General features: G+C 40.8%; 2 protein-coding genes across 4 annotated transcripts; one reads left to right on the top strand and one right to left on the bottom strand.

Annotated features, from left to right (window-relative positions):
* Positions 1–16663: 16663 nt before the first annotated feature.
* LOC122011126 lies at positions 16664–23743 on the bottom strand. Its single transcript, XM_042567555.1, has 4 exons — positions 23672–23743; positions 22075–23616; positions 19750–19800; positions 16664–17008 (listed from the first exon to the last, which is right to left on the bottom strand). The coding sequence occupies exons 1-4, from the start codon at positions 23741–23743 to the stop codon at positions 16664–16666; spliced, it is 2010 nt and encodes a 669-aa protein (XP_042423489.1).
* A 15383-nt stretch (positions 23744–39126) lies between these two features.
* LOC122009966 lies at positions 39127–41371 on the top strand. Of its 3 annotated transcripts, none has more exons than XM_042566289.1 (4): positions 39127–39361; positions 39453–40210; positions 40316–41032; positions 41128–41371. In XM_042566289.1, exons 2-4 carry the CDS (start codon positions 39608–39610, stop codon positions 41233–41235), a joined length of 1428 nt encoding a protein of 475 aa, XP_042422223.1. In that variant the 5' UTR covers positions 39127–39361; positions 39453–39607; the 3' UTR covers positions 41236–41371. The 3 variants fall into 3 exon arrangements, with proteins under 3 accessions (XP_042422223.1, XP_042422224.1, XP_042422222.1); XM_042566290.1 differs by having other exon boundaries at positions 39439–40210; XM_042566288.1 differs by having other exon boundaries at positions 39127–40210.
* Positions 41372–72089: the final 30718 nt, after the last annotated feature.

Below are 72089 nucleotides of genomic sequence, written 5' to 3'. Positions count from 1 at the left end.
AAGGTACTTTTAATATATGTTTTACGGTAGTCTAGTGTCCCGGTCCTGAGTTATTTCGATATCTACTAACTATGCTCTAGACAAAATAGATATCTGATCTCGTTAACAACATAGCATACATTAGGCTTCTGATAGCCGAAGCATAAGGAACTGCCTTCACGTCCTCTATCTCCTTTGATGTCTTCGGAGACATCTCTTTAGATAAAAGGTAAGAAACCTTTCTTGGAGTTTTGTATGCTTAAAACGAGCAAGGATTGTATGAAGCTTTGAGATAGGCACAACATTCTTTTCTTGTGTCCCTTATTACTTTGATCGCGAGAATATGTGCGCATTCTCCCAAGTCCTTTCATATCAAATTTCTTGGACAACCATACCCTTACTTCTGACAACACTTTGATATTATTTCCAATTACCAAAAATGTCATCTACGTATAGTACAAGAAATACCACCACGTTTCCATCACACTTCTTGTATACACAAGATTTATCCGGTCATTGAATAAATCCATAGGTCTGGATTACTTCATTAAACCAGATGTTCCAAGACCTTGAAACTTTGCTTCAGTCCATAGACCGATTGAGCTTACATGCTAGATGCTCTTTGCCCTTTTCAATGAACCCCTCTGTTTGTTTCATATGGATGCTTTCTTCAAGACTTCCATAAAGGAAAGTTGTCTTGACATCCACTTGCCAAATCTCATAGTCTATATGAGCAGCAATAGATAAAAGAATCCGGATAGACTTAAGCATGACTACCGGTGAAAAAGTTTCCATTTTCAACAAGCCTTGTTTTGAAAGTTTCCACCTTCCCGTCTATCCCTCTTTTCCTATTGTAGACCTATTTACACCCAATGATAGATCTACAAGCTTCCAGACTTTATTAGAATACATATATTCTAATTCTGTATTCATTGCTTTTTGCAAAGATGCTGCATCTTTATCTTGGAGTGCTTCGTCATATGTTCAAGAATCAGGTTCATGTTTACCAAGGATCTAGTCCAAAGACTTTTCCAAAACATAAATATTTTAGGTTACCTAACAACCCTCCCACTACGATGAGGCACTTTCTGTAATTGTGTATCATTTGTGATACGTGTTGTAGTTTCTTGTGATATTTCATCTTGTACAATTGGTACTAGATTAAATGTATCTTCTCTAATTTCCTTAAGAACAATTTTACTGATCAGCTTGTGGTTCATAGTCCTCTTCTAAAATTGGGCATTGGTGCTAACAATGACCTTCTGATTTTAAGGACTATAAATGTCCTTTCGTTTCTCTAGGATAGCCCACAAACAAGTGAACTAATATTCCAACTTATCAGTGTCTTCCTTCAGCACATGTGCTAGACTATCCCAAATCTGAATATGCTTTAGACTAGGCTTACGTCTATTCTACAATTCTATGGGAGTAGAGGGTTCTGACTTTAGAATGTACTATGTTCACTTCCGTTTCCAGTGTATATCCTCAAAATGAATTTGGTAATTCTGAATAACTCATCATCGATCTAATCATTTCCATAAGAGTCATATGCCTTCTTTCTGTCACACCATTCTGTTGGGGTGTACTAGGTGCAGTCAGTTGGGATTGAATCCCGACTTCTGATAAGTGATTCCTAAACTCTCCTAAGAGGTACTCACCACTATGATCTTACCGCAGTGTCTTGATACTTTTATCTTAACGTTTCTCCACATCAGCCTTGTACTCTTTGAACTTATCAAAGTACTTAGACTTACGGTGCATCAAGTAAATGTACCCTCATCTCAAATAGTCATCTATAAAATAGATGAAATATTCGAAACCAACTCTTGCCTGGATAGTCATAGGTCTACACAAATCAGAATGAATCAATTCTAACACATCTTTGGCTCTTTACCCCTTAGTTTTAAAAGTTCTCTTAGTCATTTTCCCTTCCAAGTAAGACTCGTAAGTTGGAAAGTTTTTCCACCACCAATGAACCCAAAAGTTCTTTGGCTATTATCCTTTGAATCCTACTCAAGTTAATATGACCTAGCCTTAGATGCTAAAGATATAATTGGTTCATTTCTGAAGGTTGCTTTCTCTTATTAGGGTTAGAAGATGTGTTATTAATTTCCATTTGTTGCATCGTGGGAGTTATTGGATTTTTAAATTGTCAACCAACGTATCAGAATAGATAACTTCCCTTTTTTTCTTGATAACAACTTTGTTATTAAAAGAGGCAGAATATCAAGTTCTTTGAATAGTTTAGAAATTGAAAATTGGTTCTTTCTAAACTTGGTACGTAAAGACAATTTCTCAAAAATCCATATTTTATTCCTATTAGAGGATAAACATCTCCCATTGCAATAGCTGCTACTTTCGCAACAGTGCCCATGGTGATTCTCTTCATATAGTTGTCGGATTTCCTGGAACCCCTGCAATAAATTACAGACATGATCATTGGCTCTTGTATCTACATGCCAGGTACCTGTAGATAACACCACTAGACATGTTTCAACAACTAATGAATAAAATACACCTATATTGTTCTTAGTTCTGAGAGGGCAGTCCACCTTAATATCCTAGTTTTGTTTCCAATTATAATTGGGACTACTAAGTCTATTCTATGGTATAATGGCTAGGGGATTGACAAACATATGAAATCCTAAGAATCACAAAAATATTTGGTCAAGACCAACACCTTAAAATCTCTGTGAATTTTGTATGCCATGATAGTGTGGACGTATACAAAATCAAAAAGAGATTTTATCCATTAATTTTATTATCTTGTCAACCTAACTTTATGACAAATAAAATTAGTAGTTGGTCTATCTTTGATCAAATATTTGGTCAAAACTTTGAATTTAAAATAACATTGATTTCTCAAACAATATTATTTAAATTCACCAACACCTCAAACACCGGGAATTATGCATGCCATGATAGTATGAACGTATACAAATTCAAACATTTGTAAGAGGAGGGTTTTACCCATTAATATCTTGTCAAGCTCTCTTTATGACAAATAAAATTACCTCAAACACCTTGAATTTTGTATGCCACGATAGTGTAGATGTATACAAAACCAAACATTTGTAAGAGGGGGTTTTCCCATTAATTTTATTTTCTTGACAAATAAAATTACCTCGTACACTGTGAATTTTGTATGCCACGATAGTGTAGACGTATACAAAATCTCAACATTTGTAAGAGGGGGTTTTAATTTTATTATCTTGTCACCCTATATTTATGACAAATTAATAGTTGGTTTTACTTTGGTCACACAAATAATAGCAGTGACTCCGATGAGGAGGATACTATTAAATGTGCCTAAGTGTATACCATTACTTGACACTTAGTCCATTAAATAAGATTGCACCCCTTCTGATGGGGAAGATCACACACTCTTAATTAATTTCTTATAGTCATTCAAAATGGAAGTTTGATCTAGTGATCCACAAACAAACTCATCCAATATAGAGAAAGGCACTCAAAGCCAATGCGCAAGTTTGTTTGCATCACTTACAAACTAGTAATGGAGACCGTGGAATTTATTAAAAATCCCTCTCCCACTTAGTTATTTAAGGTGAGGATTTTTGACTATGCTAGCATACATCACAGGCACACACACACACACATCACAGTAAATAAAAGCAATAAATATGGAAATTAATTTTCCAACTATTATGGCTTCTTCTATCACTGTCCTTCGCGTGCTGCCATCCCTGGGGATCATGTCATCGGGTCCATCGAGCTTCCTTTTCCGCTGCGCCTCTGGTCCTCCAATAGCACCATGCCTCACAAGGATACGATCCGCGACAAAAATAGAATTTTACATATATCGATCTTATATTCTATGAAGGAATGTACATGTTGTAGGACCGTGATCGTTCGATAGAGGGGGGTGAATATCGATTCGAAAACTCGAGTGTAAAAGTACGCAGCGAAAAAGTAAATAAACACAATTGATTTTACTTCGTTCGGAGCCTGTGATGACTCCTACTCGAAGGCCCGTGGTCCTTGACCACTTTCGTTGGGCAATCACTAGCAATTCAAATGTGATTACAAAAAGAGTACAAGAAATGCTAATGAAACAAAACACAAAGTTGTAGCGACAGAAAAGAAAACTTAAAGAGCAAGGGCGCATTGTCGGAGCTTTGTTGGCGTCGCTGGAGCACAGAGCAGCAAAGCAATCTGGGAATTCTGAGAGATGTATATTTGAAGCTCCACCCCTGGGGCTTCTTTTATATGCTGCTCCGGGCGCCTGGATCCCTTCCGGGCGCCCTGGTGCGACATGGCAAGTCCAGTCAGGATGCTCCACGTGGTGAGGCGACGCAGAGGATAAAACTTGCCTCCGGGCGCCCGGATCCCTTCCGGGCTCCCGGATCCCCTCCGGGCGCCCGGACCACCTTTTTCCAGAGATTCCTTCTCCTGCAAAACAAGGTTAGTCCGAGGCAAAATATACCCTGCAACACAGATTGTTAGCACAATGAATTAACAGAAAAAGTATGACTTAGATTCCGTCTTTCCGAGACCGGAATCTAGTCACGATCTCGACTTAGATATCCGAAATGGATCTAAGCCGGATCGACGCCTAATGTTCCCTTCCCGGAAACGCGTCCTCGCAATCACTCCCCTCCAGTGACTTACCTTACTTACCTGCCAGACGTCCGGTCAGCCCTTCAACCCGTCTGGACTTCTCACCAACTATCCGGTCAGCCCGTTGACCTAGCTGGACTTCTTACCAAGCATCCGGTCAGCCCGTCGACCCGCTTGGACTTCGTGCCAGCTATCTGGTCAGCCCGTCGACCTAGCTGGGCTTCGTGCCAGACATCCGGTCAGCCCGTCGACCTGTCTGGACTTATCCTGCACACTCGATTAGAGTGTTAGATCAACAATAAACTTAACTTAACCTATTTGTCATTCATCAAAACCTAGGTTAGACCGTTAGTGCTACCCGCACCAACAATCTCCCCCTTTTTGATGGAATGACAACCTGGTTAAGTTAGTGAAAAGATGCAAAAAAATAAATAAAACAGGTACATGGTTTTTAAAGTTAGTTTTGGTGTTTTCAATTTGGTTTAGCTAACTTAACTACCTAGCCACCCTCCCCCTTTGGCATTCATCAAAAATAGGCAATGGTAAACAAGCATAGTGTAGAGTTACTGTAAAAATTTGTAAATTTAAGAAATGCTAAGTTTGGAAAATATCTAATTTTGATTCAAAATTCAAAGATACTGATAAAAGTACCAAGTTTAAAAAGATAGTCAAGTTGACCTGGGGGAGTCTAGAAAAAAATTTGTTTTAAATTTTATTTTTTAGCCTTTGAAAAATAGCTAAGTTATGAAAAACTTAGATTGCAGAGTAATTTTCAAAAGATAATATTTGCAATAATGAACTTTAAAAGGTATAAGTTTAAAGTTAATAGACTTTTCAAACGTGTAAAATTTTTCAAATCATGTTTTTCAAATTTAGATTTTAAGTAACATTTACTTTTCAAAAGGTAAAATCTAATTTTCAAATTCCAATTTTCAAACACTAAGTTGAATCTAGTTTTTAAGCAAAATTTTTTTTCAAAAAAACAAGTAAAATTTTAGCCAAAATAAATTTGTTAAAGCTAATTTGATAAAAACTAAGTTTGGAAAGTTTAATTTTCAAGCATATGTTACAAAACTTAATAAGTTTAAATTTGTAATAATTTTCAACTTTAAAATCAAGGTTTAAAAATTAGGTGAGATTTTTAAACTTCTAATTTTTCAAACACTCAGTTAAATTTAACTTTTTGAAAACTAGTGTTCAAAAATAAGTTAGTTTTAAAAAAAAAAAGCATTTTTCAAACTTACAAAATTTTAATTAATTTCTCCCCCTGAACTTGACACTTAAAATTAAACAGCTGTCTAACCAATTAGGTACTAACTAACTATCAGAAGATAGTAGCTTTCACTTGGTTAGTCAGATTAAGTTGATTATAAGCAGCCAGTGTTTGACTTGACTGATGAACTTAATCTGATTAATGTCTGATTTGTATTTAACGTCCAGACTTATGTTGATGCACTGAATTAAGCATCTTAAGTCCAGACAGTTGGCCTATGCATCTCACCCCTTTCTATGTTTGTCAAACACAAGCAAGGTAAACCTAAGGTGTTGGTGAGATGCTCAAAGACTAGTCCTATGGGTACATGTTTTCTAAGGATTTTGAACTAGTCTAAGGCTAAAACTTTATTTGAAAATCTAAAAATAGGAAGGTTTTAAACACTGACACATGTTTGAACTTATGAGTTAAAAACAATCATCTTTGAAAATATTTCTGAAATTCAAAATTCCTAGGCTACCAAGATAGAACATAATCAATGCAGGTCTGAAATATCACTAGATAGATCCAAAATATTTTACAGGTAGTGTAGCTACAGAAGTGAGTCATAACTAGAGCTACTGAGATGATGAAGGGGGTGGTCCAGATCCCAAGGATCGGAGAAGCGCCATCAGCTCAGTGTGTCGGGTCTCCCCGGCAGCTCGTAACTCGACAACCTCTCGTCGTATGTCCCGATGAAAATCAGAGTTCTCCTGTTGGAGACTCGCCATAGCTCTCTCTAGTCCGGTCATACGGTGGGCTAGAGTGCGGGGAGCGTGACGTGGTGCTCGAGCTGGGGGCGGTGGTGGAGGCGGTGTGGCTTCCTCTGGAAACAGTGCAAGCATGAACTCGTCCCCCTGTGCGTCTGGATCGGGCTGGTGCTGTGCCCCCCTCCGCCAAGACATAGTGTAAGATACCGTAAAAGTAAATAATAAATATTATTAGATGAAAAATCTTATTGCATTTTTCAGAAATTTTTAGAGATTTTTCGGGATTTAAACGGAGTCTGTTTGACTCGTTTTGAGGGGATGAATTCGGGGTATAGTAAAAGCCTATTTGAAACACCATTTAAGTAGGAGTTGATTTAGGATTTAACTTAAGGTTTAATTAACTTAAACCTAGGTTTTTATTTCCTTTTTATTTCTTCCCAAATTCGCCAAGCCTTCTTCTCCTTCCCGATTCTGCCGAACCCACCTCCCTCTCTCGATCTCCTCCTCCTCAAATCACGCCCGAAACCCCCTTCCCTCTCCGGCGATCCTCCTTGCCCGATCGCCGGTCACCGCGAGCTCTCTGCCGGTAGGGGTCCTTACCTCCGCTGACTCTACAGACGCCCCTTCTCCCTTCCTCTCTCTCGTGTTCCTGCCCTAGATCGCCGACAGAGAGGTTCGTCCACTGCGACCGCGTTCTTGCCGAGTCACCGGAGAAAGGCCGCTGGAGATCGAAGGGTACCGACCATCTTTGGCTGAGCCGGCATCTTGGTTATTTCTTGCGGGTGATCGATGGTGATCCGACGGAGCTAGGGCACAGCAGGGGGGTTTGACCCACGTCCCCAGCCGATCGTTTCCTTCTGATACTCCTCCATAGTCTATTCGTAGTAGAAGGTCTAGACCGTCACCAACTGGAGCAGATCTTGATCTCCTCCATTTCTTGCGGCTGATTGGTTCTCGGCTGAGGGATTAGGGATTGATTGAGGTGAGCAATGTCTCTGTTCATTAGAGTTTTAACAAATCAATTTCTCTATAGCTAGGTTTGGAATTGATCTTGGAAGAAATTCGTGTAGGGTTCTTTGGTAGCGGTTAGCAGAGGTTTTTGTGGGCTGTGAGATTCAGAATTGGCTGCCAAAACCTCACGGTAAGTGATTTCCAGAGGGTTATCTCTGTTATTCGTATTAGTATGTACTGAATTAGGTTTTATAAGGGATTGTAGGGTTGTTCTTACTCAGTAGGTGTTGTTGAATCCATGTTGATATTGGACTAGGGATTTTGGATTGGAAACTATGGATATGAGTGAGAATATAAAGGTGAATCATATTGGAGTTTGTGATTGATGGTGGTTTGATGATTTGGTTGATAGGTTGAGTGGATGATTATTGAATTGGGAGGTATTGTTATGTATTGGATTGATTTCATTATGGAATTGGAAGTGAGTTGCCTTTTTGGTGATGAATTGGTGGAGTGTTGATGATGGTATTGGGTTAATATAGCATGTATCAGATTTCATTTAAGGTTGTAATCTGTGTAGTTTGGTTGATGAGGGTTTGATCATGCGAAGTCATGGATTAAATGATGGATTATGTAGGGGGATGATTATCATGATTTCATGTTTGACATTGGGATCATTAGATTGATTATTAGATGTGGGGTGTTTAGTTTATGATTAGAAGGATTTATGATGAGTTTGGGTTAGTGTTGGATTGATGATGAATTATGTGAGTTGGATTTAAGATGTGTGGATTAGTGAGTTTTGGATGAATAGATTATGGATTAAGAAATTAAGTAATCGATTTCGATTAGGGTTTTCCCTAATTAGATTGAAGAGCTTATTTAGCTATTTGCTACCTATGTAATTAGCTAAATATATATCATGTGATCGCAGGACTTGGTTTCGAGGCGAGCGTCTCAACGTGGGATTTATCTTATCACGATCAACAGATAAAGGCGGGTATTTCTTCCTTAGCCTCTATGTAGATTTTCTTGTACTTAGTGCATGGATATTATTGGATGAATTAGGTTGCTTTATCTTATATCATGGTCGGTTGCTGTTTTTCCTGCATGATACTTATGCTTGACCCTTGTGATGATCTATTTTAATTCATATACAGTCTCCACTCTTGATATCTACTCTGTTGTGATTACACGTGTAGAGTATGGCTTGTAGGGATTGTCGGGTTGTTGGTATTCCCATGCTGATTGGGTATATGATGTGGACTGTACATAGGTGGGTATGTGTATAGGAGTCATCTGGTTGACCGTGCATTTACATGTGGTGTGTATATCCGTATTTGTTATGTACTTTTGGAGGAGTGTGTTGATTGCACGTCTGTGGTTTATACACGTGTCCGATATGTTTTTATTGGAGGATACATGTTGATTGTATATGTGGGGTTGTCCATGTGTATCTGGTATGTTCATTGGGGATTATTGGTTGATTATACATGTGTAGTTGTATACATATGTTTGGTGGGATATGTGGAGGTATCATGACGGTTATACTCATGTTGGAGGTGTTTATGAGGTTTGGGGTTGTTGCATGGATGATGATTATATATATATATATCATGTTCATCATTCATTGCATCTGATGACCATTGTCTCCCTTGTGGTGAGAGAGTCATCAGTTGGTTTGGTTTAGCACCGCACACTCGGCCACTCATGGGTAGTGGTAGTTGGAGCAGTTGCTGCTAGTCCTGTCGTGCCACCCGGTCACGAGGTTTAGTGAGATCCGGCGTTGTGAGCAGTCAGGGACCCTGATGCTATGTAGTTAGATAGCTACTAGCGGACTGTCCGCCTCGACCACTATATAGTGGGCTGGAGGGTAGTACAGTCGTCACAGACCCAAGCCTCTCGGCCATACAGGGGTCGTGGTGTCTAGAGAGGTGGCGGGGGTGACCATGGAGCATGCATACGCAGTTATTATTCTTGCATTTGATGCGCGGTGCATCTGCATTTGCATACATGCCTAGTAGATACTAGTTGCATGTGATTGTCGTTGTTGCACTTGATTGAGATATGGTTGTTGCATTTGGTTGCCATGCTGCATACATGTCATTTATTTTACATGTATATGCAGTCGTACTTATATTGCACAGGTGTCACGGGTATATCTGTTGCAGATCCAGTGAGTTTACCGATCTTTGTACCTTGCGTCGATTTCAGATTGGGTATGTATTTACCATTATGTCAGCAGCGGTTTGTGCAGTTTGTAGGTTAGTTATGATTATGTCTGGTTATTACGTCAGGTAGGTTCAGATGCATTGATTATGATAGTATGATCATGTTCTTTATTCCCTACTGAGACTGTATACTTGTGATATCCATGTTTATGTATAGTCCATGCACTATCTTTTCTATTACCCGCTGAGTTACCTATACTCACCACCGCATATATACATGTATGTTTTCAGGTAGCCTGTAGATGGTTGGTGTCGCTCGGAGTATCCTGTCTGCCGGGTCCTACGTCACATCTGAAGATCGTGATTGTTTTCTTTTGTATATTCTTTTCTTATTTTTGGCATTGTATTTGTGTATAGCCGTGTGGCTATCTTATGGTTTTGGTGTTGTATTTGTTGTATAAGCCTAGCCGGCTAGCAGTGTGTGGATTGTGTTGTATTGGGCTTTCCGTTTTCGTTTTTCCGCTGTGTTGGTTTTAGTTTTTTATATAACTGCGTGGTTGTGATTGTTTCATTCCAGCCGTGTGGGCTGTTATTATAACTGCGTGGTTGTGTATATAAATATTCCAGCCGCATGTGGCTGATGTATTTTGCTTGTAGTGATGCTTCAGATTGTCAGCCGTACAGAGGAGGTGCTGTCGGATTTTTGTCTGGCAGAGACCCCTTTGGGGCGTGACAATTTATTGTAATACCCCGGTTCTGAAATTCTGGTTAAGTATGACTTAAAAGGTTAGATGGTACTATCCATATCACCAAGGTGCACCTTCCTTTTCGGAAGCCCAAACTTAAGAATTCCAAAGTTAAGCGTGCTTGGCTTGGAGAAATCTGAGGATGGGTGACCTCCTGGGAAGTTTTCCAGGGTGCGTGCGAGTGAGGACAAAGCACGCTGAAAGGACCTCTGGTGGTCTGTGGAGCTAGTCATCAAACCGATGGACAATTATGGGTAGCGTTCCCGGTTCGGTCTGGGTGGGACCCGCCCGGGCCGGGGCGTTACAGATGGTATCAGAGCGACCTTGCGACTGTGAGTGCGCCTGTGGTAGGAGCACCCAGGGCACCACCTAGCGAGGGAGATTCTGGGATTTGTTTGTGGTGTGATTTGTGGTTACACAACGAGGACGTTGTGTCTTTAAGTGGGGGTGATTGTAATACCCCGGTTCTGAAATTCTGGTTAAGTATGACTTAAAAGGTTAGATGGTACTATCCATATCACCAAGGTGCACCTTCCTTTTCGGAAGCCCAAACTTAAGAATTCCAAAGTTAAGCGTGCTTGGCTTGGAGAAATCTGAGGATGGGTGACCTCCTGGGAAGTTTTCCAGGGTGCGTGCGAGTGAGGACAAAGCACGCTGAAAGGACCTCTGGTGGTCTGTGGAGCTAGTCATCAAACCGATGGACAATTATGGGTAGCGTTCCCGGTTCGGTCTGGGTGGGACCCGCCCGGGCCGGGGCGTTACACATAGTCCCGTCATCCCTATCTACGTGGATACCCGCTAGGGAGAAGTTCCTAGCTACTATAACATCGAACTCGGTCATATAGGCAATGTCTCCTCTAGTGACATCAATGTGCAACGAGGACATATAGGCTGTCAGAATGTGACAGAATGGCATGTGGACTCGTCTATCAGTCACGTATCCAGCTGAGTAGATAATGGTGGAGAAGATATGTAGGCTGATGTCAATATCTAACCTATGACTCAGGGCATAGAGTAAAAATGAATGGAATGGGCGCATCACAGCGATATCCCGAGTAGTCAGTGGTAAAATGCAAAGGACTAAGACCCTATAAAGAGCGTAGTCATGGACTCGAAGTTCTACCGACCTAAACTGGGTCACAGTTGGATCTCGCTCTCCCCCAAAAAAATATGAATAAATCGTATCGAGAGTAATATGTGAGTAGGGATCTCCGAATGGTAGATCCCTGGGAGGTTAGCACAAGAAAGGACAAGTAGATGGACGTAACTCTAAAAACTCTCGGATAGTCGTAGGGGAAAACGTGATATCAGTACCCGCTGCCCTAGTGGTATAGGTGAGATCGTCTACTTTCACTAGGTTATTGCAAAATTCAGCACACAGACTTATGTTTACTGGACTGGTGCATTCGACAAGGTTATTTAAGTTATAGTGGTTTATAACCTCTATAACGGAGGCACATGAACCTAGAAAGAACGATCTATCTATACAGTTAGTCCAAATGGTCTTATAAACGGTTGACTCAAACTTAATCCTTAGTTCATCTGTGGGAAACCTAGGGTCAGTGCTAGCATTAGAGGGTCCAGCACCAGTATTTGTTCGTTTCCTACTGTATGTAAAAAAGATATTCTAAGAAGAAAAATGAGAAGACAAATTCTAATAAATTTTCAGATAGAGGAAGAAGTTTTACCGAGGAGCCATCGACAAATATAGATCTGACGACCTCGGTTGAATCGCAGCAGCGTCTTCACCGCAAGAAAAATTTGATTTAAAATACTCTCGCACTGAGGTTCGGAGTGAACCTTGGCAAAAGTGAAGATTTTGTGGGGCAAGGATTGGGGGCGCCCGCTGCCCCTTATTTATAGGGAGCTCTGGGCGCCTGGAGCCATTCCGGGTGCCCGGAGTTGATTTTAAGCGGGGCGCCCGGATTCCCTCCTGGGCGCCCCGGAAGTGAATACCAGGGGTTGATTTTTTTTTTTTTTTTTTTTACATTAAGATTTAGAGATTAGGTTTAAAATTAATTTTAAAGTTTTTTTTTTAAATTAAAATTTTGAAATTAATTTTTAATTTTAAAATTAAAATTTTGAAATTAATTTTTAAGTTTAAAAAAAATTTGAAATTAATTTTTAAGTTTAAAATTAAAATTTTAAAATTAATTTTTAAGTTTAATATTAAAATTTTGAAATTAATTTTTAAGTTTAAAATTAAAATTTTGAAATTAATTTATAAGTTTAATAATAAAAAAAATTTTGAAATTAATTTTTAAGTTTAAAATTAAAATTTTGAAATTAATTTTTAAGTTTAAAAATAAAAATTTTGAAATTAATTTTTAAGTTTAAAATTAAAATTTTGAAATTAATTTTTAAGTTTAATAATAAAAAAATTTTGAAATTATTTTTTAAGTTTAAAATTAAAATTTTGAAATTAATTTTTAAGTTTAAAATTTTGAAATTAATTTTTAAGTTTAAAATTAAAATTTTGAAATTAATTTTTAAGTTTAAAATTAAAATTTTGAAATTAATTTTTAAATTTAAAAATAAAAATTTTGAAATTAATTTTTAAGTTTAAAATTAAAATTTTGAAATTAATTTTTAAGTTTGAAATTGAAATTAATTTTAATTAAACAAATTTAAGCCTTATTAATCTCACCCGATCTATATTGTCAATCAGGGAATCCTATGATTTTGTGAGATAAAATTGGATTTTTAATTATAGAGTTTTGGTTTAACTTGTGTTAGGTTCAGATTTAGCTTTGGTCTCCACAAATAGACAATCTTCGAATAAACTTCTAAGCTTGGTGAGTCACATGGATGTCATTAGTAGTAACCAACCTTTCGAGGTTTTTCGAATAGTCCTATCCACGGAGCTTAGTACTAAATCTTGGTCTAACTGGTTGGATTCATTTAAGGGTAGCTTCGGTCAGTTCCTCTTGGCCAAATGCACCAGATCGAAACCATATCTTTCTAGACATGCGATGCCCAAGTTTCCCTAACGTACTATCATCCAAAAACTTCACCAGTACCATGATTCAAGTTAAACTTGGTCTCTAATCCTAATTACCCTACCGGGTTAGTTTGTTTTAGGTTACCCTGTCGGGTAAGTTAGTTTTGGAGGTGCCAGCTATTCTGGAACCTCCCCCTGAATTATTGGCCATTAATTTAAATTTTGGTTTTAGGTTTGTGTCGATTCCTTTTATAGTTATAATTAACTTGGTGATAGTTTTGTTGAGTTTTAATATTTTTAAATTTTGATTTCTTTGATTTGTGTTTTGGGTTTTGATTTAGTTTATTTGAGTTAATATAGTATATTTTTTCTTTAGATATGTAGTATTGATTAATTTCTACGGTCAAACACGCTTTTGGAACCCAAGCTTGATTAGTTGATTTGTATTGGGTTATTAACGATTTGAAAGTTTTATTTGAATTCGACTTGTATCCAAGTCCAGTTTTATTATAGCATGCTTTTTGATTATTTAGGATTAAGTCTAGATTTTTTGATATTGTTGTGAATTTTTTTAACATCTCTTTTAAATTATTTATTTCATTTTTTAATGATAAATTCTCCTCCTCAAGTGTTAGATCTTGAGTTGGATTTGAATTTTTTATTTGTTCCTTGAGGTCTTGATTTTCCTCAAGAAGTGATTTGTTTTCATTTTCTAGTTTAATCAATTTAGTATTCAAACAAGAAATAATTTTAAAAAATTTACGATTTAGGTTCAAGTATACCTCTTCGAAACCTTCGGAAACGAGTATGGACTTGTGGCTCGATTCGGGTTCGGACCCGTCTTCCGATTCGTCTTCCGTTTCAGCTTCGCGGGCCATCAGCGCGAGGTAACTTTGGCGCTTTTGATCTTCTGCTTCCGATTCGCTCGAGGAGGAGTCATCCCACGTTGCTTTGAGAGCCTTCTTTTTGGTCTGTTTCGGTTTGTCAATCTTCAGTCTTGGGCACTCGTTCTTGTAGTGCCCCCTTTTGTTGCATCTGAAACAGGTCACGTTCTTCTGTTCCGTGGGAGAACTGATCTTTTGAAAGTCCTTCTTGCTGAAGTTCCTTTTTCTCCTGGTGAACATTTTTCTTACCAAGTTCACCAGGTGTTCTTCGTCTTCGGAGTCTTGGTCGGAATCTTCTTAATATTTAGGCTTGCTCTTCTTTTCTTTGGAGGAACCTGCAAATAAAGCTATACCCTTCTCGGCTCCAACATTAGTTTGTTCATGTAATTCTAATTCACAGAAAAGCTCGTCTAATTTTAACTTAGAAAGATTTTTAGAAATTTTGTAGGCATCTACGATTGATGCCCACAAACTATTACATGGAAAAGCATTTAATACGTACCTTATTAAGTCTCTATTTTCCATCTGGTGGCCTATCGTATGAAGCCCGTTGAGGATGTCCTTGATCCTCGCGTGGAGCTGATTCGCCGTTTCACCTTCCTGCATTTTTATATTAAGAATTTTATTTAAAAGCAGGTCTCGTTTTGTTACCTTGGCGTCGCTCGTTCCCTCGTGCAGCTCGATCAATTTGTCCCACAGCTCTTTAGCGTTTTTGTGTGGACCGACTCTGTTCAGTTCTTCTCTTGTTAATCCGCACTGTAGAGTGTTGATCGCTTTATTTTCTGTTGACGCCTTTTTCTTCAAATCTGCTGTCCAGTCTTCAGGATCCAGTATATTCCCGGAGCTGTCCGCTGGAATTTTATAGGGTCTCGTAACGCTCATCCACTGGTCGAAGTCTGTTTTGAGGTAAACCTCCATGCGCTTCTTCCAGTACGGAAAATCGTCCCCGTTGAAGAGTGGAGGTCGTACTGTGCTGAATCCTTCTGTCTGAGACATTTTAGTCCTGCGCACAGAAGAAAGAAAAGAAAAAATCCCAAGACTTGGTCTTGGATTAGTAGTGCGGAAGAAGAAAAATAATAGAAGTATCTAAATTGGTGTTGCACCAATTTAGATTTAATTGCAACAAAAAAAAATTCAAAGCAGGTAATAATACCAGTTTGAAATTAAACGAAAAACTGAAAACCAAAAAAAAATAATTTTTCACCCCCTGTCTGATTGATGGTTGCACCAAATCAGATCGGTACCTGCTCTGATACCACTTGTAGGACCGTGATCGTTCGATAGAGGGGGGGGATGAATATCGATTCGAAAACTCGAGTGTAAAAGTACGCAGCGGAAAAGTAAATGAACACAATTGATTTTACTTCGTTCGGAGCCTGTGACGACTCCTACTCGAAGGCCCGTGGTCCTTGACCACTTTCGTTGGGCAATCACTAGTAATTCGAATGTGATTACAAAAGAGTACAAGAAATGCTAATGAAACAAAACACAAAGTTGTACCGACAGAAAAGAAAACTTAAAGAGCAAGGGCGCATTGTCGGAGCTTTGTTGGTGTCGCTGGAGCACAGAGCAGCAAAGCAATCTGGGAATTCTGAGAGATGTATATTTGAAGCTCCACCCCTGGGGCTTCTTTTATATGCTGCTCCGAGCGCCTGGATCCCTTCCAGGCGCCCTGGTGTGACGTGGCAAGTCCAGTCAGGATGCTCCACGTGGTGAGGCGACGCAGAGGATAAAATTTGCCTCCGGGCGCCTAAAATCTATATTAAATGTCACAAATAGGCTTATCAAATTAACAAAAGTTAAGGACTCAATTAACTTTAGTAAATCTCGTGTAATATGGAGTCCCAAGTCGAATTTCACAAGGAAACTAATAGTAGAATGTTTGAAATTAGACTAGCATTATTCTCCTTTTGAGGTTTTCTTCTGATAAAATGGGAATGATCAGTTTTGCTTCACATCCTAGATTGCGAATTAAAATGCAACTAATAAATCTGATCTTGAGCAGTAATCAAATCCTAACTAAGGAAAAAAAATAACATAATCTATGACTAAGAAGCTAAAAAGAGATATATCAGAAGTGAAATTTCAGAAATGACATGTGCAGCAATTTGATACTAAATTGGAATTGCAGAAATTAAAGCTCAAACTGTAACAATAAAAGAGAAAATGGAATTGAATTGCACAAAAGCAATCTAAAGTAACAAAATCAGAACTACACAATTCAGATTTAGAAAACAAGAAGGTTAATAGCAAAATCTAAGAAAGCAATAATGCAGGAATTCATAAATTGCAGGATATGAATCTAAACCGTTTCTAATCAAAGAAACAGATGCAACAGAATTTATTGCAGAAACAATAAATTGTAAAATCTAAATCTAAACCATCTCCAATCAAAACTACTCCCCTAACAAGTCTTCCCTTGCTACAACACAAGCTAATTGAATGAAAACTTCAACTCAATTCAATCTCTTCCAGCACCAAGGAAAACTTTCCTGGAAAAGCCGGTGAAGATTGGAACTGCACAACTCGAAATTTTGCAGATCTTGAATCCGATTTCTCTGGATCGATGGTCTCTGATAGAGAGCAAGCCACTATCACCGAAGAATTCCCCCGATGATGGCTGAAACAGAAGACATACGAATAGATCTTAGCTCCGGAGAGAAGTTCGCCGGCGCGTGCAAAAGATCCGAGCCTAGAAGCAAAAGAATGGAAGCTCCAACGCCAATTAGACTCGTTGAGAAGTAGATCTGAAGGATGATGGGGCCGAAATCCTGAAGAAAACGCCGGGACGCGGAGCTGAGCGCGGAGGAATCAACGAAGAAGCTGGAACACTGTAGCTTCTCATTTAAACAGATCTCAGATTTGAACCGACGGCTGAGATTAATTTGGAGCTAAATCAACGGTGAAGAGTCATCCAAAATCCGATCTGAAGGTACTGATATTAATCTAGGGTCTGGATCTACTCTCCTGTAGGTCGGATCGATCATATCATCACTGGATGGTCCAGATCCGCCCAGTCTTCAATGAACGGTCCAGATTAATCCGGCTGGGTCAATGGCTGGATGAACTCAGATCTGGATCAAAACTTTTGGATCTTCATAAATGGCTCAGATCTACTCCCCATTAAGTTGGATCGGCCAGATCTTCAACGGATGGTCCAGATCTGTCCTATTCTTGATGAACGGCCCAAAATGACCCAAAGCTTGATCTTCTTGTTTGAATTCCGGTTCGAGCCCAATTTCAGTCCAAATAAATCCAAATCCAAGATCCTTTGATGCCTACAAAATAAGAATTAAATATTAGCACCAAATGACACCAAAAATAAGATAATTTGCAATTATGCCCAAAAATACTCACAATGTACAAAATGTGATGTAACCATGATTTAAACTATGAAATTAACATCAAACCATGCATATATGAATCAAAATATTGCAATGAAAATCATGGTTATCAAATCCCCCACACTTAATCCTGAACGTCCCGTGAAAGTCAAGAAAACTAAAAACCCTACTTAAATGGCACCCCCTAAACAAATTCCTAAACATGATTAGAAAATAAAGAAAGTAAACCATCTATGATTATCACATTCCAAAATCTCAAGCATTCATGGACTTAAAACTTTACTCTTGGTTAACCACATAATAATTTCCATCAATCATGAATAAATTGAAATTGATTTCACACTAAAAACCTCACAAGATAGAATTTTTGTAGCCCTCATTCTATCTCACATGTAACCACAAAAATGGAGGGTGCTCATGCTACTTGCGCTTCTTGAACTACCATAAGCTTGCTTATCTTCTACTCTCTACCATGATCATGGATACAAATCATAATATGAAAGTTAATCATAGAAAAGAAAAGGTAAGAGTATGAATTAAGTTCATATCAAAGCATTAGTTACAAGAAAAGATAAGAAAAGTAAGAATTAGCAACAAAGAAAAGATAAGAAAGAAAGTATGAGTTTTAGTTCTAGTGGAAGACATGGATACAAAGAATGTTATATAAATGAATACTTGACCATACTTCCCTATTTTAACTTCTTCCTTAACATTCTTCCAATTTCTTCACCACTGTTCAACAATTTACTTCTCATTCCTTTAATTTCAATGAATGCATAACTGAAAACTACCCCTTGAAAACCATTTCATTCATCACTAATTCCAGCAATCTTCATTTACTTAATTGCAGTTCTTAACCTTTCAAAATTCTGGCACAAACTGCACAATAAAAACTTGACCTTTGTTATATTCATCTCCTTCCTGTTTAGCCGAAAAACTCACTGTGCTTCTCCTTTTTAATTGTTTCTTTCCAATTCTACCAATGAACCTACCAATCCTTGAAGAATTTTGGCCATTTGTGTACATCACTGATCCTTTTACAAAATAATTCTGAATTCAGCTCTGCTATTCAATTTCAGCACTTAGATTCTTCAAGATTCTGTCACATAAGTTTACTACAACATATAGAAAATACAACAACAATGCAAAATCTTCACTACACTACTTTTCCTTTCTGGATTTAAAGCATTCTACATTTCTGATTCTACTCAACATCTCAGCCTTCATCAACTTATGTTGTATCAATTTATACTTCCTTGATCTATGATTTTTCATCCAATCCAGCAATGAGATACTCAGCTCATATCCTACCTCCCCCACACTTAAACCATTGCTCGTCTCGAGCAACAAAACACTCAACAAATGCTCAACAAAATGATACATTAGCTATGAAAACAGAACTGCAAATTCTATACACAAGCACTGCTCAGTTACAGCACCTCATATTCATAGCACTTGGTTTTAAGTTTGTATCAGAAATTGCTATTGACCTTATTTCTCCAGAATTCCTATTCCAACTGAAGATGCTCCATGAGAGGAATGGTACTCTACAAATGAATTCCGCATTTGGATCCATTCGGATCAGATTCCAGTAGCTGCATACACCTTCCTAAAACAATTTCAAGTTTCAAATCAAGCCTTGTGATGCTACCAAAATTCTGTTCACAACATTTATTGAAAGAATGGAAAGTTAAAAATTTCTATAGATATGAATCTTGCATCACAAATCCACAGCTATAGCAGCAAAATCTGGTTTCAGACTAATTTTAAAAACTTCCAGTAGCACAGAATATTACTCAGCCACAAAAGTCCCCTGTTTCTGCATTTTTTTTTCACTGTTTTGAGCAATGCATTTCTGTTTTCCAGCCACATCAGTTTCAACACAAAGCATTGGATCCAGCAAACATATCCAACATCAGATTCATCAAGACTAAACTTCAAAAGAATAAGAACATCTAATGTAATAGCTGCTAGTACAAAATTAATACCAGAATTATAGTTCTTTGATTCTTATGATTGCAAAGATCCATATCAAATTCTGTAAATTCCCAGACCTTTGTTAAGTTCTGTCTTCTTCTCTTACTGCAGCTTAAAATTATTCAAAATCACAGTAGTGTTGCCAACATCAGTTATGAAGCTTCCAAATCCAATTAATCTCTAGCTCCTGATCAACTTCCAGTGGCACATGCTCACTGCCACCAGCAGTTTCCTTGCTCCAGTTTCTGCATCTCTATCAGCTACACACTGCCACAACCAGATTTCCATAGCTCTATATAAGAACTCCAAAGTATCAAATTCCGAAATTCCAAGTTGTTTTAACTTGCTCTCTATTAAGTTTCCTTCCATCTTAAATTCACAGCTTTTCATAAATGAAATGGTGGCTATCAATTCAATTTCAAATTCTGCTCCTTGATCAGCTTTTCAGCAACAGATCCATGTTTCAGCAACTTTTACAATTTCCCATCTTGAGCTTTGCAACTGCATTTCTTTTTTGTAGAGACTCAAGCTCACATTCAATCTAGATTCGTTTCGTTTAAATCATCAATTTCTAGCAATGATCAGATTGCTCTTTTAGCATTTGCAAATTCAGCATTTCAGAATTTTCATTAACAAGAAGTCCACAGAACCCAAAAGAATTAATCCACTTAGCACTTCAAATTTAATGCAACTAGATACAGTTTCAAGTTTACAATTTCTCTCATCAATTCCCCAATTGAAACTGCAACAGCAGCTTGATACAATCTTGAAAGCTTCTTGAATATGAATACAAATCATCTTTTATAAATTGGTTTTGATGCATTCCTATGTAATTCATTGCATCCTCTGATTACTCTCAAGAATAAAGCCCTGATGCTTCAATTTCAATAGATCATCTCAGTTTAAAACTCCACAAATGAAGGCTTGACTTCAATTCAATTCCAATTTGGAAATTTAGCTACAACAAGAACTACAACATTTCAATGCTGTACAATTCCTGAATCTGCATTTTCATTGCAGTTCCTACAACTTCACATATTTCATTTCAGCAATTTGATACTTCTAAAATTCCATCCAATTCAGCTTATGAAGTTATAGAAGGCAATAGAATTCCATAGGTTACTGAAAATTCAATAGCTTCAATGTATTTCTTCATTGATTTGAGTGTTGTTACTGATAATGTGCACTGCTTCCATTTCCAGAATTTTGTTCACAGCATTGAAGAATTATCCCTGTCTGCCATTAATCTACCATAAAAGGTCTTCAACAATTCCTCACTGAATTTAACAACTAACAATGCCAAGTTGATACATCTTGGACAGCATAAACAATCACAAACAAAATCTCAACAATTCACTCTTCATTTCTTGCAACTGCAATCACTGAATATTAGAGTATAAAAACAGTATCTCATCACAAATTCAGTATCTTGCAATCTAAATTCCAATTGCCCAGAATCAATACAGCATAAAGGGTACTTTCAAGGAATCACCATGGTACCAATTTCCGGAAATCAAAGCTAATTAAGCTTGCTCTATACATGATAAAGCTCAAGGAATGATTCTTCTTGACAATTCAATATTAAAAGCTTGGATTTAAAACCTTGCAATTCAAAAATAGAAACATCCATGAAGCAAATAACAGAAACTTACAAGTTCCAAATGCTTCCAAAAATTCAAAATCAATTCACATTTCCCCACACTTAAATCCTTGTCCTCTTGGCCAAAGAATCCATCATATAACACTTAATGTATCCATATCCAAGATTTACAAATGAGAAGACAAAAATCGACATGAGGATTATCAAGAAAATTAGCAAGAATTCGTGTGGAAGAGAAACAAATTGATATACCTTCATAAACATGATTTAATCCATTGGATTGTGGTTTTGAAAGAATCAAAGCAAGTTCTAGAGTGCAATAACACAAGTGCATCACTCAATTAAGGCTTATCCTCGCTAGGCATGAAAAAGCATCAATCCAATTTACCAATAAAGTGTCCATTATTAAGTAGAAACCTTGAGAAAATTAAAAATCCATTATAGACATTAAGCTCCAAAATAGATTCTCAAATCTAGCTCACATTCTCTATTCCTAACATGTTAGAGAAAACTTGTAAAGGGGGTACCATTTTTTATTCCAAATTCAAACTTTATTCTATAGGAAAATTATAACAGTAAAGAATTTATTCCCATATACTAAACTTATTATTTGAAAACAAAGAATTTATTAAGCAACTAAGCAAGCTAAAAGAAACGAACTAAAAACTAAGTTGTGAAAGCAAAGACTTATTATTTGTGAAAGCAAAAATAAAAGCTAAGTTGGAACGAACTCCCCTTTGATTTTGGTGAATTGCATCATTATTGTCCACCTTGTCCACTCTGCATCATTTCCTCCCTCGAAGGAATTTCTTAAGTTGGTTGCTATACACTTTGAAGGGTTGACCAGTAGACACCTCCTGCATCTCAATAACACCATTAGAAAAAATATTGCTAACACAAAAAGAGTTCAATGGGTTAGTCAATTCCTTTGGTTGTCTCACTGGCTCCACAACTTCCTCTGCAATGTCCTTTGAAATTTCCTGTGATTCAATATCTAGTTCTGATGAAGGTACAATAATTGGTAGTGATTCTTGGGTGCTTGGCTCCATAGCACAAGCCCCTACACTATCTTCACTTACATCCAATTTAGGTGATTCTTGGGGTAATGCTTCCATGCAATCCCCTACACTTATAGATTCATCCACAGTAGTTTGGCCACAATCAGATCTTACCTCAACTATTTCCCTGTTATTAATACAACCTCCAGAATGTTTAGATTCACAACCCAATTCATCAAAGTCTGAAACAATTTCATCATAATCCGTATCAATAAAATTCATAGTATCCAGCCATTCGGATTTATAAACACTGGAAATAGAATGGTTCTTCTTTTGTTGTATCGTATCAAAAATGCTAAATTGAACAACTACATCAGCAATCTCCATAGATAAAGTTCCAGCATGCACATCAATCTTAGTCCTGGCAGTCTTAAGGAACGGTCTTCCCAAAATAATTGGAGCTCTATTCATTAATACATCGCCTTCCATATCCAAAATGTAGAAATCAGCTGGAAAAATAAGGTCACTCACTTTAACCAAAACATTCTCAATCACTCCAGTTGGATGAGCCTGACTACGGTTGGCTAACTGAATAACAACTCCCGTAGGTTGTAGAGGACCAATACCCAATGATAGAAAAACTGATTTCGGCATTACATTAATAGAAGCTCCTAAATCCAGCATAGCATCCTCAAATACATAATTTCCAATAGTACATGGCACGGTGAAAACTCCTGGATCATCACACTTCTGAGGAATAGGTCGAATAAGAGTAGAAACATTTTTTCCCATGCTAACTAATTCATTTCCCTTTAATTTCTTCTTATGCACACATACATCCTTGAGAAATTTTGCATATTTCGGAACTTGCTCTATCATGGTTAACAAGGGCACATTCACCTCCACTTTGCTAAACAAATTAACAAGTTCTTGAAATTCCCTAGCTTTCTCTTCCTCAACATGTTTCTTTTGCTGGATTCTTCTTTGAGGAAAAGGTAAAGGAGCAGAAATCTCAGTACCTTGCTGTTGTGATTCTTTCTCTACATTTTGAGCTGAAATTGGAGCTGATTGCGAATCATTTTGTTCTGCTGAACCAAAATCTGTTGAAATCTGTTCTGCTGTATTTCTCCCACTATTCTGTACTGGTTGAGTGGATTCTGAATTCAATTTTCTTGGTACAAGATCTGGTGACTGTGAGTCTGAAGCTGGTGCAACAAAATATGATCCAATTGGAATATTCTTCATGGGTTCAGTTATAGTTCTTCCACTTCGAAGAGTCAACGAACTCACATTCTTTGGGTTTGGCATTGTTTGAGAAGGTAGTTTGCTTGAACCTTGAGCTTGCATTTGATTTAAGTTCGTTGCTAGTTGGCTAATCTGTCTTTCAAGATTTTGCAAAGCTGAATCTGTCCTTTGTTGATGTTGCTGCTGCTGTAAAAATAATTGCTGCTGTTGCAAAATTTGTTGCAGCAATTCATCCATCTTCTGTTGTGAATCGGAATTAGAAGAGTTATTAGAACTTCCTTGAGTCAAACTTAACCTTGAAGGTGCTGGAAGTGCATTCTGGATTGCATTTTGCCCTTGCTGAACTCCCTGATTTTGGAATTGCCATTGCTGATTTTGATTTGGAAACTGCTGAAAAGGCTGAAATTACTGCTGGAATTGATTTGCAGGTTGATAATATTGCTGGAAAGGCTGATTTTGCTGCTGGCATTGACTTGCAGGTTGCTGAAAATTCTGATTCTGCTGTTGGAATTGATTTGCAGGCTGGTAAGAATGCTGGAAATTCTGATTCAAAGTTGGTTGCTGATAAAATGAGTTGCTATACTTAAAATTGGGATGATCTCTCCAACCAGGATTATAAGTAGAGGAATGGGTGTCATATTTTTGAGGAAGCTGAGCTCTAGAAAATGCTGCTACTGACTCATCTTGATGAAGATTTGGACACAATTTTGAATTGTGGTCTTGGCTTGAACAAATGCCACAAACTCCCTTCGATTGATATGGAAAATGTGTACTTGGCAAAATAGAAGCTTGATTAGCATTATTCAGTGCCAATTGCTTTACCAAAGATGTTAACTCCAATAATGAGCTTCTTATCTCCTTCTGTTCATTGGAAACCATTTGAACCTCTCCAACCCCTCTTGTTGTCAAAGCTCTACTTCCAAATTGTTGTGAATTTGCTGCCATGTTTGAAATAAGCTCCCTAGCTTGTTCTGGAGTCTTGTTCACTAAAGCTCCTCCAGCTGCTTCATCTATCATACTTCTGTCCATAGGTAGCAAACCCTCATAGAAGTATTGGACTAGTAGCTGCTCACTGATTTGGTGTTGAGGACAACTTGAACATAATTTCTTGAATCGCTCCCAATAGTCGTATAATGTCTCTCCCACCACTTGCTGAATCCCACAGATACTTTTCCTGATAATTGCAGTCCTTGAAGCTGGAAAGAATTTCTCCAAGAAAGCCTTCTTCATATCTATCCAAGAAGTAATGTATCCTGGTGGAAAATAATACAGCCAATCTTTTGCTACTCTAGTTAATGAAAATGGAAAAGCCCTCAGCTTGATATCTTCTTCTGAGATTCCTTGTGGCTTCATGGTTGAGCATACCACATGGAATTCATGCAAATGTCTATTTGGGTCTTCTCCAGATAATCCTTGATATTTTGGAAGCAAATGAATCAATCCAGATCTAAGTTCGAAGTCTCCTGCCAAGTCTGGATAAGTAATGCAAGAATACTTGTAGGCTTCATCAGGAGTTGCAAGCTCCTTCATTGTTCTGCTATGATCAGCCATAGGGGTATTTGAAGATGATAAAGAACTTCCTGAGTCCTCTGAAATGTTCTCTTGAATTCTCAAAGCTCTGAAGGTCCTTTCAATTTCTGGATCAAAATCAAGTAGTTTACCACACGAGGACCTGGTCATATCACCAAAAATCAATAGTTAGAATTAAAATAGATAGACAATAAAATCAAGAAAGTGAAAACAAAGAAAAGATGAACTATACGCAATCTAAAAACAAGCAAACTCCACTAGTTTCCCCGGCAACGTCGCCAAAATTTGATAAAGCCTAAAATCTATATTAAATGTCACAAATAGGCTTATCAAATTAACAAAAGTTAAGGACTCAATTAACTTTAGTAAATCTCGTGTAATATGGAGTCCCAAGTCGAATCTCACAAGGAAACTAATAGTAGAATGTTTGAAATTAGACTAGCATTATTCTCCTTTTGAGGTTTTCTTCTGATAAAATGGGAATGATCAGTTTTGCTTCACATCCTAGATTGCGAATTAAAATGCAACTAATAAATCTGATCTTGAGCAGTAATCAAATCCTAACTAAGGAAAAAAAATAACATAATCTATGATTAAGAAGCTAAAAAGAGATATATCAGAAGTGAAATTTCAGAAATGACATGTGCAGCAATTTGATACTAAATTGGAATTGCAGAAATTAAAGCTCAAACTGTAACAATAAAAGAGAAAATGGAATTGAATTGCACAAAAGCAATCTAAAGTAACAAAATCAGAACTACACAATTCAGATTTAGAAAACAAGAAGGTTAATAGCAAAATCTAAGAAAGCAATAATGCAGGAATTCATAAATTGCAGGATATGAATCTAAACCGTTTCTAATCAAAGAAACAGATGCAACAGAATTTATTGCAGAAACAATAAACTGTAAAATCTAAATCTAAACCATCTCCAATCAAAACTACTCCCCTAACAAGTCTTCCCTTGCTACAACACAAGCTAATTGAATGAAAACTTCAACTCAATTCAATCTCTTCCAGCACCAAGGAAAACTTTCCTGGAAAAGCCGGTGAAGATTGGAACTGCACAGCTCGAAATTTTGCAGATCTTGAATCCGATTTCTCTGGATCGATGCTCTCTGATAGAGAGCAAGCCACTATCACCGAAGAATTCCCCCGATGATGGCTGAAACAGAAGACATACGAATAGATCTTAGCTCCGGAGAGAAGTTCGCCGGCGCGTGCAAAAGATCCGAGCCTAGAAGCAAAAGAATGGAAGCTCCAACGCCAATTAGACTCGTTGAGAAGTAGATCTGAAGGATGATGGGGCCGAAATCCTGAAGAAAACGCCGGGACGCGGAGCTGAGCGCGGAGGAATCGACGAAGAAGCTGGAACACTGTAGCTTCTCATTTAAACAGATCTCAGATTTGAACCGACGGCTGAGATTAATTTGGAGCTAAATCAACGGTGAAGAGTCATCCAAAATCCGATCTGAAGGTACTGATGTTAATCTAGGGTCTGGATCTACTCTCCTGTAGGTCGGATCGATCAGATCATCACTGGATGGTCCAGATCCGCCCAGTCTTCAATGAATGGTCCAGATTAATCCGGCTGGGTCAATGGCTGGATGAACTCAGATCTGGATCAAAACTTTTGGATCTTCATAAATGGCTCAGATCTACTCCCCATTAAGTTGGATCGGCCAGATCTTCAACGGATGGTCCAGATCTGTCCTATTCTTGATGAACGACCCAAAACGACCCAAAGCTTGATCTTCTTGTTTGAATTCCGATTCGAGCCCAATTTCAGTCCAAATAGATCCAAATCCAAGATCCTTTGATGCCTACAAAATAAGAATTAAATATTAGCACCAAATAACACCAAAAATAAGATAATTTGTAATTATGCCCAAAAATACACACAATGTACAAAATGTGATGTAGCCATGATTTAAACTATGAAATTAACATCAAACCATGCATATATGAATCAAAATATTGCAATGAAAATCATGGTTATCAACGTGGCAAGTCCATTCAGGATGCTCCACGTAGTGAGGCGACGCAGAGAATAAAACTTGCCTCCGGGCGCCCGGATCCCTTCCGGGCGCCCGGACCACCTTTTTCCAGAGATTCCTTCTCCTGCAAAACAAGGTTAGTCCGAGGCAAAATATACCCTGCAACACAGATTGTTAGCACAATGAATTAACAGAAAAAGTATGACTTAGATTCCGTCTTTCCGAGACCGGAATCTAGTCACGATCTCAACTTAGATATCCGAAATGGATCTAAGCCGAATCGACGCCTAATGTTCCCTTCCCGGGAACGCGTCCTCGCAATCACTCTCCTCTAGTGACTTACCTTACTTACCTGCCAGACGTCCGGTCAGCCCTTCGACCCGTCTGGACTTCTCGCCAGCTATCCGGTCAGCCCGTTGACCTAGCTGGACTTCTTACCAAGCGTCCGGTCAGCCCGTCGATCCGCTTGGACTTCGTGCCAGCTATCTGGTCAGCCCGTCGACCTAGCTGGGCTTCGTGCCAGACATCCGGTCAGCCCGTCGACCTGTCTGGACTTATCCTGCACACTCGATCAGAGTGTTAGATCAACAATAAACCTAACTTAACCTATTTGTCATTCATCAAAACCTAGGTTAGACTGTTAGTGCTACCCGCACCAACACATGTAATCTAGATCGAAACAAAAATGTAAAATCGTAATAACTAATATAGCTCCTACTGTATTTAATATTACAATCATGCACACATAATAAAATATCCTTGACATGTCCAAGGGTCCAATCACACACAATATCTATATGTCATATTAGTTGGAGCCTACAACCACAAAGTTAGCACATCCTACTATTATCCTGCCTAAATTATGTATGACATGTGCATAATCTATCTGAAAACCAAACACACAGAGGCAAACCCTAGCTCTGATACCAATTGTTGGTTAGTCCTAAGAAGATCGTACTTGTTCCATTATACAAAAATTTTGTACAAGTGTCGAACCTTTCCTAATAACCTATTGTGTTCTTTAGAAATTAAATTCGGAATCGTAAATAGAAGTTAACATTATTGATTCCAAATTTAACTTATTTGTTCTTAATGGTTTAGACTTGGATCGCAAACGATGCTTAACATTATTGATCCAAATACACCTAAGTTATAAATTCAATTAAATATTAATTTTCAAAATTAGCTTTCAGGACTGTATGGCGAGGACTAGACCTTCTTAGGTGTGGGATAATCCACTGCCGCCTAGACAAAGCCTTTTAAAGAAATTTAATATTTAATTTCCTTATATAACTCTAGGTTTAACCAAAAGGAACAATCGAATCACAAATTCGAAAAACAAAAAAAAATACAAACTTGATTTTTTAATCCGAAAATCTAGAATCATATGCCTCTTGTGTTTGGAATTCATACAAAGAAAAACTAGTATGATGTGGAAAATAATTACTAGTTATACCTTTCTTTGTAAACAATAACCTCTTGATCTTCTACCGTACTCCTCTTCTAATCTCGGACGTCGTGTGGGCGACGATCTACTGAGACGAGAACCACCCAAGCTCCTTCTTCTCCAAGCTAGTTTCGGCCACCACCAAGTCTCCAAGAGATGTAGAGGTTCGGCCACCACCACCAAGCTCCAAGGGATGCATGAGCAAAGTCTCATTTCTCTCATTCTTCTCCTAGCTAGAACCGACCACCAACAAGAGCTCCAAGAGAAAGATGATCCGACCACAAAAGAAGAAGAGAAGAGGAGGGAATAGGGTCGGGCACACACCATGGAAAAGAGGAGGAACAATAGAAGAGATGTTGTAAGGTGAAGGCACCTCTACCCCCTCTTTTATATTCCTTGATCTTGGCAAATAAGGAAATTTAATTATTATTAAAATTCCCTTATATTCCTTGCCTTTGGTTGTTAAGCGAAAATTAATTAAATTTTCCTTTTAACCATGCTATGGCCGACCACACACCAATGCTCCAAATAAGGAAAGTTTTAAAGATAAAATTAAAACTTCCTTATTTGTTTCCGGAAATTTTAAAATTAAAATTTCCCTAATAATTTATCCCTTCATGGTTGGTTATAAAAGGAAATTTTATAAATTAAAATCTCTCTTATTAAAACATGTGGATGATTTCTAAAAGGAAAGTTTTCTCTAAAATTAAAATCTCCTTTCAATCTACAAATAAGGAAAGATATCTTATCTTTTCTTAATCTTTTGTAGAAACTTATAAAAGGAAATATTTAATTTTAAAACTCTCTTTTTAAAATCATGAACATGGTTACAAAAAAGGAAAGTTTTCTCAAAATTAAAATCTTCCTTCCAATCAACAAATAAGGAAAGATATCAAATTTTTTTCTTAATCTTTTGTAGAAAGCTATAAAAGAAAAGATTTAAATTTTAAACTCTCTTTTAAAACCATGGAATCCACATAAGAAAAATTTTTAAAAATAAAACCCTTTTATTTTTATTGTGGCCGACCCACCTAGCTTGAGTTCAAGCTAGGGTCGGCCACACTTCATCCCATCCAAGCCTTTATGTGGTCGGCCCTTGCTTGGGCTCCAAGCATGGCTTGGCCGGCCACCTAGGATGGATAAGAAGGTGGGTATGGATGGGTATAATACTTTATAATTAAGAGGCTACGATAGGGACCGAAAGGAGGAATTGGTTTTGGTCTCCCGATGAAATTAAGCTTCCCGTGTTCACCTCGAACACCCAACTTAATTTCATCAATAATAATTTATTCCACTAAATAATTATTATTGAACTACTACGCCAATCCCAAATTATATTTTGGGTTCCTTCTTATTATAAGTGTGTTAGTCTCCCTATGTTTAAGATGTTGAATGTCCACTAATTAAACGAGTTACTGACAACTCACTTTAATTAATATCTTAGTCCAAGAGTAGTACCACTCAACCTTATCGTCATGTCGGACTAAGTCCACCTGCAGGGTTTAACATGACAATCCTTATGAGCTCCTCTTGGGGACATTATCAACCTAGATTACTAGGACACAATTTCCTTCTATAATCAACAACACATACTATAAGTAATATCATTTCCTAACTTATCGGGCTTATTGATTTATCGAACTAAATCACACCCTTTGATAAATTAAAAAAATAAATATTAAGTATATGTGCTTGTTATTATATTAGGATTAAGAGCACATACTTCCATAATAACAGAGGTATTGTTCTTTTATTTAGTCAGTATAAAAAGAAACTACCTCAAATGGTTCTGCTCAATACACTCATAGTGTACTAGTATAATTTATCAGTCAAGATAAACTAATACTTAATTATACTACGACTATTCCAATGGTTTGTTCCTTTCCATCTTAGTCGCAAGCTACTGTTTATAATTTATAAGGAACTAATAACATGATCTTCTGTGTGTGATACCACACACCATGTTATCTACAATATAAATTAATTAAACAACTACACTTAGCATATAAATGTAGACATTTGACCAATGTGATTATTATATACAAAAAGGTAGACTTTTAGTATACACTCTAACACATTTGTCAAGCGCTACAAACTCAGATTCTATCATGGATCTGATTATTACCATTTGCTTAGAAAATTTTTAGAAAATGGCTACACCTCCCAGAGTGAATATATATCCACTTGTAGACTTAGAGTCTTTTATGTCAGATATCCAACTCGCATCGCTATATCCTTCTATAACAATTGGATATCTCATATAGTGCAGTCCATATTCATGAGTATACTTCAAATACCTCAATACTCATGTTATCCCTTTCCAGTGCTCAACAATAGGATTACTCATGTATCTACTCAGTTTACTTATTGCGTAGGCAAATCTGGTCGTATACAACTTATCATGTATATTAGACTTCCAATCACTCGAGAGTACTCTATCTGAGAAATACTTTCACCTCGATTTTTTTGATAAATATTGACTTGTATCTATCGGCATTCATGCCAACACAATATCACTCTTGGTAATTTCTTAAGAATCTTGTCCACGTAATGGGACTGACTGAGAATAAGTCCTTCTGTTATTCTAAGAATTTTAATTCCTATAATCACGTCAGCTAGGCTCATATCTTTCATGTCAAATCTTGAGTTCAACATATCTTTAGTAGATTTGATTATTTATCATTACTCTCAATGATAAATATGTCATCTATATATAGACACAAGATAATGTAGTCATTCTATATGATTTTCATGTAAACACATTTATCACATTCATTAATCTTGAATCTACATTCCTTCATGGCATTATCAAATTTCTCATGTCACTACTTTAGTGCTTATTTCAAGCCATATAATGACTTCACCAATCTACGGACCTTATTTTTCTATCCTGGTATAAAAAGCCCCTCAGGTTGCTCCATATAGATTTTCTCTTCTAAATCTCCATTTAGAAAGGATGTATTTACATCAATTTGATATATATCTAGATTTCATAGAGCTGTAATAGCCAATAATACTCTAATAGAAGTTATTCTCCATATTAGAGAATACGTATCAAAGCAATCAAGGTCTTCTTACTGTCGGTATCCTTTGATTACCAATCTAGCATTATACTTATCAATTGTGTCATCTGACTTTATTTTCTTCTCAAAGATCCACTTGCAACCTAATGATTTACTTCCTGGAGGAAGATCCGTAAGTTCTCAAGTGTGATTTTGTAAGATAGATTGTATCTCAAATGTAATTGTCTCTCTCCAGTGAGGTTCATTAGAATAGTTTACTACTTCTGAGTAACTTCGGAGTTCACTTTCTAACATGAAAGTGATAGAATCTGATCCGTAGGATTTTTCTACTCACGCTCTTTTGCTCCATTTAAGCTCAACCTCGACTGATTCATCATTATCTTCTTCGCCTTGTGTTTCACATGTTTATTTTGAGGAGCTAGCATTCTTTCAGGTCATATACGAAAATACATGCTTGAAGAATGAGGTATTTCTTGATTCTATTATCAAGTTCTTGTGTATATCTAGTATTTGTGACTCATGCACAAAAAACTGATACACACTGTTGTTATATGCATATTTAATAAATATGCAATCGACAATCTTTGGTCCTATCTTAATCATTTTCGGATCAGGCACCAAAACTTTGGCATGACACCCCCAATATTCGTAAATATCTGTAGGTCAGTTGTCTTACATTCCATAACTCATAAGGGCTCTTATATATTTTCTTTCGGGACATCATATTTAAAAGGTAATTAGCTGTTAACACAGTTTCCTCCACATGAACTAGGCAGTCCAGAGCTCAATAGAAGAGCATTCATCATCTCTTTTAGAGTGTAGTTCTTCTGCTCAGCAACACCATTTTGTTGAGGTGTATAAGGAGTTGTGGTTTCATGTCTGATCCCATGTTTAGCACACAACTCAACGAACGGCGATACATATTCACCGCCTTAGTCATTTCAAACCACCTTAATCTTTTTATTAAGTTAGTTTTCAACTTCATTCTTATAGAGAGAAAATTTCTCTATAGGTTCATCCTTACTTTTGAGATGATACACATAATAATATTTTGTGTTATCATCTACAAAAGTAATGAAGTATTTATTCCCACCACATATCGGTGTACCTTTGAGGTCGCACCTATCGGTGTGAATTAGCCCGAGTGATTCGTTGCTTCTTTCAACACATTAAAAGGATGACCTTGTCATTTTCACTTCAACACAAATCTCACACTTGTGTTTTGGGTCAAGGTGGAATGTAGGTATATTTTACAGTTTATTAATCTACACAACATATCGTAATTAATATATCCTACTCTACCATGCTACAAACATGAAGACTCAAGCATATAAATAGAAGAGCTTTCATATTTATTTATGTTAAGTCTAATAGTCATTACATTGAGCTTAACCAGTCCATCAGATACATAGTCCCTTCTTACAAACATTTCATTCTTAGGCAATACAACTATGTCTGATTCAAAAATAATATGAAAGTCATGCTTGCTTAATAGTAATCCGGGTACTAGATTCTTTTGAATCTCTGAAACGTATAACACATTATTCAGAGTAAGGTCTTTACCCGAGGTCATCTTCAGCACTACTTTTCCTTGACCCATGATGTCTGAGGTTGTTGAGTTTCCCATGAACAGGTTGTCTCCATTGACTTCTTCAAAGTTGTGGAATAGTTCCTTATTACAGCAGACATGTCTGGTGGCTCTAGTATCGATCCACCATTACCGCGGGTCTGAATCGACAATGTTCAGTTCAGAGACAACAGTACAAAGGTCATCCATTTCTCGTCCCTCGTTCAGGTTGACCTCCTGCTTCTTCTTCAGCTTTCTACATTCTGAAGATTTGTGATTGGCTCGACCATAGTTAAAGCACTTCCCAGAGAATTTCTCAATGCCTCCTCTAGGTCTTATCTTGGAAGTCTTTAGGTTCTTCCATTTTGAGTTTTGACTGTGCTCGACCATATTGGCTTTCACAATAGCTTGAGAGAACAACTTTCTCTCTAAACTCTTGTTGTCATCTTCGATACGAAGTCTAACAATGAGTTCCACCACATTCATCTTCTTCCATTTGTGCTTCAGGTAGTTTTTGAAGTTCTTCCATCCGGGAGGTAGCTTCTCCATGATAATATCCACTTGGAAGGTTCCACTCAAAATCATCCCTTCTAAGTGGATCTCGTGCAAGATCACCTAAAACTCCTGGACTTGGCTGATCACCATCTTGGAGTCAACCATCTTGTAGTTCAGGAATCGACCCACGATGAACTTCTTGGTCCCTGCATCCCCCATCTTGTACTTCTTGTCCAAGCACTCCCATGACTCCTTAGTCATTCTCTTTATGCTATACACAGTATACAACGAGTTGGCAAGGCAGTTGAGGATGTAGTTTTGGCAAAGGAACTCAGAATGAGTCCATGTCTCCACTACACTAATGATCTGCGTATCAACATCCTTAGCATGCTTGGGAGGGTTCTTGGTCAAGAGCTAAGCCAGATTGAGCGTGGTCAAGTAAAAGAGCATCTTTTGCTGTCATCTCTTGAAGTTCACTCCAATGATCTTCTCTAGCCTTTCTCCGTGGTTGATTGGCACAGTTCCAATCGGGGTGGAGTGAGCCTTCATGTGTTGAGTCTATTGCACCTTAACACTTTGTTATGTGGTCATCTCAACAAAATAGAGTCTGTTTCATGATTATTGAATAATTTATTGCCGGAGATATTGAAGAATTAGATAAATTTAAATACACCAAATTAAATTCAACTTATTTGTCGAGATGACCTGAACAGATAATCTCAAGCTGCCAGCGAGGCTGGTTCTGCCAAGCTTCTGATGGTTCGAGTCACAAAGTTGATACGGTGCGTAGCAAAATCAGAAAAAGAATTCGTTGAGGAAGATGTCGAGGCTTGCGCTCAATGCAGTTTCCTTAAAACAGATTCGCATCACCTCTAGTTGTGCTTCGAGGTTCTCTCGGGTTGTCTATTTTCCAAGATATAATGATAGAACCACGCACATAACCAAGCACTGGTTGTATGTGGCAAACTTAGAATGCACCTGAGTGCTATCACGAGTAGTTTAGCCAAACGGATGCACGACTAAGATAAAAGAATCGAGAAACAAAGGTGGACAAATTCTTTTGCTTTCGCTTCTCTTACATTTCTTCCTCTATTTAAGATGCAGCCTCCTTATATAGGATCTCTCACCTTGCCGGTAATAAATGACCAAATTATGGTAATTAAATGTTGGGTTTAATGTCGTCATTAATGAGTTTAATGTCTTCATTAATATCGAGACGTTATGGAATCATTATTAATGAGTTTAATGTTGTCATTAATGATGAGACGTTACGAAATCACTATTAATAAGTTTAATGTCGTCATTAATGTTGAGACGTTACAGAATCGACATGAATTTCATATTAATGCTTCAGTTACACTTTTGAGCAGGTAAAAAAAGAATATTCAGGTGGCAAAACGTTGGTTCGTTCTTTTAGGCAAATCTTGCCTCAACTGGTCCGGCATTCGACATGCGTAGGTCCAGGGGCGTAGCTAGGATTTTCGATTAGGAGGGGCAATTTTCAAAAATTCATGAAACGAGAAAGGAATAACTTACAACTCTTGGAAGATCATTGCTTTTGAGAAAAATAGAAAAGATCAAATAAAGAGGAAGAAGTAGAAAAATGATAACTTTACTTTCTTTGTTAGCAACCTTGACTAATTTCGGTGAGCTCGACAATAACACAAAGAGAGCAAGGTAAGATAAAACATGACTATTTTGTTGTGCCAATAAAATCCTAAAAAATACCAGAAGAGGAAGAAGATAGGAGGGTTGATGGCTGCTTGATCTTGTTAGAAGAGGGCAACAACTGGTGTTGTATTTCTTGCTTGCTGGAGAAGAGAAAGGAGAAGAAAAAAGCTCGTGTGCTTTAGAAGAGGAGAGGAAAAAATTGTAGGTTTACTAACGTTGGAGAAGAGAAGGAGAAGAAGCAAATGAGGAAGAAGAGGAAGAAAAAAATAAAAGAGAGGAATGGGCAAAGGGGTGGCATACGGGACATTGGGATGTAACATGCAAAGAGAGAAGAGGGAGAAGAGGGAGAGAAAAAAATGAAAGGTTTCATCCAGAATATCCTAATTCTTCTTAAATCGTTCGAACTCGTTTAAACATTAAACTTGGTTCGGTCATAATTCAACTTCAAATCAATTCCAATTTGAACCAACATAATTCTTATCTCCATATCTACCCGTTGAATTTAGTTCAAACTCGATTCAATTTTAATTTAGCTTCCTTACTTTGTGCCCTACGATTTAGTTTGTCTATTTATTATTATATATTTTATTTTTAAAATTCAATACTTAACATTTCAAATCGTGATATTTCCTCATAGAAGTGGTACCAATGGATAACTTAAATCATGAACTTTCCAAATATATGATCAATTTTAATTTTCGACATTGAATGATGATGAATCAACTATTCAAAGTAATGATAAAGACTTTCAAATTATATATATATATAATAAAATATGAGAGGGGGCGGTCGCACCCCCTCTCTTTAAGGTGGCTACGCCCCTGCGTAGGTCGTACTCGCACACAAGTTAACTTTAGTTTAATATAATCATGACCCTGGATTTGCACCCACCCTTGCACACTCATGTGTGAGAGAGACTTTTCCCATGCATATGTTTATAAAATCAATACATGTGTCACAATTTAAATAAAAAATAAAGTCAAAAGACTTCTAATTATGTGAAACAAAAAACTCATGCATAATAGAATCTCCTAGTCTCTAACTCTTTATTTCATTCATATTCCCAGCAATTTCTTCACTCAAATTTAAATTTTCTATGTTATAGGTTGTACTTGTGACTTTATGAGTATTCATTTCGGCTTACTAATCAAAATCTTTGGAGATTATACTTTAGAATACCTTTATATCTTTTATAGCCTGGCTCATGGATGGATGAAAGAGGAGAAGGAATCCACTAAAAAATCTAAAGGTTAAAGAGAAAGATTGAGGAAAAAAAAAAAAAAAAAAGGAGAGAGAGAGAAAACAACTAAAGTGAAAAGAAGAGCGAGGATATGGTCCTACAAAGACATTGCGACAGCTAATTCGTAGTTTCCCATCGACGCCTTCGTTAAACTGTTGTTTGCATTTGCATGTTTTGGAAGAGGATGAAAAGTTTGTTGTATAATTCTGAATGGATGAAAAAAATAAACCAAAATCTTACTGGAAACCAATTTAGAATCCATAGTAAGTTATTTTCTTATGAGATAAATAAAGAAAAATATCAAAATTCTTATATGATTTATCCTTTCTAGTGAAAATGCATCTCTTGCGTATGATTTGGAAAACCCAAGCCATCTAAAACCTTCTAACTTCAAAGCAGCCATGATAAATTCGGTTAAATATTCATCTTTATGAGAAAAAATATATTTAAATTTTAGATCTATAAAAATAGACGAATTGAATCGGGAACACAAAATGAAAGCATTGAGTTAAAGTCAATTTGAATTCGAATTAAATTAGATAGACACGGAGATAATGGAAACATGACCTCATGACCATTTATGTGTTGGAGATCGAGACCATTTTTTTATTTCTTTCTTCGTGTCGAAGCAAATGATGAAAAAGGTCCACTTGAAGAAATGATGAAAAAGGTTATGTTAACTTGAAAATTAAAAGTTCTTATCATATTGCATGACGAATTAACTGGTCCATTCAATTCAAATATTAAGAGCATTTTCATGCCAGCTTTTTTTAAAAAGATTTGTAATATTAAAAAAGCTCAATAAAAAGGCTTTAATACGTATGGAGGTGTTAGTTCAAGAGCAAATTTAATTTTTAAATCTATGTTTTTTCTTTTAGGGATGGAGCTATTATTCATTAAAAAAATAATATTACATATTTAATTTTTTAAATAATTAAAATGTTTTATTTGAATGATCAAATTTGTACTCCTTTTCTTTAAAATAAATATATTTAATAAGTTTAAAAAATATAAATGAGTATGATTAAATTAAAATTCATAAGTTAATTAAATATTAAATGAAAATTATAAATTAAATTAAACTAAAAATCATAAGTTAATTAATTTATTATTTAAAAATTATAAATAAATTAAATTAAATTAAAGATAAGAATTAATTAAAACATTAAGTAAAAATTATATAGAGATATTAAATGAAAAAAATAATAAATAAAGATATGTGATTTGTAATGTAGGACCATAAAAAAAAATATACGGAGATTTTTTTTTATTGTAAAAGGAAGGTTTTTTTTTTTGATGTGACATATTGAAAAAAAAAAACCTTAGGAAAAGTTTAACTATAGGAGATGCCCTAAATTGACTCATATCCATTAATGCTCACATCCATCGTCCAATAAATACATTATTGATAGGTATGCATTTCTATGTATTAAGAGCATCCATATGAGTTTTCCTATCTCTATATTTAAAATTTAAGATAAATAATTCACTTTATTAAATTTAGATAATCACTTTTCACTATAGATTATATTAACTATCCTAAAACTTTCATTATCTTCAATTTTTAATTATTTTCTTCTTTTTTCTATTTTTTTATTATATTATATTTATGGAATAAGTGAAAGGAAATAAATTGAAAAAAAATATTATTTTATTTTTCAGATAGAGATTTTATTTCCTAAATTTAGAGATTTATTATTTATCAAATCTAAATTTAAGGAATAGATAAAATAGATAATGTAAAGAGTTTTTAACTATTTTATCTAAAATTTAAAATAAAATCTTTAGATACGATAGCATCGGATGGGGGGATGTTCTAAGTATATTTGGTAGACTTTCTATATATTAAGTATATTAGGTGGAAACCAGATTCATGTTGATATAGTAGTAGTTAATTAAACTATAAAAGAAATTTTGTTAATCTATTTTGGGATGATTTTATTAAAAACAGATTGATATTATAATATTTTCTTCACTCAAATTTGAATTTCTATGGTATTTGTTCGGCTTGCTAATTATAACATCTTTAGAGATATTTAGTAGAAAGGGATGCTCACAGGGCGTAGCGTAGATGGTGAACGCATGATATCTTTGACATAATGATCAAGAGTCAATTCTATCTATGGTCTGTGTATCTATATGAACTTCTCTCTGTATCTATGGGGCCAATATTAGAGGACCGTTAAAATAGTAGATCTTTTTTTTTTTTGAGATATTTAATAGTATAGTTTGAAATATCAAATTTAGGATTTACAATTTAAAGTTCAAATCAACTTTAGCATATCTTTATTGTTTGTTTTTAATTATTATGGAGAGAAAGGAATCCACGGAAGAAAAAGAAAGGTTAAAGAGAAAGGTCGGGAAAAGAAAAACAGATTGAGAAAAAAATTAATGAGAAAAGAATTGGGAAAAGGAGTCCTTGCAACCACGATAGACCAACTAGTGATTGTGATGCCGCTAACGAGAGCTTTTGGCTCAGTTTGAACTCAAGTTCGCGATAAGATTGAACGAATTTAATTTGTGGATTTTGCCAACTCACGGTCTCTTTGCGACTGCACAGCCAAATTGAGTTCGTTTTAGATTTGATTCGGTTAAATTACGATTGAATCAAATTTTAAACTGATTAAATTGGATCGATAAATTTAAAACGAAATAGAAAATTTATGTGGAAACTTTTCGTTCTTCTCGCCACCTGTTCTCCTAGCTTTCCCTCGTTTCTTCTCCTCCAGCGGCCTCACGTGCCTGACCTTTTTCGCGCGCCGACTCTCCTCTCTATTTCTCCCCTGCTTCTCTTCACAACAGCAGCAATCTCTCCCTGCTCCTTTTCTTTCAGCCACCAAACTGCAACCCGCAGCAGTCCTCCCTCCTCCATTTCTTTTTCAAGAGCAGCTGCTCCTTCTCTTCTCAAGAGCAGCAGCCACCACAGCAGCCTTTATTTTCCCCCTTTCCTTGCCCTCCTCACATCTCGGCCGCAGCCGCTGGAGCTAGCCGAGGCTACCAGCGAAGAGGAAAAAGGTGTCCCTTCCTTCTTTTTTTTTTTCACTTTCCCAGTAGTTTTCTTCATTTTTTGTTTAACTCATCTCTAGCAAAAGGTCTCTTGTTCCAGTAACCAACGGCAAGCCCGCTAATCACCTTTCTTCCAGTAACCATCACTCCTTTCATTTCCTCTTCGCTGTTGGCTGTTTAGATATTTGCACAAAATCCAAACAGGTTCTCTGCTCTATCTCCTCAACGAACGTTGTGTGAACTAGTTGGACATATATGGCCACTGATCAGCAGCAGATCACCCTCAAAGTCTTTGTAAACAAGACCAACAACTGCGTAGCTTTTGTCGAATCGGACTCGGATTTCGTAGATGTTCTCCTCAGCTTCCTCACGCTGCCTGTTGGCACCGTCGTCCGTCTTCTCAACAAGCAGTCGTCCATGGGTTGCTTCGATAAGCTTTACCAAAGCGTTGAACAGCTGGATGAGAAGTACCTGGTGACGGCAGCGTGCAGATCGATGTTGACCAACCCAGTGAATTCCTCTGGAATGAAATGCCAGAAACTTAGGATTAATATCGATGAAATGGGAAAGTTATATACATGTTCTTCCGCTAACTGCTATCGGCTTAGCTACAGCTATTATTCAGGCCTCAAATGCCAGTGTGGTGGTTCCATTAATAAGGCAGTTAGTTATGAGCTGAATCGAGATGGTGTTAATTATGAAGAATTTCATGGCGTATTCGTCAAAGGGGCTAAATTTGTTGTTACAGACGCTCTTTGTATAGCTTTCGTTACGGACCTCATTTCGACTTTAAACGAGTGCGGCAATGATGATTGTAACCATATGGAAGAGAGATTGGTAAAGATCGAACGAGAGCAGGCAAGTTTTCTTTTTCTTTTTCTTTTTCTTTCGGCGTCTTTTAATTTCTTGTCGTTCTACTTCAATAGCTGATGGTAATTCAATTGTTAAATTCAACACATGCAGGTTTTACATATTCTTAAAAGGTCCCTCATTTCCAACACTCCGCTAACTGATGTTTTATTGCACAATGGAGAAGACATGACGACGCCCAAGGTTTCAGTCCCTTCAATTGGAAAAACAGTTGAAAGAAAGGCGTTTGATGAGGAGAAGAAGATCTACAAACTCAACATGGTCCTTACTCGTAACAAGGTGCTGTATGCTGGGGCAAGTCAGGACTTCGTTGATTTAATTTTCAGTTTTCTCACATTCCCATTGGGTTCTCTGAAGAGGCACTTGGGCAGTCGATTCCGGATTGGATGTCTCAATAACTTGTATGGCAGTGCAGAGCGTTTGCGGTCATCTGGTTTCGTGGTTGCAGGCTGCGAAGAGAGACTGCTTAATCCTAAGCTTGCGCCATATTTCAATTGCAAGAATCAAGTCATTGGACTGGAGGAGGAGAAGCAAGTTATCTACTATACTTGTAACCACTGCTGCAAACTAAGCACTACGCGTTATTGCTGCATTTTACATGAGGCGTGGGCAGAACAGGCAACACTTATAGACCCCAAAGGTCAACCCGGAGGAACAATTTCTTCACGCGGAAGCTACTGTCAGGAACTAATGTACATGGTCACTGACGAACTCGTAGTCACCCCACTATCCCTCACAGAAGTCATTTCATTTCGCAAGGAAATCTCTGATCCCATAATGATGGCAGAGTTGAGCGTAGCTGAAGGGGAGGTCAGTGTGGTTGCTTCGCCTTTAATTTGTGTCAGTTCTAGTTCTACAAAAGTATATGACACTTCATGCTGCTTTTGTTGTTGCTCTTGTTTCAGGTTCATGATTTTCTTGTTGTTGCTTTGACGTCCAAAACAGCGCTAACGGACGCCTTCTTAGCAAGTACTGTTGGTGTGCTCACTTCGATGGGCGTGAAGGGTGAATGATCCATCAGAAGGAGAAGAGAGGACGGTGGGAGAGGGTGGTAGTAAATGAATGAAACTGATCAATAAGTTATCGTATCATTTTGTCAGTTGTGCTCTCGTTTAATTTCTTATCAGAAAAATTATCATTTTAGTTTAATCTCGTTTAGTAGCAGCAGTAGTAGTTGTTGTTGTGGTTATTATTGTGGTAGTAGTTGTTTTTTTTATTAAAAAAAATTATTTAATTAAATCTCATGTGATACCGCGTGTGTTGGGTGGGGTTGATAGGATAATATGGCTGAAAGTTAGGGCCACAAGAGGGTCAAGAATCAAGCTGACCTGTAAGTCAAGAAGGTCAAAAGTCAAGTCGACGTGGTTGGTCAACAATCCAGCTGACGAGGAGGTCAAGAAGGTCAAAAGTCAGGCCAACGTGGCCAGTCAACAGTCCAGCTGACGAGGAGGTCAAGAGGGTCAGAAGTCAGGCCAACGTGGCTGGTCAACAGTCCAGCTGACGAGGAGGTCAAGAGGGTCAAAAGTCAGGCCAATGTGGCCGGTCAACAGTCCAGCTGACGAGGAGGTCAAGATGGTCAGAAGTGGTCTAGCCCTGATAGTAAGTAGTTCGTGGGCCCACATACAGCTACAGATGGAGACTACCAGCAGGTCTGCTTACAGACCCAGTGTTAGGATGTATACTAAAAGCCTAGCTTTTGGTATAAATATTTATCTAGAAATAAGAATCACATTGGTCAAATGTCTACATTTATGATAAATGTAGTTGTTCAATTAATTTATATTGTAGATAACATGGTGTGTGGTGTCACATACAGAAGATCATGTTATCGGTTCCTTATAAATTATAAACAGTAGCTCACGACCAAGATGGAAAGGAACAAACCATTGGAAGGTCGTAGTGTAATTAGGTATTAGTTTATCTTAACTATATAATTACACTAGTACACTTAGAATGTATTGAGTAGGACCATTTGAGGTCGTTCCTTTTATACTGACTTTATGAAGGAACAAAGACCTCAGTTATTATGGAAGTGTGTGCTCTTAATCCTAATATAATAACAAGCACATATATTTGATATTTATTTCTTTAATTTATCAATGGGTGAGATTTAGTTCGATGAATCAATAAACCCGATAAGTTGGGAAATGATATCACTTATAGTGTGTGTTGTTGATTATAGAAGGAAACTGTGTCCTAGTGATCTAGGTTGAGAATGTCTCCAAGAGGAGCTCATAAGGATTGTCATGTTAAACCCTGCAGGTGGACTTAGTCCGACATGACGATGAAGTTGAGTGGTACTACTCTTGGAGCTAGATGTTAATTAAGTGAGTTGTCAGTAACTTACTTAATTAGTGGACATTTGTTATCTTAAACACAGGGAGACTAACACACTCATAATAAGAAGGAGCCCAAAATGTAATTTGGGATTGGTGCGGTAGTTCAATAATAGTTCTTTAGTGGAATGAATTATTATTGATGAAATTAAGTTGTGTGTTCGGGGCGAACACGGGATGCTTAATTTCATCGGGAGACCAAAACCAATTCCTCCTCTCGGTCCCTATCGTAGCCTCTTAATTATAGAGTACTATACCCACCTATACTCACCTTCTTACCTATCCTATAGGGGCCGGCCAAGCTAGCTTGGAGACCAAGCTAGGGCCGGCCATGGGTATGTTCATGAGTGAATTCATGTGGCCGGCCCTATTAAAATAAAATTTTCTTATGTGGATAATATAATAAAGAGAGTTTAAAATTTAAATCCTTCCTTTTATAAGATTCTACAAAAGATTAAGAGAAGAGTTAAAATCTCTTTCCTTATTTGTAGATTAAAAGGTTGATTTTAATTTTAGTAAAAACTTTCCTTTTAATTATATTCATGATTTAAAAGAAAGTTTAAAAATTAAAAATTCTCTTTTATTAGTTTCTACAAAAGATTAAGAAAAGATTTAATATCTTTCCTTATTTGTAGATTGAAAGAAGATTTTAATTTTTAGAGATAACTTTACTTTTTTGAAATTATCCACATGTTTAAAAGAAAGATTTTAATTTATAAAATTTCTTTTTATTAACCAATCATGAAAGAGAAAATTATTTTAATTAAATAAATTTTCCTTTTCAATGGCAAAAGAATTAAGGAAGTTTTTATTAAATTTTTCTTATTTGCCAAGATCAAGGATTATAAAAGAGGGGGTAGAGGAGGCTTCAATGCTAACGACTCTATTCGATTTTTCCTCTCTTTTCTCCTTGGATGTGGCCGGCCCTTTCTTTCCTCTCCTCTCCTTTGTGTGGCCGAAACCTTCTCATGGTGGAGATAGCTTTGGTGGCCGGATCTAAGAAGAAGAAGAAGGAGAGAAAAGAAGTCTCTTTTCTAGCATCCCTTGGAGCATTGTGGTGGTGGCCGAACCTCTTCATCCTAGGAGAAGTTTTGATGGCCGAAACTCGTAAGGAAGAAGAAGGTGCTTGGTGGTTCTCATCTCGGAAGATCGTTGCCCACACAACGTCCAAGGTTAGAAGAGGAATACGGTAGAAGATCAAGAGGTCTTTCTAAAAGGTATAACTAGTAATTTTTGTTTCCGCATCATACTAGTTATTTTTGGAAATAATACTAAATACAAGAGGCATACGATTCTAGAGTTTCGAATTTATTTTCGATATAGTGTTCTTTTGTTTTTTTTTCCCTTGTGATTTGATTGTTCTTTTCGGTTAACCTAAAGTTATTTTAGGAAATTAAATATTAGCTTTCCATAAAAGGTTTTGTCTAGTCGGTGGTGGTTGCTCCCATATCCAAGAAGGCCATGTGCCTCGCCACGTCAGTACTGGGAACCAATTATGGAAATTAATATTTAATGAAATTAATAACTTAAGGTGATTTGGATCGAACGTGTTAAGTTCCGCAGGAGACCCAAGTCAAAACCTAAAAGAACGAATAGATTAAGGTTTGGATCAAACGTGTTAAGTTCCGCAGGCGATCCAAAATTTAATTTAAAAGAACACATGGTAGCTAGGAAAAGGTTCAGACCTTTGTACAAAATTTTTGTACAGTGGAGCCTCTAGGTTTTCCGAGTAGCAACCAACACCCAGCGTGCAGGTCGGGACGCTCATGCCCTGGATAACAGCAGACAGATATGGGTCGGCAGACTGACGAGGAGGTCAAGAAGGTCAAAAGTCAGGTCAACGTGGCCGGTCAACAGTCCAGCTGATGAGGAGGTCAAGAGGGTCAGAAGTCAGGCCAACGTGGCTGATCAACAGTCCAGTTGACGTGGAGGTCAAGAGGGTCAAAAGTCAGGCCAATGTGGGCGGTCAACAATCCAGCTGACAAGGAGGTCAAGAGGGTCAGAAGTGGTCTAGCCCTGATAGTAAGTAGTTCGTGGGCCACATACAGCTACAGATGGAGACTATCGGCAGGTCTGCTTACAGACCCAGCGTGCAGGTCGGGACGCTCATGCCCTGGATATTATCAGCCAGAGCCCCAAGCACAAAGCCTTAAGAAGGAGCAACCTCATGCATATGTGGCTGAGAGTTCACAGCCGCGGGATTAGAAGAAGGAAAAGGCCCTTGTCATACCTGAAGTGTTCCCCGAAGATCCAGACGAGAAAGTACCTTTCTCGGCCAGGATTCTAAATGAAAGACTACCTAAAGGTTATAAAGCCCCGTCAATCGGAGAATATGATGGGAGCAAGGATCCGGAAGAGCACTTGCGAAAATTCAAAAATGCAGCCCTGCTGCACCAATATAGCGATGCTGTCAAATGCAGAGTTTTCTTGAATACTTTATCTGGTTCAACCTTAAAATGGTTCGATGGGTTGCCTCAAGGGTCTATCATCTGTTTTCTGGACTTCAAAATGGCTTTTCTGCGCCGATTTACTAGCAGTAAGAAATATCAGAAGACAGATCATTGTCTTTTCGCTCTAAAACAGGGGCCAACTGAGCTCCTGAGAAGTTATATCAACCGCTTTAATCAAGTGGCTCAAGATGTCCCCACCGCCACTTCAGAGATTCTGATGAGCGCTTTCTCTCATGGATTGGGGGAGGGAGAATTCTTCAGAGATCCAATCAAAAATCCCACTCGGAATTTTGATGAGATGGTGGAAAAAGCTGCTTCCTACATCAAGGTGGAAGAAGCACAAGCAGCTCTAAGGAAGGTCGAAAGACCACTTCCTTCCACCAACAAGCAAGAGAGAAGAGCACCTCAACCACCCCCTCAACCTCTACCGCGAGTCCGGGAAGCCAGACCTGCCTTTCATCCCGGGCCAAAAATTCGACCTGCCCCTCGAATTGCTGCTGTACATATCCCCCGACCCGGGCCAGGGAGTAATCGGTACTGTACCTATCATAGGTCATGTACACATGATACTAACCGTTGCTTTCAGTTCGCTCGAGACTCCAAACGGACTGCCGAGATGGGATTGCCTCCGCCTGAGTTAGCTCCTCAGTTGATCAAGATGATGGAGGAACAAAGGGGGGCCGGACAGGTCGGACAACCTCGTCCCGACCTCGCTGGGCCTGGCAATCATCAGCCTGGCCGGGGAAAGGAGCCCGAAGGATCACGGGAGGTCGAGAACAGAGGCAATGCAGCTGTCAGAGAGATCGGCATGATCTCCGGAGGGCCGACTGACGGAGATTCAGGGAGAGCACGTAAGTCTCATGTTCGGCGATTGGAGGTTCATGCTGTCGGATGCAGTCAGGAGCAAGCTGCTGGCTCTGTTCTTAGCTTCGGGCCAGCAGACCTGGAGGGTCTGGAGTTGCCTCATGACGATGCACTCATCATTAAAGCCATCATTATCAATAGACGAGTGGCTCGGGTTTTTGTTGATACCGGGAGTTCGGTCAACATTCTATTCAGGACTGCATTTGAAGAAATGCAGATCGATGCCGCTGAACTTCAGCCAGTGGCTACATCTTTATATGGATTTACTGGCAATGAAGTGAAGCCTATGGGCCAGATTAAGTTGGCTATATCTTTGGGCACTGAGCCACTGGTGTGCACAAGGAGGAGCACGTTTATAGTAGTAGACCCCCCTTCTTCTTATAATGTTATCCTAGGGAGGCCTGCCCTGCATGAATTTAGGGTTGCTGTCTCGACCTTTCACCAGAAAATCAAGTTTCCTGTGGGCGAGTAGGTCAGGGAAGTTAGAGGAGAACAGAAGGTTTCTCAGCGGTGTTATATTGACATGGTCTGAGTTGAAGCTCGGAAACATCAAAGGATGCAGGACGGAGGTGTTCATGTCATTCAAGAAGAGCCTCTTCCTATAGCTGAGGAGCCCATCCCTTGGGAAGAAGTACAACTACACACTGATCGACCTGAAAGTCTGACCCGGGTGGTGAGCGACCTTCCTTCTCCCCTCAAAGAAGAATTAATTCAGTGTTTAATCCGCAATCGGGATGTCTTTGCCTGGTCTACTGAGGAACTTCCTGGGGTCAAGCCAGAGGTGGCTGAGCACAAGTTGCATTTGTTACCTGACTCCCGGCCCGTGAAGCAAAAGAAAAGAAATTTCTCAGCTGACCAGAATAAAATAATAAGAGTGGAGGTAAATCAGCTCAAAAAAGCAGGACATGTTCAGGAGGTTCAGTTCCCATCCTGGCTCTCCAATGTAGTCTTGGTAAAGAAGTCCAACAATAAGTGGAGAGTATGTATCGACTTCCGGGACCTCAACCGAGCCAGCCCCAAAGACTGCTATCCTCTGCCCTGGATTGATCAAATGGTAGATTCCACAGCCGGATGTGAAAGAATATGTATGCTGGACGCCTACCAGGGGTATCATCAGATACCTCTAGCCCGGGAAGATCAAGAGAAGGTTAGTTTTATTACGGCTGACGGTACTTTCTGTTATACTGTCATGCCCTTTGGCCTCAGGAACACCGGAGCCACATACCAGCGAATGATGGATAAAATCTTCCGGGAGCAGATCAGGCGAAATGTGGAGGTCTATGTAGATGACATACTCATCAAATCCCCGTTGGCTGAAAACTTGATCAAAGATGTGGAAGAAACATGCAGGACTCTCTGACAGTATGGGTTGAAACTCAATCCCTTGAAATGCTTATTCGGGGATAAAGGAGGAAAATTCTTGGGTTACCTGGTGACCGAGCGAGGAATAGAGGCCAATCCTGAAAAAGTTCAAGTGCTCAAGGATATGCAGCCTCCTCAGAATTTAAAAGAAACTCAGAAGCTGGTCGGCAGGATAATAGCCCTGTCAAGATTCATTTCCAGATCTGCGGACCGGGTCGCTCCTTTTTTCAAGGTGCTAAGGAAGACATCCAAGTTCCAGTGGGATGAAGAATGTACTAAGGCTTTTGAAGAGCTGAAGAAGTATCTGGAGGCTCTTCCCTCCCTTTTTAAGCTAGTTGTAGGAGAACCCTTATGAGTTTACTTGTCAGCCACCCCTGAGGTTATGGGGGCCATGCTCCTTAAAGAACATGACAATGTACAACAGCCAGTGTATTTCTTCAGCCATTTGTTGAAAGGAGCCGAGTCCCGATACACGACACTCGAAAAGTTGGTTTACGGATTGGTTCTTATGGCTCGGCGGTTACAACCTTACTTTTTATCACATCCAGTCACAGTCTTAACCAATAGAACCATGGGAAGAGCACTGACCAATGTAGAAGTAGCATGCTGGCTTATTAAATGAGCCACAGAGTTGGGAGAATATGACATACAGTATCAGTCTCACACCGCTATTAAGGCACAAGCCTTGGCAGATTTATTAACAGAGGTACATCAAGCCAACCCTGAAGAAACGTGGAAGATCTATGTGGATGAGTCTGCTAATAATCATGGAAGCGGGGTCGGGGTATTAGTAATATCTCCTCAAGGAGATATACTCCAGTTGGCAGTGCGATTAAATTTCCAGGCCACAAACAATAAAGCAGAGTACGAGGCTTTGTTGGCCGGACTGCAAGCAGCCCGACATATCAGTGCAGCTCAGGTAATCATCTATTCAGATTCCCAGTTGGTGACTCAACAAGTTACTGACAACTTTGTTATAAATTGTGATAAATTGCAAATGTATCGGGAAGCTTATGAGAAGATGAAGGCAGAATTTACAGAGGTCACTGTGACAAAGATACCTAGGTCGGAGAATGAGCGGGCAGATGAGTTAGCAAAGATGGCCAGTTCCTTAACTACTTGGGTGCTAGATCGGTCAACGACACAAACCTTTCTGATAGCCCAGATAGATTTACAAAACAACGCAGAAGCAACTATTGATTGGCGGGCACCCGTGACCAGTTATCTCAGGCAAGGTATCTTACCGACCGACCCGGAAGAATCTCGATTGATAAGGAGGCAGGCTCAGGCTTATGTCATGATCGGGGACCAGCTCTACAAAAGGTCCTTCTCTCGACCCCTACTTAAATGCTTGAGTATGGAGGAAGCCGACCAGGTCTTGCGAGAAATACATTTGGGATGCTGTGGCAATCATGTAGGAGGTCGAACATTATCTCGCAAGATGCTCCTGGCCGGGTATTTCTGGCCTACTTTACAGAGGGATGCTCACAAGTTGGTGAACACATGCTTGTCCTCCTAGAAGCATCAAAACCTGACACATCGACCTACGACCCTGTTGAGAACGTCCATAGTGTCCTGCCCTTTTGATCAATGGGGCATGGATATCGTGGGACCATTTCCGATGGCACCAGGTCAGAGACACTTCTTATTGGTGGCCGTGGACTATTTTTCTAAGTGGGTAGAAGCAGAAGCTCTGGCCCGGATTACGGAAGATGCGGTCATCCAATTCTTGTGGAAGAACATCCTTTGTAGATTTGGTATTCCTCATAAGCTGGTGTCTGACAATGGAAGGCAATTTCAAGGACAAAGAATACAGGCCTGGTGCAAGGGATTTGACATAACGCAAGCTTTCACTTCAATAGCTTATCCTCAAAGCAATGGTCAAACCGAGGTAATTAACAAAGAAATAGTTCGAGGTTTGAAGGTCAAGCTAGATCATGTCGGAGGCAATTGGGTAGAAGAGCTGCCAAGCATTCTGTGGGCCTATCGTACAACACCTCAGGAAAGCACAGGTCTGACGTCATTTCACTTGGTTTATGTCAATGAGGCAGTGGTACCCATAGAAATTGGAGTACTGTCGGTTAGAAGGACACTATACGATGAAAGAAATACAGAGCGGAGGCTAGCTGAGCTGGATCTTATTAGCGAGACCCGCGAACGAACGGTGGCTCGACTGGAGGCTTATCGACAAAGAATGAGACAAAATTACAATAGAAGAGTAATTCCTCGATTCTTTGGAGAAGGAGATCTGGTTTGGAAGCAAATCAAGCCAGTAGGGGACGTGACTAAGCTAGCACCACATTGGGATGGACCTTATAAAGTCATTTAAAAGTTACCTTCCGGAGCCTATTATTTACAAGATGAACGAGGCAAGAAGCTAGATCGGCCCTGGAGCGCTAATTACCTATGACCTTATCGAGTTTGAAGAGATAGGCCGAGAGAGTTTGAAGAGATAGGCCGAGAAGTGCAGATCGAGTGATAAGCCGAGCTGTGACTTATCTCACAGATTGGGTTAGCGGACCGAGGAAAAGCAGATCGGAAAAAACGAGAAATGTGAAAGTAGATTATATGTAAAACTTTATGACAAAGCTAAGCAATTTAAAGCAAGCATTGGAAGGCAAACAAAGAAACAACAAAGTAGTTTACAAGCAATTCTCGAATCATTGTGTACAAAAAGTCAAAAAATATCATTCGAAAGGAGCAAATATCTCATCCGGTATCTCTTTGAGAATCCGATCATGGTCTAGGAATTCAGGAGGAGGAAGGGACTTTAAATAGTCCTGCTCGTGAAGTTGTCGCAGAGCCCCACCCACCCCGTAGATAGCAGATGTGGAAAAACGATGTCCCACCTGCGCACAAAATTCTGGAGAACGCAGATACATAGCACGGCTTTGCAAGCAGCGATCGTTCTCCCCTTCTCTGTAAAGTGCCAGAGCTGTTGACACGCCCTCTGTGGTGGCCCTAGCCTGAGCTAGTTCACTTATGGCAGTGGCCAATTCGGTTGTTTGGAAAGTCAGTTGGGTTTCTTGAGATTTCAAAAGGGCCTCCTGCGACTTTAATTTTTGGTCCTGATCTTGCACCAGAGTTTCGGCCGCACGCAGTTTTTGAACCAACTGGTCCATAGCTCTTTGATGCTCTAAAGCCTACTGATTCATACTTTGTTGGTGTACATTATCAGCCTGACTTTACTTTTCCTGGAGTTCTTCAAGTTCGTGATCGGTTAGGGCTAGGGACACTTCTAGACTATTCTTCTTGCTGGTCAAAGTTTTTATTTCCGCTCGCAAAGCATGGCTGGCCTGGGCAGGATCATTCAGTTGCAATTCCAGTTCAGCAACACGGTCTCGCAACATCTTATTCTGATAATGGGTAGTATGAAAGGAATGATTCACTATCAAAGCTTCTGCACAGGCCTGGGACATACAAGAAGTATCTGATAAGAATGAAAAAAACAACAGTTGGGAAATCTTCAAGGGTTACCTTGATATATAACTCTGCAAATCGGTCCATCTGGGCCGGGGGAGGCAAGGAATCCATATGCCGCAGGCTTTCTTCCCATATAGTGGCCAGACGACCTTTTATCTTTAGGGAGCTGGTGGGAACATCTGTCTGAGACCATAACTGCTCCTCAGATGGAAGAGTAATGCAATAATTCTGATAAATAAGCGGAGGGGGTCCTGAGGGACCCGCAGCTGAGCCGGGAGGAGCTGAAGGCTCGGCGGTTGTACTAGAAGGAGCTGAAGAAGGCCCCTGAGGAGGTACTGCAGTCGAAACAGTGGAAGGTCGTTCCGAGGGGCCAGCTTCATCGTCATGAGCGTGTTGTGAGGTGGCATCGCCATGAGGGTGTTGTGAGGTGGAAGGATGAGCCAATGGGGGCTCGGCTTGATTACTGAATGAAGTAGGGGGGATCAGCTGCATGGCTTGGGATTGGAGGTGGAGTCACCTGAGGGGATGAAGTAAAGACAGCTACATGTGGAGGAGAAGGAATAGATGATGGGCCTGAGTCGGGCATCATGCGAGGGGCTCGGCGCCGACGCCTCTGAGATAGCGGTTGATCGTCAGAATCAGAGTCCTCGGAGGGCGATCGAGCCCTGCGTCTAGAAGGACTTGAGACATTCCGGCTCAGGCGGTCATTTGCAGCACGGGCTCGGCGAGCTGCTTGGTAAGCATCTCGAGAGGCAGAGCTGACAAAGAGAACGTTGCCTGTGCCCCCGCCAAGGCCCATCAATCTTTCACCAAGTCCCCGACCGGGGATATAAGTGGCTCGAGGAGGACTAACCGAGGGTAGTAGTGTTGGGGGAGTAGGTCGGGCCGTACATGGGGCACGGGGGTGAGTGGGAGTGGCTGGTCGAGGAGCACGAGTTGTCCGAGGGCGAGTAGGACGAGCCAATAAAGCAATTCGGGTAGCAGAAGACCCTCGCTGAACAGGTCTGAGCGGAGGATTGGTCAATGAAGCCCCGCCGATTGAAGGCGAAGACGAGTGGGAAAGAGCTCTTCTCTCCAGGATAACTCGACCTCGTCTCATTATCTCCATGTCACTCAGAGGAAGGGGATGAACCTCCGAAGCATGGGTTAAGACTTCAGCTGCATCGGGTAAAATGTGAAATTACTTGTCATAGAAAAAATAGAATACCCATGAAATGATGACAAAACGAACAAAGAAGCTTACCCAGAGAGTGAGGCGTCTCATGGGTTAGATGGCTTAGGCGAAAGTATGACAATAATTCCTCAGATAGTAGACGCATTAAGTTTATGTGCCAGCCGGCCAGGCGAGACGAGGCTTCCAAATAAGAAGTGTTGAGATGAAATTCTCCCAGTTCAGGAGAGGAAGGAAGTAACTGTTGCCATCGCAGGGGCCACTCCACGTCGCGGGGAAAGGCAATGAAGAAAAATTGGTCCCTCTAGCCCGGGTCAGAAGGCGGTAAAGATGAGAAAAAATTAGTTCGGAGACGGGGCTGAAAACGAAATGTGCCTTCTTCTTGGCGTCGTAGAGTGAAGAAACAATGGAATAAGTAGGCGGACCATGATATTTCGCACACTTCACACAGAATTACAAAGCCACAAAGGATTCTTATGGAATTGGGTGTCAGTTGCCCTAGAGGAATCTGGAAATAGCGGCCTATGTCGGTAAAGAAAGGATGGACAGGAAGACGAAGGTCGGCTACGAATTGTTCTCTAAAGAAGGTACTGGAACTAACATGTGGATTGAAGAATTGATGTATTCCAGTGGGGATGATCACTTGCACGTCATCTTCGACTCCATAAGTGTAACGTAAGTCATCTCGAGCACATTCATCGAAAGAGGAAGAGCCGGGATAAAGTATTGATGCCAAAGAAGAGAGAAAAGAAGGAGACGCCATAAGAAGTGAAGACGAAAAGAGGAAAGATCAACCGAAAGTCGATCGAGGCGGAAGCAGCGGGGGCAGGAGGGATGCAAGTAAAAGGAAGAAGAAAAGGATATCAAGCGTTGCCAGTCAAGAGTGAGAAGAATATTTATAGGCGCTTAGGAAACGGGTAATTTCGTCAGAGTATCATCCGTCGGCACAAAATAATGGGCGAGAATAATGAGGACCATAGGATCCGCCTCGGAAGTAATGCCCAAGGGCATATTCGGAAGAGCACTAGCACGATATACGAGGAGGATCTCGGGAAAAGACATCAGCAGTTATTAAAGTGTTCGTGCTTTCTCGAACTGGGGATAATTCTTAAATTTCCTGGTCTACGTCTATTCCGACCTGGATCACGAGGCACCCTGATCTCTGTGACTAATAATTTCCTGACCCTCGATTATCCAGACCTGGAATGATACACGGGTCGGAGTAAGACTAAGGCTGGTCCTTGGTCATTCAGGCCTGGGATAGGAGGTTATTCAGGCCTGGGATGAGACGCAGGTCGGGAGTAAGACCGAGGCTGAAGATTGGCCAAGGACAATGCGAATTGAGGAACCAGAAAGATCCCCGATCTAGGATAAATGGGACTCAAAATAGGCAGCCAAATTATAAGCAGAGCCTTGAGGTCGGTTCAGAAGGGAAGTATGCAAGATTATCAGCAATGGAGCCACATTACAAACAAAGCTAGGGAATAACTGAAAATCCGCGGGCAGGGGATATCACGAGGAAGATAAGCACGTTGCAATAAAGAAAAATCAGTGAATAAGTTGCAAAAAAGTCGATCTGTACATCAAAAAAGTGCCTAAGAATGCAATACATATAAACAGCTTAAGGCTTTTTGTCAGCAGGAGGAGGATTATCTTCGATGGAGCCAGCTAGATGCTCAGTAGGGCCAGATGAAGAGTCAGCCGGAGGCTCGGGCAGAAGGAAGAAGTTGTCATCATCCTTAAAAGAGGGGAAGGATCCATCAAGAATCTCATCCATGATGCGACCTATATCTAAAAAATCTTTCGAAGGGACAGCCAGAATCATATTATGTTCAAGCATTTGACGAGCTCCTCCGCCCACGCCGCAGCATACCATGAAATTCATTAGATCTCCCATTTTCTTCATGAAGAAGGGGGAGGTAACATATGCTTGTCTGTAGGCCCTCAACCGACCCACTTCGCCTGCCAAATAATCAGCCAGCTTGGTCTCTGCTTTCTCCTTGTCAGCACGGGCTTGAGTCAAGGCTTCTTGACTTTGGGAGACATCTTCTTGAATTTTCAAAAGGTCGGCCTGTACAAATCTAAGAGTTGCTTGGTCGGCCTCCCACTGGCTCTGAAAAGTTTTCTCCCGGTCGGAGCTAGAAACTAGTTGACCTTGAACTTCTACCAGGGTCTTTTGAAGACTTTCCCGGGTTTCTTGCAAGCTAGCTAATTGAGCATCCTTCTTCCCCAACTCAGCCGCTAGCTCTTGGCGCTTTTCTGCCTCGGAGGCCAACTCCGACTCACTTGTCTGCAAAGCTGCTTCCAAGGCCCTTATCTTGTCAAAAGCTGCGTGAGAAATGTCACGGGCCGATTCGGCAGACTCTCCAATTAAGTGAAGATAGTGCGCCAGATCTCCAGGAGTTGAGTTGAGCGGATCGTGGGGAGTCAAGGGCAGTTCTATTTCCTCCAGCCGAGCCTTAAGCACTTCATTTTCCCTCTGCAAGCTACAGGCGTGCTGAAGGGCACTTAAGTTAGCGGAGCGGGCCTGTGTTAGGTATAAGAAGAAAGGTTATAAAAGATAGTAGCAAAGAAGTGTGGGTGTAGAAGAAAGACTTACAACAACCATCTGACAGGCCGCATGGTCTAGCCCTCCCAGCGGAGCATTCTTCCAAAACTTGCGATTGCCGGAGCGCCAGGAGGCCGCTAGGTCTCCCTCTAACTCAATCAAAGCAGTAAGGGGAGGAGCCCCATCAGTAGTTTCTGCGGCGACCCCCGAGCTTGTGGAGGAAGGCACGCGCCAAAAATCAGTAAAAGAATATTTCTTGCAAGTTTTCCTCTGGGATCTAGAAGTAGATGCGGGAGCTTCTAAGGGAAGGGTGGGGGGGGGGGGGGGGGCAGGTGGAGTGTCAGAGCTCCCGGGCTGGTCCACTAAGGATAAAGGTGGCTGACCGGGAGAAGAAGTCAGCGCTTGCAAAGGAGCCTGCTCAGGAGTTATATCTTGATCGGGAGCCATGACTGATACGCGGGGTGACACGACCGAAACCTCAGGCCCCATAGTGTTCTCCCGGGCAGGAGATGCAGCCGGGATTTCCAAAGGACGATGAGCGGCAGAAGAGCGACGGCTCGAAAGGATAGGTGGGGGTGATGCTTGAATAGCTCGAGTTACACTTTTCCTCTTGCGTTGGAGTTTTAGCCGTTCAGCCGGTCGGGGGAATGCCACTTGCCTCTCCTCAACTTGCTCTTCAGCTGCCTCCCCGGCCTATTTTTCAGAGGCTTCCTCAATCTGCTCTGTCGTGGATGGATCAGCCTGTTCTATAGCAACCGGGCCTTCCGCGGGAACCACTTCCCGGGGAAGCGCTGTGAAAGTTCCTTCCTGGGTCGTCGCCGACAAAATGGGTAGTGGAGCAGAAAGAGCGGGTTGCGAAGCAGAAGGATTGGATCGGGAGGAAGCTGCTACACCCCGTCTAAGTTACTCAGCTAGATTTTTCAAATAAGAGGAAGACCGGCGCTTAACATCAGAGGAGTAGGCTCGATACATGGCAGCCTCTGCGATAAGGAAGAAAGATACCTCAGTTAGCGAATAATAGATGAAAGGAAAACGGGGTCTTACCAAACGGAGCCCCGATGTCCTTCTAAATAGGGCTGAGCCCAAACAAATATAGAAAGCCTTCCAACAACAACACAGAGAAGTTAACAAGTACGCCTTGAAGTGCTTCAGAGGTGGGGACACAAGAAGGCTGGTGTTGATGTACAGAGAGGTCGGCCGGGAGGTCGGGGCGCCATTGTATGGGCTCGACCAATGGCTGGGGCATTCTGACAAAGAAAAAACAGGATTTCCATCCCTTGTTTGAAGAGGGCATGTCTGCAAAGAACTTATAGTCGGGCCTAGCTTGTACCATGAATATGCCCGGCTCCAAGCGTTTGAAGGAATAAAAGTGGTGAAAGAGATGAATAGTCAAGGGAAGCTCATATACACGACAGAGAATAATGGTGCCGCAAATTGCCCTAAAGAAGTTGGTAGCAAGCTGAGAAATGCAAACACCAAAGTATTCGCTCAGGGAAGAAATGAATGGACGGATGGGAAAACGAAGACCTCCTAAAATCTGGTCTCTAAAAATGGTTACGAAACCTTCCAGAGGGTAAGCAGGATGCTCTTGCGGCGTGGGAACTCGGAGTTCATAAGCGTTGCTAAGGTGCAAGTCCGAGCGAATCACAGATAGGTCGTGGTCATCTATATCTGAAATGAAGCAGAAATACCAAAGAGTGGTCTTACCATCAGCCATTATCAGGGTAAAGAGAGTTGAGGAAGAGATTAGTCGTGGAGGAGAAGAGCGCTAGACGGAGGAGCTTAGAAGAGGAAGGGTGCGGGCGCCGGAGAAGTCGAAGCAACAGGAAGCAAGCAGTCAAAACGCGCAAGGCAATGACTGCGGACGACCTTTAGGGTTTATAAAGGGAGTGTTCTTAGGGAATATCGAAAAGAAGAGTATCTTTTTGGGTGAAGCGCTTAAAATCGTCCGATCGTCGAAGAACATACCCTTATGGGAAAGCGTGTACAAAAAGGAGTGGCGTGGGCGGCGTCACTCTGCATAAGCAATAAAGGCAGAGGACAGGTGTCGACCTCCTATGAGCCGTATTAATGATGGACGTGATAAGAAAATCATGATATGAAGCAAGCGTACGGAAACGCTTACCACACGTTTTTCTAGGGAACCGTGGAAGGAAAGTAGCGGGAAAGAAATTCAAATACAGTAGGGCCGAGGCTAAGTAAGGTGTTAATATGGCTATCCCCACAACACCACTAATAATACGTTTCTCGATGACAGGCGAAGTCGAAGCTCTTCAAACGATTCCGGGTCGGGAGTTCGACCCCCGGATCGACAGCCTACATCCGGGTCGGGAGTTCGACCCCCGGATCGGCAGCCTACATCCGGGTCGGGAGTTCGACCCCCAGATCGGTAGCCTATATCCGGGTCGGGAGTTCGACCCCCAGATCGGCAGCCTATATCCGGGTCGGGAGTTCGACCCCCAGATCAGCAGCCTATATCCGGATCGAAAGTTAGACCCCCAGGTCGGCTATAGGTGTCCTGGTTGGTGGATTGATCTGCAGGTTGGCAACATTTATCTTGACCAGGAGGGCTCCTGCTCGGTCGGCTGTCCCAGACTCTTGCCCCAGTGCAAGTTATAAGTGAGCTCTGCTCTCACGCCCAACGACCGAGCTGCTCGGTCGGCTGTCCCAGACTCTTGCCCCAGTGCAAGTTATAAGTGAGCAAGATGCTCGGTCGGCTGTCCCAGACTCTTGCCCCAGTGCAAGTTATAAGTGAGCTCTGCTCTCACACCCAACGACCGAGCTGCTCGGTCGGCTGTCCCAGACTCTTGCTCCAGTGCAAGTTATAAGTGAGCTCTTGTAATACCCCGGTTCTGAGATTCTGGTTAAATATGACTTAAAAGGTTAGATGGTACTATCCATATCACCAAGGTGCACCTTCCTTTTCGGAAGCGCAAACTTAAGAACTCCAAAGTTAAGCGTGCTTGGCTTGGAGAAATCTGAGGATGGGTGACCTCCTGGGAAGTTTTCCAGGGTGCGTACGAGTGAGGACAAAGCACGCTAAAAGGACCTCCAGTGGTCTGTGGAGCTAGTAATCAAACCGATAGGTAATTCTGGTGTAGTTCCTGGTTCGGTCCGGGTGGGGCCCACTCGGGCCGGGGCGTTACAGATGGTATCAGAGCGACCTTGCGACCGTGAGTGCGCCTGTGGTAGGAGCACCCAGGACACCACCTAGCGAGGGAGATTCTGGGATTTGTTTATGGTGTGATTTGTGGTTACACAACGAGGACGTTGTGTCTTTAAGTGGGGGTGATTGTAATACCCTGGTTCTGAGATTCTGGTTAAATATGACTTAAAAGGTTAGATGGTACTATCCATATCACCAAGGTGCACCTTCCTTTTCGGAAGCCCAAACTTAAGAACTCCAAAGTTAAGCGTGCTTGGCTTGGAGAAATCTGAGGATGGGTGACCTCCTGGGAAGTTTTCCAGGGTGCGTGCGAGTGAGGACAAAGCACGCTGAAAGGACCTCCGGTGGTCTGTGGAGCTAGTAATCAAACCGATAGGTAATTCTGGTGTCGTTTCTGGTTCGGTCCGGGTGGGGCCCACTCGGGCCGGGGCGTTACAGCTCTGCTCTCATGCCCAACGACCAAGCTGCTCGGTCGGCTGTCCCAGACTCTTACCCCAGTGCAAGTTATAAGTGAGCTCTGCTCTCACGCCCAACGATCGAGCTGCTCGGTCGGCTGTCTCAGACTCTTGTCTCAGTGCAAGTTATAAGTGAGCTCTGCTCTCACGCCCAACGACCGATCTGCTCGGTCGGCTGTCCCAGACTCTCACCTCAGTGCGAATTATAAGCGAGCCCTGATCTCACGCCTAATAACCTTCCCGGTTGGCTCAAGCACTTTCTCGGTCAGTATCTTTTACATACATATGAAGCGAAATACAACACGCTTTACAGGTATTGTTGCTTACTACTATGTGAACAAGGGGTAAGAAGAAAGTAAGGTACGCAAAGTGCTTTTGTTATGTTTTCTAGAAAGGGTAAAAGAATGCAGATGTTTTATAGTAATACAAACACAGACACTAGAATGAAGGAATACGGTTAGGGAGCCGAAAATAGGCTTCATTTCATAAAGAGGGATTCATAAAAATGAACATTTAATAGTGCTCTCAATTGCTATCGGACCCAGACACTTGAGGTTTTTCCTCTAAGCGAGTTCTCGCTTGAGCCAACTCTATCTGGACACGATCAAGAGTGGCCCGCAGTTGATCAATGGTGGCGTTTTGTAGTCGATTCTCCTCCTTTAGAGACGTCACCTCATCCTCGTGCTTCGGCTTCAGATAGAGGATATGATGGAGTTGAGCGTGAAAGTCTGCTTGCGCTTTCATCTTCAGGGCCATTTCTGCCCGGGTCCTACATTTGGCCGCTCGCCATATCTCTTCCAATTCCCTGCAAAGAGAGGTCTGTAGATCCCGGCTCAAGGTCATATCATGTAAAGCCTTCTCGATAAAATCTAGCCGGTGACGCAGAGCAGACAACTCGGGGGATTCCATGAACAAGTTAAGGAGCAGGTATAAAGAGAAAATGTGGATAGGAAGGGTGAAGTGCCCCCAAATCCTTTATATAGAAGAGGAAGGTGAAAGGACTCTCTCGGAGCCGGAGAAGACGCTTGGAAACCAGAGTAGCAGTAAAGACGGAATAGATTCGGAAGTCGAAGAGTCAGTGTAAGCATAAGGGGCACCCGGCTGTCGCACAGGTCTGCTGAATGCCAAATAGGTCGGCAAAGGAGTCTAAAATCAGGTCTGGTATTCAAAACACTAGGGTCTAGTCAGTCGGACTAGAGCCTCCTTCGACTAGACTTGAGGGGGAGGCTTGTGATACGGCGCGTGTTGGGTGGGGTTGATAGGATGATATGGCTGAAAGTTAGGGCCGGTCAGGAATCAAGCTGACCTGTAACTCAAGAAGGTCAAAAGTCAAGCCGACGTGGTTGGTCAACAATCCAGCTCACGAGGAGGTCAAGAAGGTCAAAAGTCAAGCCGACGTGGTTGGTCAACAATTCAGCTGACGAGGAGGTCAAGAAGGTCAAAAGTCAGGCCAACGTGGCCGGTCAACAGTCTAGCTGACGTGGAGGTCAAGAGGGTCAGAAGTCAGGCCAACGTGGCTGGTCAACAGTCCAGCTAACGAGGAGGTCAAGAGGGTCAAAAGTCAGGCCAACGTGGCTGGTCAACAGTCCAGCTGACGAGGAGGTCAAGAGGGTCAAAAGTCAGGCCAATGTGGCCGGTCAACAGTCCAGCTGACGAGGAGGTCAAGAGGGTCAAAAGTCAGGCCAATGTGGCCGGTCAACAGTCTAGCTGACGAGGAGGTCAAGAGGGTTAGAAGTGGTCTAGCCCTGATAGTAAGTAGTTCGTGGGCCACATACAACTACAGATGGAGACTACCGGCAGGTCTGCTTACAGACCCAGCGTGCAGGTCGGGACGCTCATGCCTTGGATAACAGCAGACAGATATGGGTCGACGGACAGACCCAGCGTGCGTGCAGGTCGGAACGCTCATGCCCTGGATGAAAGTAGGCAAATGCAGGTCGGGAATCAGACCCCGCGTGCAGGTCGGGACATACAGGCCCTGGATAACAATAGTCAGATGTGGGTCGGCGGACAGACTTAGCGTGCAGGTCGGAACGCTCATGCCATGGATAAAAGCAGACACATGTTGGTCGGCGGACAGATCCAGCGTGTGTGCAGGTCGGAACGCTCATGCCCTGGATGAAAGCAGACAGATGCGGGTCGGGAATCAGACCCCGCATGCAGGTCGGGACATATAGGCCCTGGATAATAATAGTCAGATGTGGGTCGGCGGACAGACCCAGCGTGCAGGTCGGAACGCTCATGCCATGGATAGAAGCAGACACATGTTGGTCGGCGGACAGACCCAACGTGCAGGTCGGAACGCTCATGCCCTGGATGAAAGCAGATAGATGCGGGTTGGGAGTCAAACCCAGCGTGCAGGTCGGGACGCTCATGTCCTGGATAACAGCAGACAGATATGGGTCGGCGGACAGACCCAGCGTGCAGGTCAGAACGCTCATGCCCTGGATGAAAGCAGACAGATGCGGGTTGGGAATCAGACACAGCATGCAGGTCGGGACGCTCATGCCCTGGATAACAGCAGACAGATATGGGTTGGCGGACCAATCCAGCGTGCAGGTCGTGACGTTCATACAATAGATGAAAGCGGACAGACGCAAGTCAGGGAGCCAATCTAGCGTGCGGGTTGGGATGTTTTTGATAACAGCGGACAGATGCAAGTCGAGAATCAGACCCAGCGTGCAGATCGGAATGTACATGCCTTGGGTACATGCCCTGGATAACAATAAGCAGATGCGGGTCGGGGATTAGCAGGTCGTCGAGTTGTACAAGCTTCGAATGACGCAGACGAAGGTGGGTCAGAAGGCCAGACACTACATGACAAATAGGCCTGCAAGGAATCGTAACCACCTGTCAGAGAACAATCATCACATGTCAGGGAATATTCTAACGGTGGGAGGCTCATACTCCTCTTGGCTCCTCCGCCAGCCTATAAGAAAAAGCCACGTGTCGACCACCGCCAGACAAAGCCTGACATCCGACATTCCCTGACATTCGCCAGGTTCCAGAATCCTTAGTTGCAGTATAAAAAGGGATGCTTTGTCCCTTACGCAGGTACGCTCACTCGTCATTTCTTACCCGTCTTTTACTTTTGGTACTTTCTCTGTGATTTCTAGGGAAAAAGTACCTGTTTTGAGCGTCGGAGGACCTGACCCTGGGACTTTTTCCCTAGTTTCTGGTCTCTAACGACCGTGTGACTCGTCCAAGTGTGTGCAGAGCAATAGCGTCATCATCCTGATCCTTTCTATCCGAAGAACCGCCCGTGCGAACCTGTCCAGAGGGTACCTCACTGATTCAACATCTCAACGACTTTTCGTCAACTTTTAGCACAACAAGGTCCGCCTTCATCCGACTCAGCTTCCGGATTGGATCATCATACTATCATAATGTCTATCCAATTGTCTTGGTCAAGTTTGACAGCCAAGACCAAGAAGTCTGGCTCAGTGAATTAGTGTCACCTTGGGACAGGCTATTGTCAAATGGATTGCACTGTTCCAATTGAGCGAATTGAAGGGGTCAGATTGAGCAAGTTAGGTTTAATGCTTTGTTCATATTAACTAATTTTGAATCAATTTATTCTTCAGTTGGGATGGTATGATCAGCTTGGTCAGTTTAAATCATCTAAAATTCCTTTGGCAATTTATTGAATAACATCTAAATTTTAAAAATGCCTTAATCACACATAATCCTATTTGAAAACTGAAGAGATAGTGCGCTGAGAATTATGACTTTATTTTTGACTGGGAGAAGACGTTTTACTCCATGAAGAGACTTTCTTTCGATCCTACGTGCATTGAGACTAGCAAACAAAACGCCAGTGCTCGGAAATCAAGGCGAGTCCCTAGTGAATGTCCTCCAACGTTCAAATTAGTACAATTTCGGACAAGTGAATGAAGAACAATAGAGAACATGTGCACGAAAGTAAGCTTCAGATGTTTAAAGAACGTACCTTGCCGAAGAAGAGGACACCATTTATATACCACCTCTCATAATCTCCGTCATCATGAGGTGGCGAAGAATGTTGGAGGTTGTTGAGTAATGCAAAGTGTATAACCTATGCAATAATTGCCCGAAAAATCTTCTTGATGCGGTGATAAAGGGGACCCCACCAAAGATAGGCCAAAGCAAGGAAGACCAGTTGACGTAGAGGTTAAAGTCAAAGAGACGCTCGCCACAAATCGGCCGAACGAGCTACTTATGGCTGGACAGACGACATGTCCAAGCGGGCAAGCTAGACTAACTGAACAACATAAAGTTAAGAGACAGACGAACACTACATCCTACGACCATCGTCCCGACCGAGCGGGTGGCGTGTTCGTTCGAGAGAGATGCAACCCTCTGACTACAGGAAAGATAACTGAAGGAAGGTTGTGCTGATCAGCACGACCAAACGAAGGTGTCCCAGCCGAGCGGACACTGGTCAGCCAACAATGGGACCTACCTGTGTATCTCCTTATACTCTTTTAGATATTTGTGTCACTGACAATAGAGCATGTTTCACAGGTAAATCATATTTTGGAAGCTTCCAGCCTCTCATATAAGAGATATGCATACTCGCTTAAGGAAAGGTGTCAGAGACACTTTTTGACTGGTCTTTTCATACGACAATTGGAAAAACATGTGCATGCTTTGAGATGAGTGCGCAGACACTACATGGCACTATAAAAGGGGGTTCCTATCTACAGGAGGAGGAATACGCAACTTCATCATTCTACATGGTCTTTTGCTACAACATTCCTACTATTCTTTACATCGCCGGAAATTGACTTAAGCATCGGAGGGCCAACGCCAGGAACCCTTTCCCATCCCGGCACTAACGCTTTTGTGTTATAGGAGCTGTGGAGTCTTCATCCAGTCAAACTTTGAGCCACATCCCCAGTTTACCATTTTCTTCGCTTTCGGACATGATCATATTTGACACTGTTTGTGGGAACTTCACTTGACTCCAAAACATGAAGATGGAGGACACTAGATGACTCACCACCGTAATGCTGACATAAGAAGAGTTGGAGATGCTCATAAATACTCAAGCTACAAAAATGGTACAATAGCAAAAAGAAGCAACGACTGATGGCCAAGCGCTAATTAAACGACCCGATCGTGTCATCGACGGGTCGGCAAGCTGATCTAAGAGGCTAAATGGAAAACCCCATCGTTCACAAGCCAGACAATAGGCCGACCGACGCCTTCAGAGAAGCAACAAATGCGCCAATCCCTTACTACTGGGTGTTATTCCGCACACTATCAGAAGAGCATGGCCCCGCGGAGAGGACACAAGGATCCTCTTTAGAGGACATTCCCACCCGGGACGAGCAGAAAGGAAAAGCACCCTGACTCGACGACTCTCCCGAGCGGATCAATAGACAGTTCTCCCAGCAAATCCTGGATGACCAACTGCCATGTCATTATAGACCACTGACGATCGGAGAATACATAGGAGCAACCGAACTCAAGGACCATCTGAAAAAATTTGATAATATGGCCACGCTCCACCAGTTTATCTATAGAGTCAAATGTCGAGTATTCCTCACCATGCTCTCTTGATCAACACAGAGGTGTTTCAGGCGACTGCTGATCAGATCCATATGCAGCTTCAAAGACTTCTAGACGACGTTCCTCCAGCACTTTGCAAGCAGCTGCCGCTATCAGAAGACTAACGCCAACTTGTTCGCAATCCAACAAGGGCCCAAGGAATCAATGCGGGCCTACATTAAAAGATTTAACCAAGCATCCATGGAAGCTCCATCAACCACTCTAGAAATCTTAATAAGTTATTTTTCCTAAGGACTTATAGAGGGTGAGTTATTTCTATCACTCATTTGGAAGCCCCCGAGAGACTTCGATTATCTGTTCAGGAGGGCTACCGAGTACATCAACATTGAAGAGGCCTAGGTGGCTCGGAAGAAGGAAGTGATCCCCGAGCCGATCGTTGTATCAGAGTGTTGAGTGGCCCATACCCACGAACCACCAAAGGGACCCCAAACGGGAATAGCGCAATCACAGCCAGAACCCCGAACCCATGCGATCCAACATGATGAATCCCTGCACACAAGGTTCACCAAGTCCAGACCGTGGTCGCTGCTCTTCTGTGCTTATCATTGGTCACCAACGTACAACACCAGAGATTGCAACCAACTCAAATCGAAGACTCGCAGAGTGACTTTACCAAGATTCTGCCATCGAACCCCCTCTCTTGATCAACATCATCTCCACTGATCAGGAGGGTGGCGTGAAGATAGAAGGTTGGCAGTCGGACAACACCAACAGCCGGCTCAACGAAGAGATTATGAGGTGCCCACCCGAGCATCTGCTTAGCGGTTACGACTGCCAGCCCATTAAGAGGAAAATCGTAACAATGCCACTGGGGCGACATAGGCATGATCACGGAAGACCCGACCGACGACGATTCTAAACAAGCTCAGAAGTAACACGCCCAATGAGTGGAGATACACGCTGTCGGATGCAGCAAGGATAGAGTAGAAGGATCCGACATCAATTTTGATCCTCAAGACTTAGAGGGAGTGGGGGTCTCTTACGATGATGTCCTGATCATCAAAGCGGTAATTGTTAATTATAAGATTCACCGCTCTTTTGTAGACATAGGCAGCTCAGTAAATATTATATTTAAGAAGGAGTTCAATCAACTACAAATCGATTAGAGCGATTTGTGGCCCATGACAACGCCCTTGTATGGGTTCATGGGAAATGAGGTGCTACTGATTGGCCAAGCTCGGCTGGCCATATCCCTCGGGAAGGAACGCCTCAAGAGGACAAGGGCGACGAACTTTATTGTGGTGGACACCTCATCCGCCTATAATGTTGTTTTGGGCCGATCGATGTTGAATGAGAGCTACCGAGGAATCAGACTCACAGGAAACGACAAAAGGCTAAAGGGCTTAAAGGTTAGCAGCCTATCTCGTACTCTTGCCTTTCCGTTAATCCGGTCGGGGTTTCCCAAGCCGAATTACTGACTTACTGCCCTAACCGTACCTGGGACCCCTGTAGAGCAAATTAAATTCAATTGGCTAGTGTCCGCATACGAGGATTATGTCTTTTATCTGCCAGCCTTTATGGACTTCCGTGGTAGAATCTACCGCTCAGGTATCTTGCATTTCCATGAGCGTGATTTAGCTCGAAGTTTAATAGTCTTTGCCAACAATCATCAAGAGGAAGAAGGAAACAACCAGTCGGCAAAGGACATAGTAGCCTCAGCTGCAGCCTTTAAGTATAATAAATTCTATCTTTATGATGAAGCTCTTCAATGGTATAAGGAAAAAGAGAGTGTGATCTATGATAATGATGAGAGTTTAATAAACTTCGCAAAGGGAGTTAGAGAACCATTTCAGTTCATGGCCAAGGCCCTGTGTATCGTGTCCACGTTCTACTAGAAGATCAAGTTTTCCGTGGACAACTTGGTAGTGAAGTTAAGGGTGACCAGTTAGCAGCTCGGTCGTGCTACGTCGAGATGGTCAAGTCTGAGTCACGCACCACTCGAAAGGAACATGGTTAGAGGCGAATGCAATCATGATAGTGGAGTCGATCTATGAAGAAAAGAAAGAAGTTCTGGCGCATCCCACTTGATCGGAGGCCACAACCTTTATAGCAACTGATCTTGGTATAGAGACAAAAGCAGAGCAGGTTGCCTGTCTAGGGAAAAATCATGGCATATTTGCATCGGTGACATCATTAAGCTGGAGGCTCCATGGGATGGGCGGTACAAAGTAATTTAGAAGCACAGCTCGGGATCTTATTATTTACAAGATGAAACTGGGAAAAATCTAGAAGAGCCCTGGAGCATGAACCATCTACAGCCCTAACGAACCGGGTAGTAAGTTCGTGAATAAATTTATGTAATTTGTAAAAATATTGGTTCAATGAATGTAAGATGTTTTCAATGAAAAATTATTAAGTATCAAAGGCTCATGTGTCGTTCGACCATGTTATAAGCGAGCGAAGCCCTCACACCTAAGTGTCAAAAACTCACGTGTCGTTCGGCCATGTTATAAGTGAGAAAAGCACTCGCATCTAAGTGTCAAAGACTCACATACTATTTGGCCATGTTATAAGCGAGCAAAGCCCTCGGGTCTAAGTGTCAAAGACTCACGTGTTGTTCGGTCATGTTATAATCAAGCAAAGTCCTCGTGTCTAATTGTCAAAGACTCATGTTCCATTCGACCATATTATAAGCAAGCAAAGCCTTCGTGTCTAAGTGCCAAAGACTTACAAGCCATTCGACCGTGTTATAAGTAAGCAAATCCCTCTCGCTAAGTGTCAAAGACTCACGAGCGGTTCGATCGTGTTATAAGCAAGCAAAGCCCTCGCGCTAAGTGTCAAAGATTCAAGTATCGTTCGACCATGCTATAAGCAAGCAAAGCCTTCAAGCCCAAGTGTTGAAGACTCACGTGCCGTGCGGTCATGCTTTAAGAGAGTGAAGCCCTTATGCCTAAGTGTTAAAGACTCATGTGTCGTTCGGCCGTGTTATAAGGGAGCAAAGCCTTTCATCAAAGTGTTAAAAACTCACGAGCCATTCGACTGTGTTATAAGCTAGCCTACCCTCACACTAATTGTCGAAGACTTACAAGCCGCTCGGCCATGGTATGAGCAAGCTTGGCATATGTTCTACATGTTGCTCGGACAAAAATAAAAAGTGAAGTTTCCTACGCTAAGGATAAGTTAAAAAACCACAAGATTCTTGAACATAGGACTCTAAGGCGTCGAATGGGAGTGCGTGGATTCATACTTAGAAAATTTTTACAAAGTGCGCTTGGTGACTACAGCAAAACTACTAACAAACTTATAAAAGAAGCTACATGAGGTAGTCCAACACGTTATCAAGGAGTGAGTCCAATATCTTCTCCCTTTTAATAATTATGCTTGATAGCTCGGGGGAGAGGTAGCCGCCATCCTTGAGTTGTTGGAGGGTCCCATCAATACCATAGTCAAAAAAAGCAAAGAGTCCAGTCGGTGAACATTTCATTGAATTCAGGGGAGCGAAGGTACTTCACTCTGAAAGATTCTAACCGATCGAGCTCCTCCTCTTTGAATTTGTCAAATGCAGCCTGGGACGCCTCCAACCCGACCTTCAACGCTGCCAGCTCGGCATCCTTCTCATCGATTATTCATTTTTGATCCTTGAGCTGGAGCTCACTTGCCGCCTGCTCCGTCGTCCGACTGACCTACTCAGCCGCTAGAAATTCTTCTGCCTCTTTTAATTTTTGTGCCAAGACCCGAGCTTCCTTGTTCTTGATGTCCAGATCTTCATTGGCTCGGAGTTTTCTAGCGTTGGTAGAATTTATCTTTAACTCAAAGTGGTGAGCCTACTTGGTCAGTCTATCAAGCCAAAGCTTGGTCATGCTTCTTGTTCTTCTCCACGGTGAGAGCCCACTCGAACCCCAATAGCTGCTCGGAGCTTGTGTCCAAGTCTTTCTTTAATTGGGCCACCTCCACGGTCAATTGCTTGACCCGAGCCCGAGACGTGTTTGTCTACCCGCCCGACACTCGTAGTTACTGGTTCTTGCATTCGAGGAAGGCCGGCCACTGGCACATAGCTAGACTCTCCACCCAGAACTGTAAGCCAAATGAAGCAAGTCAACGCCGACAAAAAAAAGTAAAGAAAAGATTTCTCTAAACTTACCCCAATTAATATCTGGGTGAAATCGTCAACAAACTCCCCAGGTGATATGGTAATAGCGTCTATCTAGACCCGTGCTAGGGGACCCTAGATGGTAATTTGATGTAGGGAGACCACGACTTGACATTATCTGAATGATGTCACTCATCAGTCGGCACGTGGAGGATTGTATTAACAAGCCTGCAGCCGCTCGGATCTGAGAGATCTGAGATAGCTGGACCCTTGGACTTAGACATCGGGGAGGAGCGAATAATGGAAATGGGGGCCTCTGCGCTGACCGGCCTAGGAGGAAGATAGGTGGTCGGTGGCGCGAGTATGGCCGCTATCGACAACATAGACATAAATGGGGTCCGGTCGGAAGAAGAGGGAGTCGGCAAGACAACCTCCCTCTCAGGAACCACAAAAGTGGAGGATTCTCCCCACTCGGAAGGAGGTCGGGAAGTTGTTATTAGGACACATGCCAGCAAAGACAAAGTCACTAAGCAGGAAGAGGACTCTAATCTGTGTCATTTTCGGTGTTGGATCAAAGGCTCGGTAATGTGTCCGACTCAGTTGGGACCATAGTGGGGTGCTCGACCAGTTGCTCACTAGTGGTTGCCACTACGTCGTTGGATGCCACCTAGCTTCCTCCTGCTTCGCTGGTCGACTCGTCGAAGTGCTCAACTGGCAATAGGCCATGGCTCTACAGCTCAGCCACTCCTTTGGCATTGATGTTCGTGTCGAAGATCCTACACTTGTCACTCAACAATGTACGATTCATGATTTGATTTGCAAAAAAGAAAGAGAAATTAGTTAGATTCAAGGATGACAAGGAGAAAAAGGGCATACCTAGAGGGATGAGCAGCCGAAATCAAATACGGCTCAGTCCAAACACATAAGACCCCCTTCCAAGAGTAGCCTATGGATATGGTATTCTTGACCGACTAAGCTCGCAGCTGCTTCGACGTAGGTCAGCGAGCTTCAGTACCTCCAGAGTGAGGAAGGTTTGGACAGCTCGATTTGTCAGCCAATTGGAAAGGTAGGCCGAATGGGTAAACACATAGAAATAGTGTTGTTTCCAGTATTTATTCGAAGAGGGCATTTTGTCAAAAAATACAACGCCCACTCGAGCTTGGAAGAGGAAGGTACCCGACTCAGAAAGCTTTGGGTAATAGAAGTAGTGGGAAACGTGAGGCACAAGAGGAATCCCGTATAGACGAAATAGTACTATAACCCCGGAGTAGTCTGAAGGAATTGGGGACTAACTGATGCATGGGAATGTGAAAGTAGATGCAAATTTTTGAGAAAAAAGATGGATAGGAAAGCGTAGACCGACATAAAATTGTTCTTTGAAGAAGAGCAAAAAATTATCGAGAGGCGTGTGGAGGCGATCGTACGCAAAAGGAATGACAATTTGATAACTGTCGGGAAAGTGATAAGTGAGTTTCATTTGGTCAACTTCATCACCATTAAATTTAGACTTGGTGGAAGTGTACCACAGTCCAGGGACAACCAGGAGTGGGGAAGGAGAACACGCCATGGAATAGAGGATAGAAATATAAGATTGAAAGAAAGAAAGGAGAAGGAACCTACAAGAACAGGAGAGATCACCGGTGATAAACTGAGAAAGAAAAGCAAGGAGACAAGGAAGATGAAGACGAGGAATGTGATGGGGCTAAGGAAAAAGTTAAGGGTTTAAAAACCCCTGCGGGCGATCTACCCGAGCAGTCTGATTGAGAGCTTTCAAAAACGAGGCTCCATCATCACCATTGAATTTGAAAAGGTAGTCATCACATCAAACCCAAACAGTCGCCTATCACATCACACACTCGGTGGCATGCAGGGGCAACATGTGGTATTCGGTTACATGTGACATTAATGAAGAAGTGGAGAGCATGATTACTGGGCATGGCCAAGCATGCTTGGCATTAATGGTTGGAGATTTGAATGACTTTTGAGAAATTTTGGTAACGTCAATGGTAATTAAAAGGCACTACGTGAGCTGAGTGGTTAGAGCAGAGATCAAAAGGAAGTCAAAAAATGGCTAAATGTTGGTCATGATATCGTCGAGCGATAATTATAAACTCTTGGGTAGTGAGCATTACAGCCGAGCAACGGCTATAAATGCTTGAGCAGCAAAGATTACAGGCAAGCAATGGTTATAAACCCTTAAGTAGTGAAGATTACAGTGAGTGACGGCTATAAACCCTTGAGCAATGAAGATTACAACTAAGCGGTAGCTATAAACCCTTGAGAAGTGAACAACACAATCGAGCGATAGCTATAAACCCTTGAACAGTGAACAACATAGTCGAGCGGTGGCTATAAACTCTGGTGCAAAAAATATCACAGCCAAGTGACAACTCTAAACCCTAGGACACCTGGTCGGGAAGAAAGAATTCTAGACCACACTAACTGTCCAGTCAGTCGAACTTGTAGCGTCCTTCGACTAGACTTAAGGGAAGACTGGTGATGCTGTGATGAAGAGGGCCCCCACCAAAGATAGGCCCAAGTAAGAAAGATCGGCTGATGTGGAGGTCAAAGTCAAAGAGACGCTAGCCACAGATCGGTCGAACGGGTAGTTATGGCCGAAAGGATGGCATGTCTGAGCAAGCAAGCTAAACTAAGCGGATAACATAAAGTTAAGAGACAAACGAACACTACAACCCATGGCCAACGTCTCGATCGAGCGAGCGGCATGCCCGTTCAGGAGAGATGTAGCCCTCCGACTACGGGAAAGATAAGTGAAGGAAGGTTGTGCTGATCATCACGACCGAGCAGAGGTGACAACAATGAAATATATATTCTAGAAAATAAATAAGTGATGGAGTTGATGATGTAAAAATTAGGATGGTGTTTAAATATTTAAACATGTAGGTGTTGGATTAGTAAACTATTTTGATTTTGATTTGTTTCCATTTGTGATTCAAATTTAAGTTAAATTCAAAATTTATCATTTTGTCGGGTTCAGTTTATAAATGCATTTGTGAAATTGGGTTGGTCTCCGATATTTTGGTTTTAAATCCATTATTGGTTACTAACTGAGCTAATTATTTCATAATCAATAAGGTTTGAACTTTCAGTAAGTTGCGGCAATTATTTTATTTTTTATATAGTGTAAAAAAATTGAGTTGTGATTTATCCAATATCATTTTTTTGATTAATTAAAAAATTATTTATAAATTAAATAACTTTTAGAAATTAATTAAAATATTTTCAAAATAATTTTTTTAAATGAATTAATTTTTGTAAAATAATTTTAAAGATATTTAAAATTCTCATCGATTAACATCAACATCTTTTGTGGTCAGTGAACAATATTTCCACGAATAATTGTATGCTTTGAGTTAAGAAGAAGTGGGAAATGTTCTTTTGACCATGGAAGAACATGAAAACAAAAACTCCAAAGACTGGAGATTTGGACCGAACCAGCAAACGGATAAACTTTAGGGTTTTAGCTGTGTGGCCATGTAGTTTACCTTTTTATGAAGTTTTTTTTTTTGGAACGAAATAAACTCTGAGTTGGTTGAGAAATGGGGCTCTATCCTGGATAATTCTAGGATTTTTTTTTTTATTTAGGAAAGATAATGGATCAGATTTTGAATAAATTTTATATTCTTTATCTTTATATCTATCATGTATCAAATATTTATTAAAAGCTAGTAGTTGTCCGTGATTTACCTCTTTCATGTTGATCCTGAGATAAATTGACGGGGGCACTAGGGGTGAACATATTCATATTTTACCACCATGTATCAAATATTTATTCTCGTACTTATATCCATTAAAAGTTATATATCCATCATGTATCAAATATTTATCCTCGTACTTATATCCATTAGAAGATCATATCTTTTATATTAATAATTTTTTTCCATCCAACTATCATTATTTAATAAAAATATTTTAGAATTAACATTATATTAAAAATATATATAATTAAAAAATAAATTATATAGACCTACTCCTAATGTTAACAAACATAGTTATTTGTTTTGGGATATATATATATATATATATATATATAAAATTTAATGGGGTATTGTATTCGGGTCAGATATTAAATCCTCCATCAGGTTCGGAGGAAATTGTCATCCCTAATTAGTATGATTGATGTGGTAGAGATGATATGGGTGATGTGACATGACCTAGTTAATTCAGAGGTTGTGTGGCATGATCCAAGACTTGGTCAACATACACTCTACATGGTGTATCATCAGTGGTACAAGGGTAATTAATGAAGGTCAAATGGTTGAAAATGTCAAAAATCTTGTCATGATGGTAGTCAAATTCAGGGAAAGCAGACTCCTGGCTACCAACTCCTTACTCCCAGCTACCGACTTTCAACTCCTGGCTACAGACTCTAGGCTACCGACTTCCGGCTACCGATTACCAACTCCTAACTCATGACTACCGGCTCCCAACTCCTAGCTACCGATTCCCGACTACCGATTCTTGGCTCCTGGCTCCCTGCTCCCGACT

The sequence above is a fragment of the Zingiber officinale genome, chromosome 8A (genome assembly GCF_018446385.1).
Source record: "Zingiber officinale cultivar Zhangliang chromosome 8A, Zo_v1.1, whole genome shotgun sequence".
Classification (NCBI taxonomy): domain Eukaryota; kingdom Viridiplantae; phylum Streptophyta; class Magnoliopsida; order Zingiberales; family Zingiberaceae; genus Zingiber; species Zingiber officinale.
This window is presented reverse-complemented; position numbering and strand designations above follow the sequence as displayed.

Excerpts from the sequence above, each read along its gene's own strand:
- LOC122009966 (XM_042566289.1), top strand. The coding sequence starts at position 39,608 with ATGGCCACTGATCAGCAGCAGATCACCCTCAAAGTCTTTGTAAACAAG. Across the intron at positions 40,211-40,315 it reads TAAAGATCGAACGAGAGCAG|GTTTTACATATTCTTAAAAG; the intron begins GCAAGTTTTCTT and ends CAACACATGCAG. Across the intron at positions 41,033-41,127 it reads TGAGCGTAGCTGAAGGGGAG|GTTCATGATTTTCTTGTTGT; the intron begins GTCAGTGTGGTT and ends CTCTTGTTTCAG.
- LOC122011126 (XM_042567555.1), bottom strand. The coding sequence starts at position 23,743 with ATGGCAATTCCAAAATCAGGGAGTTCAGCAAGGGCAAAATGCAATCCA. Across the intron at positions 19,801-22,074 it reads CAGAGGAAGTTGTGGAGCCA|TGTGTAGCTGATAGAGATGC; the intron begins GTGAGACAACCA and ends TGGTTGTGGCAG. Across the intron at positions 17,009-19,749 it reads CAAGGAAACTGCTGGTGGCA|CTCCGCGTCCCGGCGTTTTC; the intron begins GTGAGCATGTGC and ends CTCCGCGCTCAG.